At 44.6% G+C, this 57,280-nt stretch overlaps 1 protein-coding gene across 2 annotated transcripts; it reads right to left on the minus strand.

Annotated features, from left to right (window-relative positions):
* Positions 1–33,138: 33,138 nt before the first annotated feature.
* On the minus strand, positions 33,139–56,733 carry POU2AF1 (POU class 2 homeobox associating factor 1). 2 transcript variants are annotated; one of them, XM_081538112.1, is made up of 6 exons: positions 47,773–47,931; positions 46,227–46,306; positions 37,651–37,781; positions 37,099–37,141; positions 36,749–37,014; positions 33,139–33,542 (listed from the first exon to the last, which is right to left on the minus strand). In XM_081538112.1, the coding sequence occupies exons 2-6, from the start codon at positions 46,297–46,299 to the stop codon at positions 33,228–33,230; spliced, it is 828 nt and encodes a 275-aa protein (XP_081394238.1). In that variant the 5' UTR covers positions 46,300–46,306; positions 47,773–47,931; the 3' UTR covers positions 33,139–33,227. The 2 variants fall into 2 exon arrangements, with proteins under 2 accessions (XP_081394238.1, XP_081394240.1); XM_081538114.1 differs by lacking the exons at positions 46,227–46,306; positions 47,773–47,931 and adding an exon at positions 56,620–56,733.
* Positions 56,734–57,280: the final 547 nt, after the last annotated feature.

The raw sequence follows: 57,280 nt of genomic DNA on the forward strand, positions 1-57,280 counted from the left end.
GTAATAGTGGGCTTCCCAGGTGGCTCAGCGGTCAAGAATCCACCTACCAGTCCACAGGAGACACGGGAGACGCAGGTTGGATCCCTGAGTTGGGAACATCTCCTGGAGAAGGAAATGCTCACCCACTCCAGTATCCTTGCCTGGAGAATCCCAGGGACAGAGGAGCCTGGCGGGATACAGTTCATGGGGTCGCACAGAGTCGGCCACGACTGAGCGCATGCGCACACACAAGCGCGCGCACACACACCCCATCATCATAATGCTAACCTCGCAGGGCTCTTGTAAGTGCCAAGAACGAGAGAGGACAGAGGAATGCAGCCCTCCTGACACGAGAAGGGAACCGAAAGAAGTGGAGAAACGTGCCCTGGGTCACCCGATCGCAAGCTGCAGTTGAAACCCCAGTTCCTCTGACACCTACAGTGTTCTCTCTCCACTGATCCCTGGATATGACAGATGAGAAGTGGGCATTTGCCCATTATGATTGCTAGAGCACCCTACTGGGTGATGCGTTCAAGCTAAACTCTCCTCAGAACACGTCAGCCCAGTAGAGACTTCGTAGGGGCAAAGTTTTACTACAATCACACCAGTCTTCCTGAGCAATCTGCCAGAGCGCAGAATTTCCACAACCTCAAACTCCTTCACCCATTTGAGGATTAGAAGCTGGGTCTCTACCGAGTCTGGAGAAGGCAATGGCACCCCACTCCAGTACTCTTGCCTGGACAATCCCATGGACTGGTAGGCTGCAGTCCATGGGGTCGCGAAGAGTCGGACACAACTGAGGGACTTGAATTTCACTTTTCACTTTCATGCATTGGAGAAGGAAATGGCAACCCACTCCAGTATTCTTGCCTGGAGAATCCCAGGGACGGCAGAGCCTGGTGGGTTGCCGTCTATGGGGTCACACAGAGTCGGACACGACTGAAGCGACTTAGCAGCAGCAGCAGCAGCTCTACAGAGTCTGCACAAGAAAGACACAGAAGCAGCCTCATACCATGTACTTGTATTCATCCCTTCTGAGCACTATTTTAGAGCTCAGAGCTCTCAACATTCCAGAGGCAGTGATTATTGTTAAAAATAATTATTAATTTTATGGAGCACCTAGCAAGGTAGGTCAGGCTCCTTATATATTTGATACTCAAAAGGAAACTGAGAGTGGGTATTTTTTTTACCATTTCCATTTTATGGTAAAGGAAGGTGAGACCTAAAGGGGTGAGGTGATCTGCTCCAGGTTGTACAATCAAGAAAGGTGGGCAGGATTCAAAGCCTGTTCCTCTCTACCAGAACCACACTTGTCCCAGGATGCCGGATGCCTCAGTCATGCCAAGGACAGCAGTCAAGGCAGCACACCCTCAATGCCGGCCCCTGCATCACCAGGCCAGACTCTCAAAAATGCAAAACTTGCAGGACAGGCAGCAATGCAAATCCACACACAGCCAGAAGTGGACCTACCCTGATAGGCAACCCAGGTGGTCACTTGGTCATGGAATGTGCCCAGCCCAATAAGAAGGCAAATGCCCAGCACCTTGTGGAGCCAAGATGCGTGTTGGTATTCACTGCTGGGCTGTGGCACAGTAGGAGCCGTATGTGGTCTCCACCAGCCAGGACCAGCTGGCACTGATGCCCACAGCCTGCCCAGCATGGCTAGACCAGCAGTGGGCCCCAGGTAGCACTTCTCATGTCTTTCTAGGGGGCAGGGCACAGTTCCAAAGGAGCAACCAAGGAATAAGGCAGCAAACCAAGGAAGAGAGATCCCTTTCAACCTCTGCCTCTCTGCACCCCACCCCTCTCTCTAGGTCAGCTCAGGCCCACCCTCCATCATCCAGACTCCAACGCCAACTCCAGCCGATTCTACCTGGAGGTGAGTTATTTCATGTGTCTGAGCCTCAGTATCCCTTGGTGAGTAAAATAGGGTCCAGTTGTGTGAAGTCAGCACATAGTAAGTGCTCAATAAATGCTGGGCAGCTCCTCACTTCTTATAGCAGCCTCCTGCCCTGAATTTCAACTTCTCCCATCACAGGTTCCTTTAGCTTAGCATTTTATTAGACACTGTCTTGGCTGTTTAGCTCATGATTTTCTATTCTTGTGTAAGTCTTGTCTCTCCCAGAGCTCCTTAGAGCCAAGAAATAAGGCTGATCTTTCTCTTATCTCCCCACGGAGCACTCAGCACTGTCTGGGACCACAACAGGACCCATTACCTGTTGGTGGGTTGGAGCTCCTAAGTTGGTTAATAATACATGAAACAAAGAAGGAGTTTTTAAGTATCATGTGCTGTACTGTGTGTGTTACCTAATTAATGTATTTCACTCTGGCAAAATGAAGCAGATGCTGATTTTATTTCCATTTTATAGGTATGAGTCTTAGGGTGGTTAAACGAAATACCCAGAGCCACAAGAACAGGCAACGGGAAAAGTCAGGATTTGAATCCACATCTTCCATCCCGAAAGCTCATGCTTTTAATCATTATCTTAATTCCAGTGACTTCCCTAGTGGCTCAGACGGTAAAGCGTCTGCCTACAATGTGGGAGACCCGGGTTCGATCCCTGGGTTGGGAAGATCCCCTGGAGAAGGAAATGGCAACCCACTCCAGTACTCTTGCCTGGAAAATCCCATGGGTGAAGGAGCCTGGTAGGCTACAGTCCATAGAGTCGCGAAGAGTCAGACACGATTGAGCGACTTCACTTTCACTTCTTTCACTTAATTCCAGTTACTCAGCCAGGGTTTGTTCTGTAGGGTCAGAGGGTCCTCCCAGACCCCCACCCCCTACTACACACAAAAAACCATGAGAAATTTTAAAAAAAGGAAAACGTGATAAGAAAGGATCAAAACAAGTCCTAGGGGAAGCCCCGGAGTTGCCTGGCATTTTCGTCTCTGATCCAGGATTGACGGATGCACTGCCATCCAGACCACAGCCCCTAACCCGCTTCTGCTAAACTGACACAGAAAACAATGTGCCATAACCCAAAGCAAGGAGAATCTTCCTTTTTCTTAGAAGCTTCTCCTTAAATGTTTTCCTCACCACCACAGCCTAGAGGAATCATAGGACAGAAGAGACCAGAAAATATTCTATAAATTGAAAGAATCATCTTGCTTTTCAGAGATCATCTTTATGGCAGGGATCAAAAAAGTGTTGGCTTTCTAGGGTCAATTCCACCTGTCTGTTACACCTCAAATTAAAACCATTTGCATATTGCCTAGAGGGCTTTGAAATTTAGAAATTCATGTGCTATATCTTGAAAGTCAAAAAAGAAAATCAATCAAAACCAGCTAGGACTTGTTCCCAGGAGATATAACTGCAATGTACAAGAATCCACCCCAGCAGCATAGGGTGCTCTCCCTTCAGGGAGACTGTTGCCACTGTCTGGGTCCCAGCCGAGTCTGGTCCCCCTCTCAGGAGTCCAGCCTGGGTTAGTCCGTCACTCTCAACCTAGGCTCCAAGCATAGGGCCAGCCAAAGGTGCTATGAGCCCTTCTTGATGCTTCTAGACTCAAAGAATACAAAGCAGATGGTCAGAGAAGGTGGCCCCAGAGCAGCGTCATAAGCAGATGAGGAGTGATTCCAAGCAGAGAAGAGAGAGGAGCCCAAGCCCTTTGACACTGTGAGCCCTTGTAAGTGAACCAACCAGTTCAGAGATCAGTCATATTACCCCCACTTTAGAGAAGAAGAACCTGAGGCTTTAGAGAGGTCAATTGGCTTGACCAGTGTCACAAAGGTAGTAAATGGAGTCAAGATCTGAGCCCAGACATGCTGGCGCCAGAGCTCACCTCTGTGCCTTGGGTGGCTTCCCCTCCAAGTCTGCACCACAGCTTGCAGATGTGAGTGTAAATGTTACCTGCACATACCACAGCCAGCAGTTCAATCGTTCGTTTCATCCTGAGTCTCAGGTCAAATGAACCGATAACTGGGGTGGAAGGTCAGGTGAGGTGGCCTCAGGGATCACCGTCTGACCAGTTCTACATTCTAGCAATGCACACGGTGTCCAGCAGCAGAGACCAGGCTGGGCACATACCAAGGCCACAGCCCCGGACAAAAGGCAGGCTCCCAAAGGCCCCAGAAGCCACCTGGCCCCTCTCTCCTTGCTGGCTGCAGGGCCCTGGGCTTTACAGACCACCTCAGACCCTGTTATCTTTCTCCAGGCTCCTGGCTGGTTGAGGGCTTCGCCCTGCTCTGGTTTAAAGACACGGAAGAATGCAGGTCACTGACTCAGCATCCCCACGGCCTCCAGCTATCCAACATCACAAGCACGTGTAATGCACATGTGCCCCTGGCTGAAAACCCATTCCTCAGGGGAGCTGAGCCATCTGAGTCTAATCATAATAGTAATCAGACTATCTGTGGCCATGTGCCTCATTGTTTGCAACAGAAAAGTTCAGGGAGAAGGCCAAAAGCAAGTATTGAGAATCTCCCTCCTGTTGGTCACCAGCTACATAATGTATGTATTTTAATCCTCCCAAGAACTCAGCAAGGTAATAGTTACAGTAATAGCCCCATATTATAAAGGCCATTTATAATAGTAATTAAGGGCTTAGGCTCTGAAGAAAAGATTGCCTGGATTCAAATTTTGGCTCCTGTTCTTATTGCTGTGTGTCCTTGGGCAAGTTACTTCACCTCTCTGTGCCTCTCTTTCCAAGCTCATCAGTTCTTTCCTAGACTCCAGCCTTCTGCTCCCCACGGCCCCCTCCTTACAGATTTTGGATTTCCCAGTGTCCTTAATCATGAGAGCCAATTCCTTAAAGCAAATCCCTCCAGTAGATAGATAGACAAGTAGATAGTTAGATAGACAGATAGATGCACAGTTCTGTTTCTGTGGGGAGCTCTGACTAATACAAATAATAATAATAATGCCTGCTAGCACAGAAAATCATAATGCTCAAGAGATTGCTGTGAGGGATAATGAGTTAAGATATGAAAAGTTCTTAGCACTTTTCCTGGGACCTGATGAGAGCACAATGTGTGTCATTTTATGCTGTATGGATGAGACTACCTGGTCAAATAACTTCTCCAAGGGTTGAAATCCAGGACTGTTTGACTCTAGTGGGTGATGGGGATGAGACTGAGCAGGTACAGATGAGAGAAAGAAACCAAGCCGGTGGGTAAGAAAAGCAAGGTCCAGTGCTGGACTCCAGTGGGTTAGAGCCAAGGGCAAGTGGGTTTGAACTTAGCCCAAGGCCAAAGGCAGAAGGGTCCTGCCCTAGGCCTCTAGGAGGAGAGCTTGGGGAATAGTCAGGATGACAAATCTGACAGGTTTTACCCGTTTTTCCTAATTTTACCACTCAAAAAATTGCCTGGGTTCAAATTTTGGCTCCTCTTCTTACTGCTGTGTGCCCTTGGGTAAGTCACTTCACCTCTCTGTGCCTCAATTTTCATGTTCATCATTTCTTCTCTGGTCTCCAGCCTGCTGCATCCTGCACACCTTTCTGGGACTCCTTTAGTCCTGGGCTAACTGGGACAGCTAGGTACCCTAGAAACAGAAACCCAGACTCTCCTCACACTGTGTGAGAGCCTCAGACTCACTCGCTTTGTGTTAGGACCTCTGAGGAGGTCAGTTTTGTGCAAAGAGAGTTATTTGTCAATTTTACCAAGGAAGAGACACGCCTCCTCTGCTGAAGCTGGTTCACTGCCTTCAAGCTCGCACACCGTGGGGCAACCACCTCCCCATTCGGCCATCCCTTCACTCCACTGAGAAGAAAACTGAAGCTCAGCACCAAAGAGACCTGCCCAGGGTCACCAACTATTGAAGCCTGGTCTTGGGGCCGCCAATCCTGTGCTCAGTCAGCCACACCCTGGGCCAGAACACTGTGTTGAATTTGAAGGGGACAGCTCAGCCCCAGGCATACCCCCACCAGAAATGGGTTTCCTTTCAAGATGGCGATGAGCCAAGAGCCACTGGACATGACCCTCAAAGGGCCCTGGGATGTCCGGTTTCCTACAGATAAAGAGCCTCTGAAGCCCAGAGAGACCCACGTTCCTGTGACCGGCTCCCCCCATGCCCTGCCTGCTCAGGGAACAGGAGTTTCCAAGAGGCACCTGAACATGCAGAGCTCCCACGTGAGCTGCTAGTTTGCCCAGTGAGGACAGTAAGACTGCTGTCACCTCCCGAGAAGGGAGTTCACAGTCCCAGGGCAATGGGTGGACAACTGAGTCACCGGGGCGGGGATGGTCACCAAGAAAAGCATATCGATGTCTTCAGAAGCCCCTTCCTTCTCTGTCTCTGTCTCTCTTTGGCTCCAAGCGTAGGCTTGTCCTCACAGCACAAGTGTCCAAACTTCTCCACCACCACACCTTACCCCTGTGCCATGCTGTTACTCCTGTCTGACAGGAAACCAGTTCTGACAGGCTCCAAGCCGCCAAGATGCTGAGGTACTGCTCCTACTGTGGTATTCCCCGCCCCCCCCGCACTTGGGTTTCAGCAGTTCAGAAGCTGGAAAAAGGGGGACTGGGCTTTGGCACTGTTGCTTTGGCCCCTGGAGTTTGGTGTACGGAAAGATGGAGCAGGGAGATGGTGGTTTAAGAAGCTCAAGATGAGGCTTTCCTGGTGGTTCAGTGGTGAAGAGTCCATTTGCCAATGCAGGAAATACGGGTTTGATCCCTGGTCTAGGAAGATTCCCCACGCCACGGGGCAACTAAGCCAGCACAGCACAATCACTGACCCTGGGCTCTAGAGCCCCAGGAGCTACAACTACTGAAGCCCACACCCTAGAGCCTGTCCTCCACAGCTAGAGAGTAGCCCCCACAGCGCTGAAGACCCAGAACAGCCAAAAGTAAATAAATAGAAAAGAGGCTCAAGATGGTTCAAGAGCTCTGGTTTCAATTCCAATGAAAGCTTCCAAGAAGCAGGTCAGGAGTGCATGACAACCTTTGCTTCCTCTCAAGCCAAGAACTGCCCATTCTGGTCTCATCTACCAGACTCAAGAGAAGACTACGCCCCAGGAGAGCTGGGCCCAGCCTGGCACTTGGGGTCAGTTACTGCTAGTGGATTTGAACCCAGATTTGCCTCCTGGGACCACCACCTACTTCTACTCATTGTGAGCATTAAATTAGATAATAACCCAGTAACACATATTAAGTGATTAGTTAGCATGATGTCTGGTACATTTTAAGTGTTCCATAAAAAGCATTAGCTTTTCTTATAAATATTATTATCATGCAGTTATTCAAAGGATTGAGACTTAAAACATTTGCACAACTTTCTCAGGGTTACCCATCCCAAGTGAAAGTCAGAACCAAGCTGATTATGCCATGCTGATAGGAAAATAAAACTCACCAAATAAAGCATTATTACTTCACTAACATTGCCATGATGGACTAAAATCCTGAATATTTGCCACACAGAATATCAAGGAAGTTAGGATTTAAAAGTCAAGATATTTCAAGGGCAAAAACACCAGAAGCATTTCCCATGAATTTGTCATTTTTATAAGAAGGTAATGAATGTTCATGTTGCATGGACTTCAACCACTCCTGGGCTGACCTGTCAAGCTCAAGGTCATGGCTTGTGGCCTTTAGCTCTGCTTTTAAATTGGCTGAGCATCAATGCACTGTCAGCCAATTTTCTGCCTCAAGGGAATAGCTCCCGGGTCCAGACCAGACATAAGCTTACTGTCCTTAAAGATTTTCTAGAAAAAGACAGTCTTGACCCTCCTCCATTCTCTTTTCCTTCCCTTGAAGCTAATAATAACTACATTAGCTTATCAAGTATGTGTATGGTCATACCCTATGAATTTTTCATGTTATCGTCTCAAGTAATCCTCACAAGAGCCCTCTGAATTACTGAAATCATTGTTCCATTTTGCAGATGTGAAGACTGAGGCTCAAAGAAATTGTAACCTGCCCAACTAGAAGTCTGTGAAGTCACATTACTCATTGCCTGTTACCTATGTGTGTGTCCTATTACTGTTTAAGCCCATTTTCTCTTGTGCAGTCCTCACTGGAGAGACAATATTTTTCCTCCAACTTGTGTGTAACAGTTGTTAAAGTTATCTATTGGCACAGCCACTGTGGAAGACCATTTGCTTGTATCTATTGAAATTAAAAATTTTCATACTCTGTCACACAGCAATCCCACTTCTTCCGCCCTAAAACAATACACACAAAATTGAACAAGGAGCTAAGTTCAAGGATCTTGGTTGAAACATTATGATAACGGACATTTGATAACAACTCAAATGTTCACTGATTGGGGAATCACCAACAAAACAGAAAACTATGGTATATACACATAACATGAAATTTAAGGCTGTGACAGGAATGAATGAATCTGACATGTTTACATGGAAAGAGAATCAAGACCTACTGTGAAATGAAAGCAGCTCCAGAAAGGTGCTTGTAAGCATGATTCCATGTGTTGTTGAAAAGCAAGTGTTGCTGATGTTTTCTATGCACATATTTGTTTTTGTTTGTTGTTCTTAATCACTAAGTCATGTCCGATGCTTTGCAACCCCAAGGACTGTAGACCACCAGGCTCATCTACCCTTGGGATTTCCCACTCAAGAATACTGGAGTGGGTTACCATTTCCTTCTCCAGGGGATCTTCCCGACCCAGGTATCACCTTCATTGGCAGGTGGATTCTTTACCACTGAGCCACCTGAGAAGCTCAAGCATATATTTAGATATATGTAAATATATAGGAAAAGGTCTGAAATTATATTAGCCAAACGGAATAATTACCCACTGAACGAGGGAAAGTAACAAAAAATAGGGGATTTGATCAAAGAGGATTCTAGCTCTATCTAAGCAGTTTTAATTTTTCACAAGAATAACATTCATGTGTTACTGTGCAATTATAGTAAATTTAATATAAAGTTATTTTAATTATTTACATTAAAAAATTATAGCATGTGGTGGTAAAGGGTGCAGTGTAGACTCAGACAGATCTGGGCTTCTATCATGGCTTGACCACTCAGTAGCTCTGTGACCTTAAATAAGTTATTTAAGGTCTTTCTGTGTGTCTTTATCCTCAGCTATAAAATGAAGTTGATAATCACACTTAGCTTAGAAGGTGTAGTGAAGGATTAAATGAGGTCATGAATAAAGCTCTTAACCCTGTGCGTACATAGTGATTAACCACTGAAGGCAACTCCTGTTGCTCCTAAAGATATGTGATCCTTCCTCAGTGATCAGTGCAAAGAAATAGAGGAAAACAATAGAATGGGAAAGACTAGAGATCTTGTCAAGAAAATTAGAGATACCAAGAGAATATTTCATGCAAAGATGGGCACAATAAAGGACAGAAATGGTATGGACCTAACAGAATCAGAAGATATTAAGAAGAGGTGGCAAGAATATACAGAAAAACTATACAAAAAAGATCTTCATGACCCAGATAATCACGATGATATGATCACTCACCTAGAGCCAGACATCCTGGAATGTGAAGTCAAGTGGACCTTGGGAAGCATCACTACGAACAAAGCTAGTGGAAGTGATAGAATTCCAGTTGAGTTATTTCAAATCCTAAAAGATGATGCTGTGAAAGTGCTGTACTCAATATGCCAGCAAATTTGGAAAACTCAGCAGTGGCCACAGGACTGGAAAAGGTCAGCTTTCATTCCAATCCCAAAGAAAGGCAATACCAAAGAATGTTCAAACTACTGCACTCATCTCACATGCTAGCAAAGAAATGCTCAAAATTCTCCAAGCCAGGCTTCAACAGTACGTGAACAGTGAACTTGCAGATGTTCAAGCTGGATTTAGAAAAGGCAGAGGAACCAGAGATCAAATTGCCAACATCCATTGGATTATCGAAAAAGCAAGAGAGTTCCAGAAAAACATCTATTTCTGTTTTATTGACTATGCCAAAGCCTTTGGCTGTGTGGATCACCACAAACTGTGGAAAGTTCTAAAAGAGATGGGAATACCAAACCACCTGACCTGCTTCCTGAGAAATCTGTATGCAGGTCAGGAAACAACAGTTAGAACTGGACATGGAACAACAGACTGGTTCCAAATAGGGAAAGGAGAGCTTCAAGGCTGTATATTGTCACCCTGCTTATTTAACTTATATGCAGAGTACATCATGAGAAACACTGGGCTGGAAGAAGCACAAGCTGGAATCAAGATTGCCAGGAGAAATATCAATAACCTCAGATATGAAGATGACACCACCCTTATGGCAGAAAACAAAGAGGAACTAAAGATCCTCTTGATGAAAGTGAGAGAGGAGAGTGAAAAAGATGGCTTAAAGCTCAACATTCAGAAAACTAAGATCATGGCATCCGGTCCCATCACTTCATGGCAACTAGATGGGGAAACAGTGGAAACAGTGATAGACTTTATTTTGGGGGGCTCCAAATCACTGCAGATGGTGACTGCAGCCATGAAATAAAAAGACGCTTACTCCTTGGAAGAAAAGTTATGACCAACCTAGACAGCATATTAAAAAGCAGAGACATTACTTTGCCAACAAAGGTCTGTCTAGTCAAAGCTATGGTTTTTCCAGTGGTCATGTATGGACGTGAGAGTTGGACCATAAGGAAAGCTGAGTGCCAAGGAATTGATGCTTTTGAACTGTGGTGTTGGAGAAGACTCTTGAGAGTCCCTTGGACTGCAAGGAGATCCAACCAGTCCATCCTAAAGGAGATCAGTCGTGAATATTCATTGAAAGGACTGATGTTGAAGCTGAAGCTCCAATACTTTGGCCCCCTGCTGCGAAGAACTGACTCATTTGAAAAGACCCTGATGCTGGGAAAGATTGAAGGCGGGAGGAGAAGGGGATGACACAGGATGAGATGGTTGGATGGCATCACCGACTAAATGGACATGAGTTTGAGTAAACTCTGGGAGTTGGTGATGGGTAGGAAGCCTGGCGTGTTGCAGTCCATGGGTTCACAAAGAGTCGGACACAACTGAGCGACTGAACTGAACTGAAAGATCTGTGAGGATTTGTGATTTACACCTTGGAGTTGGCAGAAATCCACTGGCTAGTAATAATACCTCATCACAACTCCAGATTTCTAAGGGAAACAGCGAGAGTTCATGCCCCTCCCCCACCCCGTTCACAGGCACACGCAGGGACACGTGCCCTATGGGAGAGGAAATGGGAGGGCAAGCGATATGCAAGAGGAGAGTTAGGTGGAGAACAGTTGAAAGCATCTGTTTGTTGAGATCAGAGGATGCTGATGGAAGCAGGGCAGGACCCAAGGGCTCAGCCTTGGGGCATCCACCATCCTATCCCTCACTTCGCGGAGGCTCCTATCGCTCTGAAGGCAGGAGTTCACCACCAAGGAGACCAAATCCCTACAATAAGTCATTTGGAAAGAAGGTCAAATATAAAAAGTTAAAGACAGCGTTTCTTCCTTTCTGCGAGGCCACCAAGTGGTTGACCACGCTCAGCACTGGCTGAGCAGAGAAGGTGAAGTGGGCGGTTGGGAGCAATCAATGGGGCCGGGGAATGGGTGGGGGTCTGAGGTTGCTGTGCAGGATAGCGTATTCATCTGAATTCCTGCAGCTGACTTTGGGAGAAAGAACTCTGTACTCTTGCCCTGAACGCACGGGAGGGACTAATACTTTCCTGGCACTTAGCCAGAGACTGCAAACAGAAGTCCTAAGTGTCGCCTTTGCAGAGCCGAATCCGTGTACCCTGATTAATTATTGACCAGAACTCTACCTGCCTTATCTCTATTCCGTGGAAAGGCCGTCCAGGAGGAGAGCACAGGGCGGAATTCGGCTCCCACTCCACGCGCCCACTAGCGTCTCCCCCGAGCCATCTCTGCAAAGGAGATACTTCAGGATATACAAAATCCGAATCCACACTCCTCGGGAAAATAAGTTTTCCGAACTCTTAAATCCTAAAATGAAAGTCTCCTTCAGCCATCTGAGTTTGGGGGCGAATAGCAAGAATGTCACCTGTGGGACTTAATAAATCACTCATTAACTTCTACCAGCACGATACCCTGCAGGTGCTGGCAGGGGACTGAGGAGGAGTGAAGGGCGGAGAGCTGAGCCCTGCCTGAGGCTGGGGACCAAATCCAGGTTTGAGTCTTGGCCATCCAACCCCGGACCAGCAGGGTCTGCTGCTCTGAGGGCGTCCAAAAGTCCCAGACCTAAAAGACCAGCCTGAAGTAAAGCTTCAAAGGGGCAATGGTGATCCTGTCTCAGGGTGCCTAGTTCTCCCGGTCACATGGGGCCCTTCAATCTCTTCTGTGCCATCCAGAGCCCTGGCCTCTTCACTGAGTCTTCCCTGGGGACATCCCAGTTCCATGCTCAAGATTCTTGGTCCTGACCTCTGACCCCCTTTAAGGGGCAAGTTCAGTTAGTCTCTCAGTCATGTCCGACTCTTTGCGACCCCATGGACTGCAGCACGCCAGGCCTCCCTGTCCATCACCAACTCCTGGAGTCTACCCAAACCCCTGTCCATCAAGTCAGTGATGCCATCCAACCATCTCATCCTCTGTCATCCCCTTCTCCTCCCGCCCCCAATCCTTCCCAGCATTAGGATCTTTTCCAATGAGTCAACTCTTCGCATGAGGTGGCCAAAGTATTGGAGTTTCAGCTTCAACATCAGTCCTTCCAATGAACACCCAGGACTGATCTCCTTTAGGATGGATTGATTAGATCTCCTTGCAGTCCAAGGGACTGTTAAGAGTCTTCTCCAACACCACAGTTCAAAAGCATCAATTCTGCGGCGCTCAGCTTTCTTCACCGTCCAACTCTCACATCCATACATGACCACTGGAGATGAGGAGAAGGTGAGCCCACATCCTAGGTCTCCTTGTTCACAGAGACCAGCAGGGTCTTCCCGCTTCCTGCTTCTGATGGCAAGGATCCTACAGACAGATACAAGAAGGGTAGATATTCACAAGGGCAGAGAGTTTAGGTTCTTGTAACTCCCTGGGATGGAGCCCTGCTGGCAGGTGTGAGCTGGGGGTGGGGGGGTGTGTGGTTTCTGCTCATCCTGACAGAGAAGTGAATCTGATCAGCGCACAAGTCACAGGACTGAGTTTTCTGTTTGTACAGTGTCCTAAGACTCTTCTGGTAGGATCTCTGACTCAGTGTCATCCTTTGCTGCCTTTCACCCCTCAACAAACAGCAGATCATCTGAGCAGATGACGGTCCCCCTGCAGGAGGGACTCCTAGTCACCTCTTGTGGAGCTGAGAGTTTAGGGAGAGGGGGCCACCTGTCTTTTGCTGTTGTTGTTCAGTTGCTCAGTTATATCTGACTCTTTGCAGTCTGATGGACTGCAGCACCCAGGCTTCCGCGTCCTTCACCTTCTCCCAGAGTTTCTCAAACTCATGTCCATGATGCTAACCAACCATCTCATCCTCTTTTGCCCCCTTCTTGCCCTCAATCTTTCCCAGCATCAAGGTCTTTTCCAATGAGTTGGCTCTTCACATCAGGTGTTCAAAGTATTGGAGCTTCAGTGTCAGTCCTTCCAGTAAATATTCAGGGTTGATTTCCTTTAGAATTGACTGGTTTGATCTCCTTCTTGTCCAAGGGACTCTCAAGAGTCTTTTGCTGTCTCTAGAACACTGCAGATGGTCTTCTATGCAGGGTGAACATCAGATCTCATAGCAGGCTTCAGGGAGAAATCTATGAGAGTACTTTTCTTCCTTATCTTCACAGCCATGAATCGCTCAAGACTTCAGGCCCTAGGCTAAGTCCTTTGCATTATATTATATTATTTCATCTAATCCTCATGGCAGTACTTTGATGACCCATTTTATAGATGGAGAAACTGGGGCAGAGGGGAACCAAGCAGCTAGCCCTTGGTCACATGGCCACTAAGTGACAGAAGCAGGAGTTAAAACCAGGCCTGTCTAATCCCATAGGCCAAATTCTCAGACAGTCTCCTGAGCCTGACTGCTGACGTTACTATAGGATGACTTGAGAAGAGAATCACCTTGTGCATAACTCCAACCCTAGACAAATGAAGTTCTGTCTGTACTTTGCTGTCCCTGGGGCTGGATGGGGAAGGCTGTTCTTCTGCAAGGGCTCCCAGCAACAGTCCAAACAGCCCCCCAAGCCTCAGAGGTTAATACAGCTGCAGTTCGTTTGCATTGGGATTTCAGGGCACTGCATTGTCCAGGAGATAAGTCTGCATTATGCAAATTACTTGTGCCAGGATTCTCCAGAAATTACCAAGCCTCTGGGGAATTGCCTAGCTGCTTAACCCTTTCCATCACAGACACCACTGATCAATGAAAGAGGTTCCCCAGGACATGACAACCTGATGAGCAGAAGGTGACCTCTCCAGGCTGGTGTGACAGGCACACAACTCATGCCTCGGGTTTGTCCTTACCGTGGGTCTGAAGCCCAATCCCTCTTTCCTCACATGTCTCAAAGGGGAAAGTGTTTCCTTGAGAGGATCCTTGGGGCTCACTGGAGATGGAAGAATTTCTTCAGTGGGGCTTGAGAGCTCAGAATCATTTACCCTGACCAAAAGTGAGGGTTTCTCAGAGAAGATGGTATTTGAACTGAGTATGGGAGGTGAATCAACAGCAGAGAAAGGGCATGTCAAGGACACAGAGGCAGGAAAGTTCACAGCTCATTTTAAGAGGAGCAAGTGATTAAAGTGGGCTAGGTGACAAACAAAGGCAAAGTGCATTCTTTTTTGTTAGAAAAATCACTATAACAAAGCTGGGTATATTTTTGGACTTCTCTGGTTGTCCAGTGGTTAAGAATCTGCCTGTCAATGAAGGGGACACAGGTTTGGCCCGGGAAGACCCCACATGCCATGGAGCACCTAACCTCATGTACCACAACTATTGAACCTGTGCTCTAGAACACCCAAGCCACAATTGCTGACCCAGTGAGTCACAACTACTGAGTCCATGTGCCTAGAGCCCATGCTCTGCCACAAGAGAGGCCGCCGCAATGAGAAGCCCCTGTACCACAACAAAGAGAAGCCCCCACTTGCTGTAACTAGAGAAAGTCACACAGAGCAAGAAAAGCCCAGCACAGTCAGAATTAAATAAATAAATAAGGATATCTATAATAAATAAATAAAGCATTTTAAAAAACAAAGCTAGGTATATTTTTTAAAATCACAAATCCACATCTTTGAGATATAAAATTCACCACTTAAGCAAAAACTGAATAAACAACAAGCTAAAACACAGATACACAAAAACCCTACTGTCCAACTCCCCCTAGACAGATTCCTTCTGGTGGGCTTTGGAGGTTTGAAAGCAAAAGGTGAGGTCAACACAAATACAAACTCATAATTGGTATTTGCATAGCTGAGCTCCTGGGTCCAGCTGGAGCAGCCCAGCCCCATGGGGACCAACAGATTGGCCACCTGGGGCTTGGACTGCTGGGTGAGAATTAGGGAAGGGCTCCTTCAGGGAAGGTCAATTTCCCTCGGTGAGAGGCACTTGAGACCTCAACTTCTCCTGTGGTTTCCATAAGAAGTCATGGAATCTTTGGGCAGGAGCCAACAGATTGCCTTATCCAACCCTCTGCCACCAGGCCAAATCTACTACATTCAACACAGTGAAGACAACTAGCTGATGATCATCAAACATGTAACAATGATGTTCACAGCCCAGTCACTCCTCTGATACTCAGAGATCTCAATGACTCTATTCTCTCGATAACGATGTCTTACCACATTTACAACCAAAAGCTTTTTCTCTAGACTCAATCTTGAGCCTGGAAGTATAAGAATTCACAGGTTTAGATGATAGAAAATGAGAGCCCTTCTCTGCATATGCTTTCTACCTTTGCCCTCACTGATCACTTGACACATCACACTGAATCCCTCCAATTCCCCTTCCACTCAGTCTATGAAAAAACCATATCATAAATGGCCAAGAACCGGGCATTGAAGAAAAACAGAGACCAGTCTCTAGTACTCACAAACTACTGCGTTATTGGGAAAGTCACTTAATTCCTGTGGACTCAGTTCCATCTCTGTAAAGTATACATAACAGCATCACTTTTCCGTAAGATTGCTGTGAAGATCAAAGGAGAGTCTAGACGGTAAATCTCTTTGTAAGGAATGTACTATATAAATATAAAATATTATAGTATTTCTGCTTACAAAGGAACACCAGTACCCCTGAGCAAACAGTAAGCATAAGAAGGCTGAAATAGCTATATTAACATCAAATAAAGTAGACTTCAAAACAAACAGTATGAACAGAGATAAAGAGAGCCATTTCATAGTGATAAAAGGACCTATTTATCACGAAGGGATAACAGCCATAAATGTGTATGTACCTGATAACAGAGATTCAAAACATGAATCAAAAGTCAGCAAGATTAAATGGAGAAATAAACTAACAATCATAGGTAGAGATTTTGCTACCCCTTTCAGCCACTGAGAATAATTAGACAAAACTAATCAGTAGGACTTCCCTGGTGGTCCAGTGGTTAAGAATCTGCCTGCCAACTCAGAAAACATGGGTTCGATCCCTTGTCTAAAATGATTCCACATGCCATGGAGAAATTAAGCCCGTGCGCCACAACTAAAGAGTAGCCCCCACATGCTGCAACTACAGAAAATCCACTCACAGAAACAAAAAGACCCAGTGCAAGCATAAATAAAAAATAATAATAAAACTCGTCAGTAAATGCATAAAAAGCTGAAACAACACTATCAACCACCTTAGCTGAATTAATATTTATGGAATACTACATCCAACAATTATAGAATTTGCTTTTTTTTTCAAGAGAACATGGTATATTCACCAAGAAAAACCAAACGCTGGTCTATAAAACAAATCTCAATACATTTTAAAAGATTACAATCTTATAGAGTATATTCTCTCACGTGGAATTAAATTGCAAACCAATAATATTGCAGTATCTAGAAAATGCCAAAATATTTGGAAATTCAACAAAACACATCAAAACAACACATGGGCCAAGGATGAAATTTAAAAAAAAATTTTAAATATCTCCAACTGAATGATAATGAAAATACAATATATCAAAATCCGTGGAATGCAGCTAAGGTAGTGTTAAAGAGAAATTTTATAGATTTAAATATGTATATTATAAAAAGGCATTTAAAGAAAAATTGATGACCTTAGGCTATATCTTTAAAATATAGATCAAATATCATTGTCAACCAAGAGTAATTTTGTTCTCCAAGGGATGTTTGGCAAAATCTAGAGACATTTTCTGTTACAGCTCGGGGAGGGAAAGTTATTGGCATCTGGTGGGTAGAGCCCAGGTTTGGCCCTAAACATTCTGTGATGCAGAAGTCAACCTCCTCCTACAAAGAAGTATCCAGTTTCTCCAAAGAAGATATACATGTAGCCAATAGACACATGAAAAGATGCTCAGTATTATTAACTATTAGAGAAATGCAAACTCAAACCACAAGGAGCGGTCATGTTATACCAGGCTGAACGACTACCATCAAAAAGTCCACAAGGAATAAATGCTGGAGAGAGTGTGGAAAAAAGGGAACCCTCCTACACTGTCAGTGGGAATATGAATTGGTGCAGCCAGTATGGAAAACAGCATGGAGGTTCCTATGGTAGCTCTTCCTACAGAGCTACCATATGATCCAACAATCCACTCCTGTGCATATATCTGAAAAAGATGAAAACACTAGTTTGAAAAGACATATGCATCCCAGTATGCATGGCAGCTCTGTTTACAATAACCAAGACACAGAAGCAACCTAAGTGTCTGTCAATAGATGAATGGATAAAGAAGATATGGTGTGCATATACAACGGAATATTAGCCCAAAAAAAGAATGAAATATTGCATTTGCAGCATGGACAAACCTAGAGAATATCATACTAAAGGAAGTAAGTCAGACAGAGAAAGACAAATATTATACAGTATTACCTACATGTGGAACCTAAAAATAATACAAATGAATCTATATACAAAACAGAAACAGACTCAAAGACAAATAAAGCAAGCTTTTGGTTACCAAAGTAGAAAGATGGGATGAGGGATGATAAGTGAAGAGTATAGGATGAACAGATATACATTATGATATATAAGATAGATAAACAACAAAGACTTACTATATAGCAAAGAGAGCTATATTCAGTATCTTGTAATAAATTATAGTGGGAGATGGTCTGAAATATATGTATATGACTGAAATATCTAAAACTAACCCAATAACATAAATAAACTACACTTCAGTTTACAAAGAGAATTATCCAGTCAAATATGTCAATAGTGCCACGGCTGCTGCTGCTGCTGCTAAGTCGCTTCAGTCGTGTCCGACTCTGTGCGACCCCATAGACAACAGCCCACCAGGCTCCGCCAACTCTGGGATTCTCCAGGCAAGAATACTGGAGTGGGTTGCCATTTCCTTCTCCAGTGCATGAAAGGGAAAAGTGAAAGTGAAGTCGCTCAGTTGTGTCCGACTCTTAGCAACCCCATGGACTGTAGCCTACCAGGCTCCTCCGTCCATGGGATTTTCCAGGCAAGAGCACTTGAGCGGGGTGCCATTGCTAGGGAACCATAAATAAATATATTGTTAAAAACATTCCCACAAAGAAAACTATAGGCCCAGAAGATTTCCCTGGTAAATTATAGCAAACATTTCAGGGAAAAATTAACACCAGTCTTACACAAACTATTACAGAAATAGGAGAGACAACACTTACCAATTCATTTTGTGAGGCTAACATGACCTTTACCAAAACCTAATAAAGACATTACATGAAAATGAAATTGCAGAGTAATATTGCTCATAAATATAGATGAAAACTTTACCAAAAATTTGCATTGTGGTCAAGTGAAATTTATCCTAGGAATACGAGGTTAATTTGAACTTTCAAGAGAACCTATCAATATACTTCACACATGAACAGAATGAAGAAGGAAAACTCCATGAATACTTCAATGGATCAAAAAATTCAAATTAAGCACTGGTGTGATTTTTTTTAACACAACAGCTAGGACTGTAAGGTTACTTTCTCAATCTGATAAAGGTTATAGATAAAAATCCTATAACAAATTAAAAATACAATTTATTTTATAATAACATCAAAAACATAAGATACAGCAATTATCCACCAATAAAAAAAGAAAGACATAAAATACTTTTGTAATAAATTTCTAAAATGCATTAAACTTGTACAATGAAAACTACAAAGCCTTACTGAGAAAGTTTGAAGTTCTAAATTCATGGAGAGACATACCATGTTCATGTAGAAGATGCAGTGTTTTAAGATGTCAATCATCTGCAAACTGATCTACAAATTTAATGCAATCCCAATCATAATCTCACTTGGTTTTTTGTAGGAATTTATAAGCTGATTCTAAAGTTTACATGGAAATGAAATGGACCTATAATATTCAAAACTATCTTGAAAAAAGGAAAACAAAGCTGGAGAACTTACATATTTGATTTCAAGAGTTTCTATAAAGCTATATCAATTAAAACAGTGTGGTAGTGGTGCAGGAATAGATAAAAAATATCAATGGATCAGAAAAGAAAATCCTGAAATGGAATCACACTTACATAGTCACTTAGTTTCAACAAAAACATAAGAAAAAACCAGTGGAGAAAGGAAATGCTTTTCAAAAAATGATATTAGAAAAACTGAATGCTCATGTAAGGAAAAAAAAGAACATTAACTCCTATATCATACCCCCCCATACACACACACAAAATGGGTCTTAGGTTTCAATGTAAAACATAAAACTACCAAGCTTCTATAAGAAAACAGGATAATATCTGCAAAATTTATGGGGTGGGGTGGCAAGAAGGCAAGAATTTCCTAGATAGACAGAAATAAACACCCATAAAAGAAAAGATTCTTGGGCTCCAAATTTTCTTGGGCTCCAAAATCACTGAGGATAGTGATTGCAGCCAAGAAATTAAAAGACACTTGCTCCATGGAAGAAAAACTATGACAAACCTAGACAGAGTATTCAAAAGCAGAGACATCACTTTGCTGACAAAGGCCCATAGAGTTAAAGCTATGGTTTTTCCAGTAGTCATGTATGGATGTGAGAGTTGGACCATAAGGAAAGCTGAGTGCCAAAGAATTGATGCTTTTGGACTGTGGTGTTGGAGAAGACTCTTGAGAGTCCCTTGGACAACAAGGAGATAAAACCAGCCAATCCTAAAGGCAATAAACCCTGAATACTCACTGGAAGGACTGATGCTGAAGCTGAAGCTCCCCCAATATTTGGCCACCTGATGCGAAGAGCCAACTCATTGGAAAAGACTGATGCTGGAAAAGACTCTGATGCTGGGAAAGATTGGGGGCAGGAGGAGAAGGGGGCAACAGAGGATGAGATGGTTGAATTGCATCACTGACTCAATGGACATGAGTTTGAACAAACTCCAGGAGATAGAGAAGAACAGGGAAGCCTGGCATATTGCAGTCCATGGGATTCACAAAGAGTCAGCCTTGACTTAGCAACTGAACAACAAAAGAAAAGAATAATGAATTGTACTGCATCAAGTTTAAAAGTTTATCCTCATCAAAAGATACTATTAGAAAAATGATAGACAAGCTTCAACTTGAAGAAAATATTCACAAAACATATAACTAACAAATGAATTGTATTCACAATATATCAAGAACTCCTATAACTCAATAAAAAGAAGACAATTTACCCTATTAAGATGGGCAAAATATTTGAACAGACATTTCACAAAGGAAGATGAATGATCAATAAATAAGTGTAGAACAAAGCGTCCAACATCATTAGTCATCAAAGAAATGCAAATTAAAACCAAAATGAGATAGACCAAACGTTGGCAAGGCAGTAGAGGAACTGGAACTCTCATATGTTGTTGGTGGAAGTATAAAATGGTATAACCACTCTGGAAAAAGATCTATCAGCTTTCTTATAAAATTAAACATGTATCTACCATATGATCCAGTGATTTTATTCTTAGGTATTTATCCAAGAGAAATAAAAATGTATGTACACACACACAAAATAAAAGAACTTGAACAAGAATGTTTTTGGCAACTATATCTATAATAACCTCAAACTGGAAACAGCCCAGGTGTCAATCAATAGGAAAATGGATAAGCAAACTACAGTAGATATTCTTGCAAGGGAATATTACTCAGCAATAAAAAAGAACAAACTACCTATATGTGTACAATACAGATTAATATAAAAATATTATACAGAGCAAAGCAAGATTTAATAAGAGAATGTTCACTATGTCATTCAATTCATGTTAATTCTACAACCGGCAACTCTGATTAATCTGTGGAGAAAAGAAAAATGATGGTTGCCTTTAAGGAGGTAGGCATGGAGATTGACTAAGAAGGGGTGTGAGAAAATTTGGGGGTTGATAGTAATTTTCTGCATTTTAATGAGAGTTATGCAGGTGACTAATTTAATAGTACCCTTAAGATTTATCTGTTTCACCTTATGCAAATTTGATCTCACAATTAAAAAAAAAAAAACCCTAAACTAATATTAATTTCATGTATGCATCCTAAAATATCTAGGGCTTAGTATGCCCGTATCAGCAACTCACTTTCAAATCTATCTAAATACAGACATATTAAAGAATAAATAGTGGGTGAGTAAATGAACCAGACTGATTTGTGATAGAATATTAATTGTAGAATCTTAGGTAGTAGGAAATGGCAACCCACTTCAGTACTCTTGTCTGGAAAATTCCACGGACGGAGGAGCCTGGTAGGCTACAGACCACGGGATTGCAAAGAGTCGGACACGACTGAGCAACTTCACAAAAAAAACAAAAAAAAAATATAGATGTTCACTGTACAATTCTTTAAATTTCTGTATGTGTTTGAACATTTGCATAACAAAATGATGAGTAGGAAAAAAGTAACACTCATGTGAAAGATCAAAACTCTCCCTGGTGACCTCAGGATATAAGCCTGAGAAATTCAGCCCCAGGTAGACATGCTCTCGCCGTGGCATACTGGCCCATCAGCCCACCTATGCCATGCATTGGTTATCCAACACCAGACTTCTAAGAAACCTAGGTTATTCACTGCACTGAACTTTCCCAGAAAAAGAAAACATACTAAGTCATTACTATTTTCAGCAAGTGTACATTCTAATCTTTAAAACTGCGATTACTAGTGTGGTAAAGCTTATGACAACTACATGATTTATATTTAAAAAATAGCACTTTTATTTCAGACCTAAAACTAGTAAAAAATGACAGCTGTAAAAAGGAAGGTAAATTATTTCCAACCAGGAGATTCTATTTCAACATCAGCTATATGATAACTAATTTGCCTCTAAATTTTGTTTCTATAAAGTGTTTCTATAAAACCTGTGAGATGCTTTTAAATTTTAAAAGTTTAAGATGTAGAACCTTCTAACCTTCTACTTAAGAGGAACTAACATTTCTGGAGGGCTTTTGAAATGTCAGAAATTACTGTAGGCTCTTTAATTATATTATCACATATATTATCCCCATTCAAGCTGAGTTTTGTCTGTGCCAAACTATTCTTTCTTTCACTATGCTCCACTGCCTCATGTGAGACAATGACTTTTGATATGTGAAAGAGACTGTGATTTCATTTCAAAAGCACACCTAGTCAACACTTGGACATGGAAACACCAGCAAATGTACAGTGGTCTGAACTAGTCCCTGTAAGCTGATGCTGAGTCACTTTGGTGGCCAGACAAGTTCTGCTCAAAAGCCCCTTCAGCATCACGAGGATGTCTGGTCTGCCTCTTTGTCTTCAAGTACATAGACCAGAGTCACTGTTCCCAGGGGGTGAACAGGAACAAATGCTGCAATTCTGAAAACTCTTTATCCTGACTGACTTCCCCAGGCACAAAGAAAGCACACATCTAGACTAAGGTCTGCCATGGTACTAAGGCATTTTTAGTACATTTTAGCCTCAAAGCCCTTACTGGTTTGGATAGAAAGGATTGGGCTATTTCTTCTTTTTAATAAGATGGCTTACAGATTTCTGTTCAAAAAGGGGAACATGACTATGTAAATCAAAGTCTTTTGGGAAAACAAACGAAAATCCCTTTCAGAAACATGTGAAATACCTATTTCAAATAATCTCTGTAAAAACTTAATACTAATCATCTCCTTCCTCTGAAAGTCATTTTTAAGCATATCTACAGATTGGGGCTCTAACAAATACTTTAAAAGAACTGAATTTTGTTGAAATATTAATGCATTTTATTTCAGCCCTTTAAATATTCCCATTTATGTTAAGTATGTCAGGTAACAAAGTGTCCTGGCACGAGGTCTGGACATAGTAGTTGCTCACTATGATACTGCAGGTCATGATAAGAAATAGATACATTTGGTCTCATCCTCAGTCTTTGTCTCAACTCAGAAACTGCAGGATTATTCACTAGTAGAATTCCTTGTGTTCCTAAATCTAGAACTCACTTAGAACCCGTGACAGAGCTCTTCAGACTAGAGTCAGTGTTGTTGACTGTACAACAAAGTGATTAAAAAGAAGAGCGTCAGATAAGGTGGGCCACTTACTGACTGTGTGAACTTGGACAGATTACTTAGCCGCTTTAAATCTGTCTCTTTCTCCTATGAATGGGAATTAAAATTTTATAGTCTTTATTTGCCTTTTGTGAGGATTAAGTGAGATGGCAGTAACATTTTCACTAGTAAAGGTGGGACAGCTAAAGACTTGTGTATAGATCTACCACCCCCACTTATTTCATTCTACTGCAACCTTCCACTTGTCCTAACTCTGAGCTACTTGTGGTCAGGGCTATGCCTGACTTTTCTTTGAATTCCCCAAGCACCTCGCACACCATTGCTATTGCACCTGGTAAATGAAACAAGGCTCTCCAGTCTCATTTACCCACAATTGCTGACAACCTTCCTTAGACTCCTGGCTCCTAGTCCTCCAGCTCTCTGAGGCCCTCCAGGCATCAAGATCTTCTCCACTGAAATACATAGAATCTAAGATAGCAAATAATGACATTGGTCAAGGCTTAGTTTTATTGGAAAAAACAGATTTCTCAGTCCTACATGGCTCATGCTTTAATGTTTTGTTCAGTTTGAACATCACAAAGTCCTCCGCCCAGGGAGGCTCCTGAGTTGACCGCACCATGAGCTTATCTGGGGTATTCTACCATAGCTGTTGTCCCCATCATACTTTCAGCTGGCCCTGCTGCTGCTGCTGCTGCTAAGTCGCTTCAGTCGTGTCCGACTCTGTGCGACCCCATAGACGGCAGCCCATCAGGCTCCGCCGTCCCTGGGATTCTCCAGGCAAGAATACTGGAGTAGATTGCCATTTCCTTCTCCAGTGCATGAAAGGGAAAAGTGAAAGTGAAGTCGCTCAGTCGTGTCCGACTCTAAGCGACCCCATGGACTGTAGCCTACCAGGCTCCTCCATCCATGGGATTTTCCAGGCAAGAGTACTGGAGTGGGGTGCCATTGCCTTCTCCGTCAGCTGGCCCAGGAGGCTCCAAATTGAATACGTCAATCCATTACTGAAGTTTAACAGCACACAGGTGAATCAAAGGCAACAAATTCTAACATCCTGCTCTTTCCTTTACATTTCATTTTTGCATTTGCTTGTGGGAACCACACATATTGAAAGAAAATTCTCATGCTATCAGATAATGGGCATCTAAAATGACTTTAGCTGCTATCTCTCAACTAAATGTATCCACTCTACAGGTTTTATAGAGTGATTGCTAAGACCACTAAACTTCCACCCTCTGATGAAGAGATGGTACAGTATTATACCCCTGCCTGGCATGGTAGGAAAACAACACTAATTGAAGAGAACAGCATCTCTTCTGACTTACTTCACTCAGAAAGAGATGCTGTTCTATTTAATTAGGGATGAATTGGGAGATTGGATTTGATGCATATACACTATTGTTTTCCAGTAGTCATGTATGGATGTGAGAGTTGGACCATAAGGAAAGCTGAGCGCCAAAGAACAGATGCTTTTGAACAGTGGTGTCGGAGAAGACTCTTGAGAGTCCCTTGGACTGCAAGGAGATCCAACCAGTCCATCCTAAAGGAGATCAGTCCTGAGTGTTCATTGGAAGGACTGTTGCTGAAGCTGAAACTCCAATACTTTGTCTACCTGATGTGAAGAACTGACTCACTGGAAAAGACCTTGATGCTGGGAAAGATTGAACACTGGAGGAGAAGGGGACGACAGAGGATAAGATGGTTGGATGGCATCACCGACTCAATGGACATGAGTTTGGGTAAACTCTGGGATTTGGTGATGGACAGGGAGGCCTGGCGTGCTGCAGTCCATGGGGTCGAAAAGAGTCGGACACGACTGAGTGAGTGAACTGAACTGAACTGAACACTATAGACATTATGTATAAAATAGATTACTAATGGGTACCTAAGGTATAGCACAGGAAATTTTACTCAGTGCTCTGTGATGACCTAAATGGGAAGGAAATCCAAGAAAGAGGGGATATGTGTACGTGAAAAATGGATTCATTTTGCTATACAGCAGAAACTAACACAGCATTGCAAAGCAACTGTACTATACTCCAATAAAAATTTAATTTAGAAAAAACAAAACAAAATAGTACAGCATCAATTCGATGTATCATACATGAGTTGCTGAAATGTCTTGTCAGTTTTCAGACAGCCATCCCTAAACCACTGACATTGGAGGGTAGATGAGCAGTGGTTCTGGGCTTGGGTTCCATGTTGAAATCACCTGAGAGCTTTAAAATCCCTGAGGCCCAGTTCTCACTCCCAGCAATTCTGCTTAGTTGGCCTAAGTCTTGGTCTAGACATAGGAAAGGAATTTTTTAAGACACCCCAAGTGATTCTAATGTGCAATCTAGGCTGAGACCCCTATTAAGAGTTTCCCACCTGATTGAATTGTGTAAAAGAAGCCATCACCCTGACCTTAGGGAAAATTCTCTTAAGACTTTCCCAGAAGAGTTGACATTGACTTATTAGTACAGGTGTTGCTCTAAGACCAGGTTGGATAAAGAAAACCTTTTGTGAGAACTTGACTTTCTTTTTGATACAGTGTGTAACACGTGGTGTGTGCATGCCCTTTGCGACCCCGTGGACTATAACCCGCCAGGCTCCTCTGTCCATGGGAATTTCCAGGCAATGATACTGGAGTGGGTTGCCATTTCCTACTTCAGGGGATCTTCCCAGCCCAAGGATTGAAGCTGCATTTCTTGCATCTCTTGCATTGGCATGCAGATTCTTTACCATGGGTGCCACCTGGGAAACCTGAATTGTAATGTGTATCTCACGCTATTACCACTCCTTGTTTCAGACAAGAAACCCCAGAATCATTCCCTGTAGAATCCATGGTGTTCCTACATCTAGTACTGACTTAAAACCCCTTATGACAGGGTTCTTAAGGCCACAGCCAGCATCTCTCATGTGGTCCCCAGAGGAGCTTTGACGAAGAACCTCAATTACAAGCTGTGAAGTGGGGTGCATGAAACCTAAGGACCACATGAGACAATCCATTGGTGTGCAGACAAAAATCTAATTTATAAGAAAAAAAAACAAAGAAAGAAAAAATTAATATCTACTTGTATTTAATATGTGGACTGAGGTGATCAAATGTCCCAATTTACTCCAGACTAAAGGATTTCCTGGAACACAGGTCTAAACCCAGGAAGGTCCCAGGCAAGCAGGACAAACTGGGCACCTAACATGGACTAATGCTGGCCCCCAACTTGGATATATGTGACTGATGGCTCTGAAAGTGTCCCTAGGGACAAGCAGAAGTTATGCACAGGAGGAGGGATGATGGTGACACCCTCACCCAGCTTATTCATTTCCACCATTCAGCAACCATTGAAGTTTACAGGGTGATTATCAGTGTAATTAATTTTATAAGTGCAACGGCTTTAAAGGATACAATCTTTATAATGATATGAGATTCTTCCACCACAAAGAGAATTACTGATTATCTCATGGCAGAAAATCCCAAAGAATTGTCAAGCTTAAAAATAAATTACTATTTATTTTTTAAAATACAATAATACCAAATTTTCTGATCTTTTTGGTTGATAAAATGACTGTCCAAAATATGCTACCTGCAAGTTAAAAAAAAAAAAAACGAATCTTGAAAGTTTAAACACAATTTACATTTAATCCAGGCCATCAGGATATAGATGATATTTTAATAGTGCTTTGAGAAATTCAGTAACAGAGAAAACTGTACAAAGTGAGGTCTAGTGAATGTTTAGGAATGATTCCACCATTATGTGATATTATTGTTAACAACAATTATGTCAAATGTGTCACCTCTATCTTTGCACATTTTTTTAAAAGTAGAAATGGAAATTTTTAGTCTATTTATAATTTTCCAAATAAAGAGTTTGAGGGTTTTTACTCAATATGTTAAATAATAAAAAGTCAACATCTTCAATGAGTTTGCAAAACTAGTTGACATCAACTAAGATGAAATTTACTAGCCAAATTTTAAAATAAAGCCTGAACACATGAAAAGATGCTCAGCATCACTCATTATTAGAGAAATACAAATCAAAACAAAATGAGGTATCATCTCATGTCAGTCAGAATGGCCGCTATCAAGAAGTCTACAAACAATAAATGCTGGAGAGGGTGTGGAGAAAAGGGAACCCTCTTACATTGCTGGTGGGAATGCAAACTAGTACAACCACTATGGAGAACAGTGTGGAGATTCCTTAACAAACTTGGAATAGAATTGCCATATGACCCAGCCATCCCACTGCTGTGCATACACACCGAGGAAATCAAAATTGAAAGCGACACATGTACCCTAATGTTCACTGCAGCAGTTTACAATAGCTAGGATGTGGAAGCAACCTAGATTTCATCGGCAGATGAATGGATAAGGAAGTTGTGGTACATATACACAATGGAATATTACTCAGTTATTTAAAAAAAAAAAAGAATGCATTTGAGTCAGTTCTAATGAGGTGGATGAAATTGGAGCCTATTATACAGAATGAAGTAAGTCAGAAAGAGAAACACCAATACAGTGTATCAGTGCATACATATGGAATTTAGAAAGACAGTAATGACGATCCTGTATGAAAGTCAGCAAAAGAGACACAGATGTAAAGAACAGACTTATGGACTATGTCGGAGAAGGGGAGAGTGGGATGATTTGAGACAACAGCATTGAAACATGTATATTACCATATGTAAAATAGATGATCAATGCAAGTTTGATGCATGAAGCAGGGCACTCAAAGCTGGTGCTCTGGGACAACCGAGAGGGATGGGGTGAGGAGGGAAGAGGGAGGGGGATTCAGGATGGGGGGACACGTATGCAGCCGTGGGTGATCCATGTTGATGTATGGCAAAAACCACCACAATATTGTAAAGAAATTATCCTCCAATTAAAATGAATTAATTAGATTTTTAAAAATGGAAAATATAATAAAATTTTCTTTGCAAAATTGATTTTGAAATGAGTTCTGTAATTTATTTAGCATAGCCAAGTATATACTATTTTAATTTGGATTCAAATATCTTTGTATGGTATGTTTTTCAGCTATGATATCTATTCAAAAGGTACTGAAATAAACTGAACTTAGACCCAGATCTTCAAGTTGGTATATTACAAAGATTTTTAAAAGCAATTAGACATATTCAATAACATTTCTCCCTCTAAATATTATTTATTGTAAATGAGGTCAAAAGTACTTTTATATCATTAATAAATGAAAGCCAAAAATTACCTATTTTATACTTACCTCATCTTTTAAATTTCTATTTTTGGCATCACCAAGCTAGAAAACTTTTTTTCAAAGCAGAAATCTGTCATAATTCATGATGCCTGTGTATCTCAGAGTTGGCACTTGATGAAAATGTTCAATGAATGAATGAATCCCTTTTGCAGTGTTCATTAATGTTGACAGTTATAGGATTTTTTAAATTGAATAGTATTCCATTGTATTTTTATGCATTTTCTTTATCCATTGAAGACATTATGCTAAGTGAAATAAGCCAGTTACAGAAGGAAAATACTGCATGATTTTATATACTTATATGAAATATTTAAAATAATCAAACTCATAAAAGCAAAGGATAGAATGGTGTTTGTCAGTGCCTAAGGCGGGGGGGAAGAGGAGTTGCTAATCAATGGGGATAAAATTTTAGTTATGCAAGATGAATAAGTTCTAGAGATCTGATGTAACACATCATGCCTATAGATAACAACGCTATGTTGTAAACTTCAAACTGTGTTGAGGATAGAGACCCTTGAAATGGGAATTTCAAGCCTGTTGTCTCACAAGGCTTGCCAACTTGTGTTTTATTTTAAATAAAGGTTGCAATATTTTATTGTCAAAAAATGCTTTCAGGATAAATCTAAGTGTTTTTACCAAAATTTAAAAAATTTTAAACCCTCCCATAGTAGTCATAGCTGTACTTGGAAAAAACTTACAAATAGATTAGGAACACCAACTTACGGAAGTTCCTACTCAACATTCAAATAAAAAAAAAAAAACACCCGAGAAACATCATATATCTGTAAGTATACTAAAGGAGAATCTATTATGATCAATTGCAATTTTCCATTCAGTATTTCCTAAATGGAATGGACAGCATATTAAAAAGCAGAGACCTTATTTTGTCAACAAAGGTCCGTCTAGTCAAGGCTATGGTTTTTCCAGTAGTCATGTATGGATGTGAGAGTTGGACTATAAAGAAAGCTGAGCGCGGAAGAATTGATGCTTTTGAACTGTGGTGTTGGAGAAGACTCTTGAGAGTCCCTTGGACTGCAAGGAGATCCAACCAGTCCATCCTAAAGGAAATTAGTCCTGCGTGTTCATTGGAAGGACTGATGTTGAAGCTGAAACTCCAATATTTGGCCACCTGATGCGAAGAGTTGACTCATTTGAAAAGACCCTGATGCTGGGAAATATTGAAGGCAGGAAGAGAAGGGGATGACAGAGGATGAGATGGCATCACTGACTCAATGGACATGAGTTTGGGTAAACTCTGGGAGTTGGTGATTGACAGGGAGGCCTGGCGTGCTGCAGTTCATGGGGTCGCAAAGAGTTGGACATGACTGAGCGACTGAACTGAACTGAAATGGAATGGAATGATCTCCCAAATTAACTCAATTCAATTAGAAATTATTGATTGCCTCATATTTGAAGTAAGTTGGTAAAAAATAAGTTATCTATGATGTCCAATTTCAAAAATTCATGTTTAGCTTGAGGACATGTCTTCAAACTTCCACTTACATATGGGTACAAAATAATGTTTGGAGAATTTGAGCCACTTGGCCATGCAATTTCATGGTTTTGCCCATGTCTAGCCTCTTTGTCTTATCACATACTCATCTTCTCCTGGCTCTCTATTTCCCTGTTGAAAATGGACAGCCTTCTGCATCAGAACCCTGTAGAGCACCGATCTCTACAAAACCAGCCACTCTCTTCATGTTGCAGCGCAAGTGGTTCACCCTTCTATCACGTAAGGGGTGAGTGAAGGCTGCGAAGTTTGTTTTTAAAAGGTCTTCCCTATATGCGAGACAGCAAAAGATACACAGATGTATAGAACAGTCTTTTGGACTCTGTGGGAGGAGGCGAGGGTGGGATGATTTGAGAGAATAGCATTGAAACATGGATATTATCATATGTGAAACGGATCGCCAGTCCAGGTTCGATGCATCAGACAGGGTGCTTGGGGCTGGTGCACTGGGATGATCCTGAGGGATGGGATGGGGAGGGAGGTGGGAGCGGGGCTCAGGATGGGGAACACATGTCATCCATGGCTGATTCATGTCAATGTATGGCAAAACCACTACAATGTTGTAATTAGCCTCCAATCAAAATAAATAAATTAAAAAAAATAAAAATAAAAGGTCTTCCCTTTCAATTGTGCCTTAGTAAATCTAGAGAAAAAAGCCTCAAATCCCTTTTCTTCCAGGTCTTTTTTTCTGGATTATGATCTACATGAAGAATAAACAAAGAAGACAATGGTGGTGATAATCTAAAGTGAGGCAAATAATTAGATGCAGTTTTGTCCCCCCAAACTGGAACTAAGACACACAGCAGAATAATGTAGATCATTAAAAAAAGACAATCACCCCAGTAAATAATACTGATGAAGGCAGTGAGCTCAGAGATTCTCAGTAACTCGGAAAATCACCAGGAAAAGGTGAACCCTCCAAGATGTTACTCTTGCTATGGACTGGTGTTAGAGGAGGCTGGCTGGCTTCTAGAGATCTCATTTCATTGTGATGTCGGGTCCTAAGAGATGGCCTCCTTTGGGCACAGCACTAGGCACCATGTCACATGTCCATGGGTTCTGATTGGTGGACCCGAAGAACCTGCTGTGGAAGTGCCAGGGGCTGATTTATCCCTGGACACCCAGCATCAAGAGCAGGTACTCAGGTACCACAGATAAGAGGAAGAGTGATGGGGGTAAAAAGATTTTCTTCTTCTTAGATCCCTACTCTTCCGGAGACCAAGCCTCCTGGCTTTGCATGTGTTGCTTGGGAGAACTGGGCTGCAAGCGGAGTGGGGCTAGACTTATCTTCCCTGGCAGCTGGTCACATTGCAAAGTCAACAAGACTAGTATAATCTCCTTCCTTGAATGACACTGCCTGACATGGAACTGAAAGCTAAGGGGATTAATCTGATAAGAAATAAAACACCTCAGCACAGAAAAGTCTGAGCAAATCTTTATTGAAAATGTTTCCATCTTAACAGAAAATCCCAGGAAGAAACTTAGATGGATGGTTACAACCAAGATATCTGACCTCAAGAAAAGAAGAAAAAAAAAAACACGTCTTAAATCTTAGCAAATATGTCAAGTATTCTATTTTATTTTTTTGCTAGTTTTGCCGACTTAAACTCCCTAATAGAGACTGCTTCTGCACCTTCTCAAAGCTTCAAATAGTAAGTGGGGAAATCTTGAATAGTGTTTTTTATAGGAAACTAGGGCTTTTGATCAAACAAGCCTGAGACTCCCTTCTCTCTTGCCTATTCACACCACTGCCAACAAAGATGGAAATTTGTTATCTAAAATGCTATTTTAACTTTTTAAATCTAAAAAATTAAGTCTGAATAAAACAATTCAAGATATCTGTTTTGGGGACTTTAGGCAGATACCAGAAAGTTAAGTCAAAAATAAACCCAAAGCAGAAAAAAAATCCAAAAAAAAAAGGCAATTTTTCTCCAAAATGTTATTTAAAATGGCAAATCTATGTCATTCCCCAGAAGAGTCCATTACTTCTATATGGAGTCCTCCAACTAATGCTAGTTTCCCACGAATACAGCCGCTGTCGGGAGATGAGCAGCCTGGTGGCAACTGTGCTCAGGCCCTGCAAATCTGATGTTTCTCCAGCAAAAAAATCAAAACAAAAATGGAAATGAAACCTAGCAGTCCTTCTGACTGAGGCTCTAGTAGCCCCAGGAAGGATGGTGCTTGGCGGGGAGGTCTTGACTCCACATAAGGGTGGTCTAAGTTTAAGAGGCACATTGGCCGTGCTCAGCCAGGACCCAGTCTCAATGGTCTCAGTGGATCTTGGCCTGCACTCAGCCTCGCCGGGTCTGGACATGGAAAGACATATACAATCATTCTGTTTACGAAAGCTCAGCTCTCCTTGCAAGTATCCTCAAGGAGAGCAGCAAAACCATCTATTAAAGCTATATTTTTCTTAAGTGCATTCCCCTTCTTAATAACCAAGTAATTAAAGCAAATCATTCCTCCATCCTTCTGCTCTCCCCTGCCCCCACACCCTCCCCCATGTACACACTCCATGTCCCCAACCCTCCTCTGTCCGCCCCTCGCCCCGGTCCAGCCCCTACCCACTCTGATGTTCCTTCCCACCCCCCACCCTCCACCCTCGCTGAGCCCCAGGCCTTGAGACCCTGCTGCCTAGACCGTAGAGCTGGCCAAAGCTGAGAACGGCAAACAAAGGAGCAATTGTGGGAACTGACACTCAAGGCCTCCAGCGTTGGTTCTGCCCTTGGAGATGCTGGCAGGGCTGCTCTTCTCACAGGGCACCCCGTCCATCTCAAAATGACAAAGCATGGGACGTCACTGCCTGCAGACGGCTCAGTGGGGCTGCTGCTACCGTGAAGCAGGGAGCACTGGAAAAAGGGGCCTTCTCCAGGAAGGGAACGTGACAGAAATGAAAACCCTGGGCCACAGAAATTAGGCAACACCTGGCATCAAATCTTATCTTTAAAATCCTTAATACCTCCCCAAAAGGGAACTGAAATGGAAAAAGAAATAAGAAAGGGCAAGTAAGAAAGATGGGGAAGAACGGAAGGAGGGAGAGAGGGTGGGAGAAAGTCTGGTTTACAATTCTAGTTTTGGGTAGAAAGTGTAGTTATGAAATGGCAACTTCAAGCAGAAATGCATCTGAGGCCTTGATCCCAGGCTCATTTTTAAATCCAAGTTTCAGGGAACAGGGTGCTGAACAGGAGGCTCTGGTGGGAGCCAGCCCTAAAAGCCTTCCACAGAAAGCGTGTTGTTGAGCGCGTACGTATCACTATCCTCTTCCTCCAAAAGCAGCTTGTCGATGGTCAGGGAACTGATGGCTCTCCTGGGGTCCTCGGCGTCCGGAAGGACTGGCTCGGGGATGGAGATAGGGAGCTGGACAAACTGGGGCCCAGGCAGGGCTGGGGCTGGAGGCTGGTACTGCAAGGTGGAGGCGGGCAGCGTGGACAGCGGCTGAGGCCACGGGAAGTAGGTGAGGGGGGCCTGGTGCTCGGGGCCCTCCAGCGGGGGCCCCACGGTGGGCGCGGCGGCACTCCTCGTCTGTGATGGGGGAGATGCAGGGTGGTTAGCAGCCCTGGGTACCCACTGCTCACCCTGGTCCTTGCGGGGATCTCTGTTTCCCTCACCTCAGCCCTTTCCTGCCATCTCACTCCAGAGGGCTCTACCTTCCCCTGCGCAAAGCCTCCCCCAAGCCAAACTTCCACATCCCCTACCCTATCACTCACTAGGTATATGCCTCTCATACTTCCCCACCTGAAGCCTCTGTTTTCTCATCCGTAAAACAGATTACACAAAGAACTGACATCACAGGGATGAGCGAAGAACAGATGCTTTTCCAGATTTCATTGAATATAAAATGCATCCAGATTTCAGAGATACCAAAATATGTGTGTGGAGAGGTGACATGCATCAGTGTGAAAACAGCATATTAAACAACAAGCCCGTCACACAGCATAGCAGCTGTATTGCAAAGTGGCCACTGCTGTGCCTAAACACAAAGACCATCCTGGCTCCACACAGGAGGTTTGGGATTCTGAGGACCCCTTGAGTTCAGCTCCACTAGCCTCCCATTACCTCATCCTCTGCTGCCGCTTAGCTAGGCCCCCTGTGGCCTTTCCAGGGACCACCAAAGGTCAGGGCCGTTCTCCCAGGTGCTCTGTAAACAGTATCTTTCACCTGCATGGCAGCCATCCTACAAATCCCAGCTCAAGCCACCAAAACCAGGGCCTGGATGCCACTGATGGAGGTGGGGGAGGACTGTCTTTGCATGGAATGACGTGTGTGTGAGAGTCCAAAACCTCCCCATCACCCTCTGTCCCCTGTCACATTTCCTCCAGTGGCCACTGTGTCTTGAGAACAAACTATTAGAGTCATTAGCACTGTGTGTTCAGTCATGTCCGACTCTTTATGGCCAACCAGGCTCCTCTGTCCAGGGAATTATCCAGGCAAGAATAATAGAGCAGGTTCCCATTTCCTACTCCAGGGGATCTTCCCTACCTAGGGATTGAACCCACGTCTCTTGTGTCTCCTGCATTGGCAGGCAGATTCTTTACCACTGGGGAAGAGCTTATTTCAATCTTCTGGGACCTTGCTGCAATGCAGGTTCTGGTACAGGAGGTCTGATCAGACCTGGATTCTGCACGTCTAATAGGATCCCAGGTGATGCCAATGCAGCTGGTCCAAAGACCACAGTTTGAGTAGCAAGGCTTTAGGGTATTTTTCTATAGAATAATGGAGCTGGAGAGAATCTCAAGAGGACTTTCAGCCTCCCAACAAAGCCTTATCACTTCTAGTATTTAAAAAATCCAAATGGAAATCCTACATAAACCTGGGCAGGTCAACTACCACTGCAGGTTTCTTGGCTCAGGGATAGAATTACATCAACCCATCATACAGGTCTTATCTCCTGCAGATCAGGAGTGGACATTGTTAGCGCTAACCAGCTTTGATGAGTTAATTTACAAAATGGCAAAACAAATAAATTATTTCTTAATAAATATGGTCTGTTTGATACACAGAACTTTTCAAAGCAAGAGGTGGGATTGATGAAAAGGATAAATAATGGGCAGGTCAACTACCACTGCAGGTTTCTTGGCTCAGGGATAGAATTACATCAACCCATCATACAGGTCTTATCTCCTGCGGATCAGGAGTGGACGTTGTTAGCGCTAACCAGCTTTGATGAGTTAATTTACAAAATGGCAAAACAAATAAATTATTTCTTAATAAATATGGTCTGTTTGATACACAGAACTTTTCAAAGCAAGAGGTGGGATTGATGAAAAGGATAAATAATGAAAGGAATTCCTGGTCCTGAAATGGTTGGGAACCATTGTGTCCACCACTCCCCACCCACACCCCAGGCCTCCGATATGGAAATGAGCTGCCTGGGAGGGGTGTTGAATGAACTGCTTCCCATCCACCATCATTCAGGTCCCACCACTGGTTTGCTAAGCAGCCGGTGGGTGTGGAGGGGGAGGGGTCCTGCAACCCAGGCCTGGATGGTGCTTGAAGGGGAGGAGCTTCAGGATGACACTGGACCTTGAGGTAAACAGAGGGGGTTGGGGCCAAAGCAAGCTCCATCATCATGGGTGGGCTCTGCAGTGAGTCATAAGAGCCTTGCTCTGCCTCCCACAGCCTTCTTTGGGCTGGTGCTGGATACAGCTGTAATCACTGGTCTTTTCCCCTCTGAACACCTGGGGGATTCCCATTCCTTTGGTCAAACAGGCACCATTAACATAAAAATATTTCTCTTCCTTCCATTTCTAGGGAAGCAAACTCTTTCTTTCCTATCCGGCACTTGAAGATAGCCCTTGGTCAATGCTGTTGGTCAACTTTGAAGCAATCATAATAACTCGTATCTATTGAGTGCTTTCTGTATTCTGGAAACCAGGCTGAGCCCAGGAAGTGTTCTAAGCAGTCTAGGTGCATCAGGCCATCGATCATGACATCAACCCTTTTGTCAGTATTCCCATTTTACAGATGAGAACATTGAGGTTCAGAGCATTAAGTCACTGTACTTGGGGTCACATAGCTAGTGAATGAAGGGGCAGGGTGTCAGATGACCTGACACCAGAGGTGGAACTCAAAAAATTACCCTGCAAGTGGGTCTCTCTCCATCAAAAATACAGTTTTTTGAAAAGTTGTGTCATGTGTTGCTTAGCCTAGAAATTTTCTGAACAATCCCATTATTGGGTGAATAATCACCCCCTAAATCATCTGAGTAGAAAGGAGAGGCTGGCTCTGGCAAGAGACTCCATGCAAACATCACCTGGCTCCTCATTCAGGAAAAACTGAGGCTCATCCCTGAGACCCACCATGTCTGAGGCAGCAGGGGAGATAGGGTAGTCCGGCAGGCAAGTGGGCATGCCAGCCCAGGGAGCACAAGGCATGACAAAGGAGGCCATCAGCCTTTGTATGGGAGACATTTGAAGTCACTAGGAACGAAAGAAGGCCTACCGGGACCATTCACCCAATAATGAGGTTTTTAAGAAAATTTCTAGGCTGAGCAACACATGACACAACTTTTCAGAAAACTATACTTTTGATGGAGTGAGAACCACCTACTGGGTAGTTTTTTGAGTTCTGCCTCTAGTGTCAGATCACCTTACACTCTACCCTGGAGGACAGGGAGGGCTTAGATGACCTGATTATCCTGGGCATCAAGAGCAAGGAAGGTCAGGGGCAGGAAATCAGCCCAGGTTCTAGAAGGGCACCCTCTGCATAAATGCCTTCATGTGACGTACCGTGACGTTGGTGATGAGCGGCTGGGAGGCGTAGGTCAGCACCGAGGAGGGCCCCACAACCGTGTAGCTGGGGCACACAGGCTGCACATACATGTCAGCCGAGTAGGGGCAGCTGACTGCCTCGTGGGACACATACTCGGTGTAGGGCGTCCACGGGGCCAGGGGCTGGAGGGCGGCCGGGGCGGGCTGGGAGAGCCAGCCCGCACACAGGGCCCCCTCCTCCGTCACTGTGGAGGCAGAGACCTCCATGTCAAGGCAGGAAGGACCTGTGGGAAGTAGGAAGTTACAGAGCTGCACGTGACATCCAGACAAGGGGCTGGGAGGAGGCCGGGGCCGCAGGGAGCTCTTACCCACTGAGGTGTAGGTCGCCAGGGGCTGGTGGGGGAGCACCACCTAGAGGGGGGAAGGAAGATGGGGTGCAGGGTTCAGCCACCTCCAGCGAGCCATCTGCAGGAAGCTCGCCCAGAGGGTCCCAGGGCAGCAGAGGAGGGGGTGGAGGGCAAGAACCCCCCTCGTTAGAACAAGCACCTGCCCCGCGAAACAACCAGCACCACCTATACTTTCCAGGGGGTGGGTGTTTCCCTTGAGCAAGAAGGCTCTGCACTTAGGGAATCAGTCTCATCCTGTCCCAGGGGGACCCTCAAATCCTACCAGGATGTGTGAGACCACTGCTGCTCAAGTGGGATTCCTCACCCCGCTTCAAGTGACTCAACTTCTTCTGCCCTGGGCCCGATCTCCAGCAGCCACACCTCTGCGACATGTGGTCCTCATACCCTCGCTGAGGATCCCATGGAGCAAGGACATACACCCCACCCGACCCCCTTGGACCACTCCCCACCCCCTACACACACACACACACACACACACACACACACACACTCCAATCACAGTGGCCCCCTCACCGCAGTCGGCGTCACCGGCATCCCACTGCTGGCATGGCCCCGTTTCCTCCGCAGCAGCTCCTTCACCGGCTCCTTCACGCGCACGCCCTGGTACGGCCGGGGTGGGGCCGGGGCTTGCTCTGGAGCTGTGGCTGCAAAGAGAGCATCAGTGGTACTCATCTCCCTGTGCAGACAGCCCCCAGCCCAAGGTGCCCGCTCTCCTCCATGGTCTGCCTGCTCACCTAAGCTGTGCTTGAAGGTGCAGGACCACACGTGACTTCCTAGGACATTCCTCCCAGGGTCAGGATTCCCTCTCACTTTTCTCAACCTCTTGAGATTCTTCCTCACCCAAGACTACTACTATGACCCTCCTAGCTGACCACCAGGGCCCACAGACTTTGCTTCATCCTACAGCCTCTTCAACACTTCCAGACAGGTTAGAACTCATCATAGGGGGCAGCAGAGGATGGCGTAAGAGCAGGGACTCTGAGTCAGATGCCACAGGCCTCAAAACTTGCCTCTGACACTTTCTAGCTGTGTGATCCTGAGTGAGTCACTAAACCTCTCTGTGCCTCTTAACTGGCAATTTCTTATCAAAGGAGTGTCATAAGGAGTCACTGACATGGTAAATGAGAAGCATAATACAGGCTTCCCAGGTGTTGCAGTGGTGAAGAATCCACCTGCCAATGCAGGAGACACAAGAGACACAGATTCAATCCCCGGGTCAGGAAGGTGCCCTGGAGAAGGAAATGGCAACCCCCTCCAGTATTCTTGCCTGGAAAACTCCATGGACAGAGGAGCCTGGCAGGTTATATAGTCCACGGGGCTGCAAAGAGTCAGACACGACTGAGTGACTCAGCACCACACACACACAGTACATGCTTAGACAGGGTTAGGGGCTTCCCTGGTGGTTCAAATGGTTAAGAATCTGCCTGCAATGCAGGAGACCCAGGTTCGATCCCAGGGTCGGGAAGAAGCCCTGGAGAAGGGAACAGCAACCCACTTCAGTATTCTTGCCTGGAGAATTCTATTGTCAGAGGAGCCTGGGTAGGCTACAGCCCATGGTGTCACAAAGGGTTGGACATGACTGAGTGATGGAACACTTTCACTTCCACAGAATTCAAATACAAGCATTCAAATAAATTTGTAGCCTATGTAATAATTAGTAATCCCTTTTTTGCTGTAAATTTCTTATGCCCCTAGCTAGACTATAAACTTCTCAAGGTGAAATAGTATACCTTATTTCTCTATATCTTCCCAAGTAGCACGTTCATAATAAACTTAATAAGTTATTGATTGATTAATTGGTTGGATGGTTTCTCAAAATGTGCTGTCAACTCATTTTCCCTTCATCTTTCCTGGACATTTAGAATGGGCTGCAGTAAGTGCTTCCCAGGTTCTCTGCAGCCCCCAGGACAAATAACCAATGGTGACCCATATGCCTGGGGCCAGAGAGTGTCCAGCTTCATTTCTCACAGAAGGGTCCCTCTGCCTTTTGTCATCAAGGCCAGGAAACTGAAGCACCACGGGCTGGAACACGGGGCTTTCCCCAACCAGGTGAGCAAGTCCAAAGCAGCCATGGCTGGGCAGTGACAGTCTGCCCTTCCAGATGGAAGCCTGGCACCTTGGACCCCTGGAAGGCAGACTTGGGTCAGCCCAGAAAGGCAAGTAGCACTGGGCCTTCAGCTCGCATGGTATCACTGATAAGGGCCCAAGGACCCGGGCTCTGAATCAAAAGCCTGGAAGCCCAGATATCTATTGAACCCGGATCCGCAGCGCTGCCCTGACCGAACTTTGCTCAGTAAATACCCAGCTGATAACACCCCAAGCCTGACCAGCACCAGACCTCCATCCCTGCTCCACACAAACATGGCTGGGCCTGGAAGCCCAGGCAGAGAAGCAGGCAGAAGAGGGAAGGGGTGTCCAAGCGCTGCAGGAATACATGAGAGTCAGAGGGCCCCAGACTCAGACACATTCAAGTGGGCTTCCTAACCTGGCCAAGTAAGCTGACGTGACTGGGGAGTGATACCAAACACAGATACCCAGACCCTGCTTCCGAACAGTCTGATTCTGGGCATTTGATGTGGGCTTACGAATCTGTATTTATAAATATCTCTCAGGTGATTCTGAAGCTCTGCTGGGATTAGAACCCCTACTAATTCATCCCTGATCTCCCTTTAACATCCCAAGAAGAGATTATCTTCTTTCTAAAACCCCCTGTCATATAAGGGATCCTTACTGATACTCACTTATTCTTTCAAATAATTCTGGGCGCTGGGAATACAGAACTGAACAAGATAGATGTGGCCACTGCCCACACGCATCTTGCAGTCTAGTGGGACAGATGAATGATAAAGCAGTTACAATTTGTGAAATTCAGGCTGAAGGAGGAGTGTGTAGCAGAGAAAGCCAGCCTGGGACCTGCGCCAGGGGATCCCTGTGTACCATCATCTTTGTTTAAGCAGAGTGACAATGGACTTAAGAGCCTAAGATACCTGGGCTATTAGTTTCTGGTGGAAAGGTCTCGGTTGATTTACATCCCGAGCCTCAATTTCCTCATCTGTAGAATGGGGCTAATAGTTCCTGTCTCACATGGTTCTTGTGAGGATTAGCTGAAATAATACACGGGAAGCTTCCAAAGCCACATCCAGCATGTGGTCAACTTTCAACACATGTTATTATTCTTCCTCTTCTCCACCCACATCCACCTTCCTCTGGAGAGCACTAATGTCAGAAAGCTCTTCCTCCTACTCAACCTGCCTCCTGGTGACAAGCAGCATTTCCCTTGTGTTACCTTCTAATGAAACTCAGAATTCATGATCCATTTAAAGCTGTCTCATCGACAGAATGAGGATCATAATGGTTTGTATTTGGTAAGGTAATTTGAGAATTACATGTAAATGCTTACAATAGAGCTTACACCGCTGCTGCTGCTAAGTCGCTTCAGTCGTATCCGACTCTGTGCGACCCCATAGACGGCAGCCCACCAGGCTCCGCCGTCCCTGGGATTCTCCAGGCAAGAATATTGGAATGGGTTGCCATTTCCTTCTCCAGTGCATGAAGGGGAAAAGTGAAAGTGAAGTTGCTTAGTCGTGTCTGACTCTTAGCTACCCCATGGACTTTAGCCTACCAGGCTCCTCCGTCCACGGGATTTTCCAGGCAAGAGTACTGGAGTGGGCTGCCACTGCCTTCTCTGGAGCTTACACTGAGAAAGCATTAAATAAATGTGAGCTAACACCATCATTGATATTTGTAGCTGGGTCCCCTCCCAGCAACTGAAGACAGATCCTAGGTGACCTATAGAGTCGAAACAAACATTCTATTCCTTCAGCTATTTCTTTTTTGGATTCCAAGAAAGAGTGAGAATATTAGAATAATTTATTGCAAACTAAATTAAGACAATAGAAGTGGGGAAAATAATAGGCAGAAAGCAGCAGGCACTGGCTGGTGATTTTAAAAAAATTGCCAAACTTTATTATTAATATTTGAATTACCATATGTTGATTGTGATTTCCTCCCATAGTATCAAACATCAGTGTATAAATAAAAATTAAACCTAGATTGGCAAAGAGCTTTGTGTTAAGACAGCCATAAAAAGCAGCCACTGTGAACCCATGTTCTGACTGCCTTTGTGCTAAATCTCAGTGATCAACAACTCACTGAGGACAGGGCTCATGAATTTTAACCTCTCTCTGAAGTGCTTTAAGATGTAGTAAAATAGGAATATTGTTCATGTTTGTCCCCTCTGAACAGAGCTAGTTTGTTTCTATTTGTACTTAGTGACGATATCTACAACTGATAAAGAGTGATTCCCACGCTGTTTCTTTCAGCTACTTCTTAATGATGTGTTTTGAATCCCTCTGACCTTCCTTCTCACTTTCACTTTTCCCTTTCATGCATTGGAGAAGGAAATGGCAACCCATTCCAGTGTTCTTGCCTGGAGAATCCCAGGGACGGGAGAGCCTGGTGGGCTGCCGTCTATGGGGTCGCACAGAGTCGGACACGACTGAAGCGACTTAGCAGCAGACCTTCCTTCTGTCTGCATCACTCCAGCACAAGTTCTGCCACTTCCCCTTATGAAGATGCCAGTGGTGCCCACAGGCCCCAGGTGTGGCCTGACATGGTGGGGGGGTGGGGCCTGCCCTCCTGCACCTTGGTCACCCATTCTCAGGGTTACCCGCAGCTCCAGCAGATGGTTCACACCCATATCACTCAACCTACACTGGTCTCTGGTTGAGTTTCTAGCTATTCTTAGGCAGACAGCACGGCCTGAGGCCTTGTGCACTCGGGAGAAACTGAAGGATAGAGTTATTTGGGGGTCTGAGCACGGTGGTCACACTCTTCATTCATCTGCGGCACAAGAAAGGCGTGATCCCCCACGCACACACCTCAGACAGGTGTTCCGTTCAGCCCCCGCTGATCCGCTTGTACATTTCTGGGGAAGGGCCAGGGGGACTCCGGATCCCACTGCCTCCCCGGAAGCAGACACGGGGACTGCCAGGCTGCAAAGCAGCCACCTGGGTACTTCCCGCTTCCTGGCAAGTGAGAGCTTCCTGCCTCCTGTTGGTTTGGAATCAATGAACAAAGAGGGCTTGGGGAGCTGCTGTGAGCAGAGGTCATCATACTCTGAGGTCTGCACTTCCTCAGAACCCACAGTGTCAACAGGTGTGCCCTGGAACAGCCACCATCTGGAGAGCAGTTTCAAGGTCCCCACCCCTTCCTACTGCAGTCACAAAACTCCCACAGCTCCCAAGGACCTCCTGGCTGCCCACCCAGGAGTCCTCAAGCACTGCCAAGGAATTCTGCCACTGCTGTCAGGGGAGCAGGCAAGAGTGGGGGTGCTTCTGACAGTGTCTTTGCAAAGTGCCCATGTAATATCAGAATCTGAAGCCTCAAGACAATTCCCACAGGACCCCAGTGGCCAAATGTATTTGCAAGATGGAAAACCTGCAATTGGCATCTTTCACACCTACTTTTGTGAAGCAGCAATAACATAACCATCTATAATTCCACAGTAAACTCGGGACTCCCTACTGCCACTAGCATGAGAAATGAGCCCACAAATAGAAATTTGGAAGAGGAAAATAAGTTTGTCTGAAGTCATGATTGCTTTGCCTTGGGTCTTCTGGATCCCTCTATAAAATAACTAAAGAAAATTTTAAGATTATCAAAATAATTTCCTCAGACAATAATACTAAATAAAAGAAGAGCCAAGGAACATAAAGCAAGAAATCAAAATAATAATACATAAGCAGAAATGAAAGTCCAATTTCCCAAAGTGGAGCTGACCAGAGATTTTCACAGCCCCCAATCAAAATGCAGGTACAGGTAACCTCTCAAAACCTGAAGTTTTCTCACCATTTATCCTGTGGTTTGAAGGCCCTTTACGTCTCTTGGGGGCATCCACGTGTCCAGCACTGAGAAAACTCTTTCCACCTAAACACAAGCCTCTTGACTCTCTAACTCCAGTTTTAGTCTGAGAAGTTCAGCTATATTATCTTTCCACCACTGCAAATCAGTCAGCAGTGTTGTTTGGGAGAAAAACAAAACTCATTTACAGAAAAACTTATGAATTTGGCCCCACTGAGGGCTTCCCTTTTCCAAAATGAGCAACGAAAAAATCTGAAGGTATAAAAAGTCAGCAGAGGCTATTTCAGTTCCCCCTGCCACACACCCGGACATGCTCCACATCACAAAAATAAGAGTCCTGCAGCTGCTGTTCCACTGGAAAGCACAGACCATGACAGAGTCAAGCCCAAGGGTCACCTGAGGGAGCACTCTGGCTGCATGTGGGCCCTGGGTTGCTTTGCACCAAGCTTCGGGAACATAGGATTCTACCGATTTAAATAAACATGGCCCTTGGTTCCTTGATGAGGTATAATAAACATCACCAAGGAAACATGCAAACTCGCCAACACTTGTTTATTTAATGACCCCCATGCAAACCATGTTCACACCACAGTAAGAAAGCTACAACTAAAGAGGTAGGTCCCAGTGAAGCCAACACCCAGGCATCTCTTCAGGGCAGCTTTAAGAGAGCCCTCTTGAGGCAGGAGGTACCTAGAACAGCCCCCAAGATATTCTTGAAAGAATGCTCTTCTCCCAGCCATTGTCCAGTCACAGATCACCCAGGAGCCAACGGGGCCAGGCTGTGAGCTGAACCCCAGTCAGGACCGCTGCCTTAAGGGATTCAGGGTGAGCCTACATTTCCATCATCAGGGAACCAGGAAGGGGAACCCATCCCACCCATCTTGACAATCTCTCGTTGACAGTGCTTCCCATTTACAACTGACTGGTTGAAACTTGAGGATGCAGTCACATGAGGCCATTTTGAAAGACAAAACTTTTCTAGCCCAGAAGGACACATAACCCAGTATTGATCATTCCAAAATAACCACAATACATATTACTCTCTTTTCCTGATGAATCTTTAGTAATATTTCAAAACATAAAAAAAGACCCACTAAGGAGAAATACAATAACTTTTTTCTTTATTTATAGCAAAACCAAAACCAAATAATTGAACAATAGGCATTCAAGGCATTCAAAGCCTAGGGCTAACCTAGCTTCTAACTAAAAACAAAGTCGTAAAAGTTGCTGACACTTTTCTTCGCTTTAATGAAAAGAAGCTTATTTGTGTTCTCGACCTAAGATAGTTGAGGACTCCCGGGAAAGCTTAACTCAATTCAGCTAAAGGATTATTCATACCCTTAACTGAACACTACTTCAAGTGTTGCTGGTGAAGGTCTGAGTCATATTTTTAAATTTGTTCTTTGCATTCACAGACAATGGATGACTTTTTTTTTCCAGACTGGAAGAAAGAACTTGGGCTTTGGCCAAAGATTGAACTTGACACCCTATAGAATGGTTTTCCCACCCAGTTTACACGAGATTGTAGTTTACTTTTTTTTTTAACATAGGCCAACAAAGAGATCCCATATGCATGTAAATGTAGGTTTTCTATTCATTAATGTCTGGACTGAGAAAGACCCTGAAGCCAGGACATAGCAACATGTCACTCACATATTTTAACAATCTACATGACAGCATCGAGGAGAAAGAGACAGATGGACAACAAAGGTGGCTTTAAAGGTGTACAGAAGATGCCGGACAGTGAACCCTCAACTGATTAGGATTTGATGTTGCTTGAAGGCTGTTGGTCAGCCAAACAGGAGTGAGTCTTCATATGTAGACTAGGGTGTCTCCATCAGGAGATCTCAAATATGGAAGCTGAGCCCATGTTCTCTGGTCCGGTTGCAGAAGAGAAGGGAACAGTTGGTGTTCCCGCTGCCCCCCCCAACCTCCTGTGTCCCCATTCTAAGAGGCATATTCCCATCAGCCCCCACAGAGCTCACTGAGCAACCATAGGCAGGTCATTGGGAACATATAAGGAGGTCCAAGGTCACTTAGGACTTCCCCCGACCTGGTCAGGCCTAAAGGACCCAAAGGAAACACCCTGATAAAAGGAGCCAAGGACGCTCCTAAGATACACTTGTGGTGACTGCAGAGTCCCAGATCCAAGGGGTCTAGAGGCCAAGTAATCCCTATTTAAAGGAAGCTAAATTCAGCACTGAATGGACAGCCAGGGTGTCCATTTGACTCCTCCCAAATTCCCAGGAGGCGCTACTAGTAAAGAATCTGCCTGCCAATGCAGGAGACTTGAGAGATACAGGTTCAATGCTGGGTTGAAAGGATCCCCTGGAGGAAAGCATGGCAACCCACTTCAGTACTCTTGCCTGGAGAATCCCATAGACAGAGGAGCCTGGTGGGCTATAGTCCATAGGGTTGCAAAGAGTCAGACATAACTGAAGCGACTTAGCATGCCCACACCTGAATTATGTTAAGCTTAAGTAGAGAACCCTATTACCCAGAGCCCTCTCTCATTCACCAAGCTCCTGTCTGAACTTTCCACTCTGCAGCCTCAGAATTCCCTGAATTGTCCCAAGAGTTCTGGATGAGCCACCCATGACCTTGGGTGGAGTCAGCCATGTGACCTCTAGTGTCAGAACCTTCTGACTCTTTCCTCAGAGGCCCTACTGCTGAGGTGTCCCTCCCCGAGAGTGCTTAGCATTGCTCACCCAGCCGTCCACCCTCCTCCAATCCTCCTGCAGAACAAGTAGAGCATGGAAGGCTCTTGGATTCTGCTCCCGACTCCCAGAGACAGTGTCAGTGTGAGGACTCTGTTTCTGGAGACTCGGGTATGTTGAGTGCGGGGCTACCAAAGGTCTGTGTGTTTCCTGCTCATGATCTTAACTCCCAGGAACTCAGAAATCACCACCTTCACCTTTGCATGATGTCCTGTGGCTCACAGAGAATTTGACACAAATGCTTTCACCACAACTTCTGAAATAGACAGGGAAGTCTTCCTCTCACCCTCCTTTTCACAGATGAGGAAAGCGATGCTCAGAGACATTCAGTGACTTGCCCAGGGGCTGCCCTTGTAAACAGCAGTGTCCACAGCTAAACCCAGGATCTGATTCCAAGTGCAGCCCTCTTCTGCCTCACATTCTGCCTCCTCCCAGACCAGGGCAAACCTCATCTATTCCTCTGGGCGACAACGGAGGTCAGCTGTCAAATGGTCCCCTGCTCAATTCTACCTTTCCTCCCTCCAGGCTGGGAGTCTGGGCTTGCACCACTCCCTCGACTGCCAATTCCAGCAAGAAATGACATCTCCCAGCTGAGGAGAGAGAGAGAAGTCCATGAGAAGCTTACTGGCAGTCTGCTCACATGAGGAGTGGCGAGAACTGAGACCCACACAATTCCCCGCAAAGTTTTATTTTTGGTATTTTCGACTGAAATGACAGCAGATAGGTTCACCTGAGAAACCAGCTGCATCTGCCCGCCTTTTACAGAAACTGGGGTCACCAGAGCAGAAAGGGCTCCCCGTCTCACATACCGTGTCTCAGGGTGCCAAGGAGACCCCTGGCAGAGAGCTCTTTAAACAGGGCAGAGCAGACCACGTCCCTGCCATCATGGAGCTTACCATCTAGGCCGGTAGAGTATGTAGACTTAATCAGATCATAGCACAAGCAAACCTTAGAATTACAAACTGGGACAGAGCTGCATCTGCCTCACAGTTGAAGTGTTCTGGGCTTCTTTGGCTCGTTTTTACCTCTACTTGGTTCAGTCAAGCTTGAATGAGCAGCAAGTTGGGGGCCGCTGTCTCCAGGGGCTGCATGAAGAGGAGAGTGAGCACAACTGCTCTGTCTCCGGTGCAATGAGACAGTTCTGGGGTTGGGCTCAGCCCACAACATGCATGGAAGCCTGACCCCAGAGAGAATAAGGTAGCCCCAGATGATCAGGATCCTTCCTCAGCCTAGGGACCCTGGATGAACCCCAAACATGTTTCACTTATCCTGCCCTGGCAGATCAGTCCCCTAGGAGAAGACCCAGTCCTAGAAACTCAGATTCCAAGATGGAAATCAGCGGGCTTCAGGAGTTCCAGACAGTCTCACATCTAACTTTCTGACATTCCTCTCTGCAGGGAGCCTTTTGAGTCAGGCTACAACAACTCTCAGTGAAGTCAGAGACTACCTCCTTCTAACAGTGGACTCATATCAATTAGGAAGGGAAGAAGCATCTAACGCAACCCTAAAATCCTTGGCATTGAAAAGTGGTGTGGTGTTATTTGGAACTCAAGCAGATCTAGTTTGGAATGTCTACTACATAGCTTATCACTGTGTGACCCTTGACAAATAATGTAAACCGTGTGCGCCTCATGTTCTCCATTTGCGGCATGAAAATAATGATCTCCATCTCATGGGAATATCATGAGGATTGTATGAAATTAACCAAACACCTAGTATGTAATAAGTTTTCAAGAAATGGCTGTTTCTCCTTTGTTCTCAGCCAAAAATCTGTGGCCCATCACTCATCAGAAGAATAGCCTTGGCTCAGTGACCCCGACGTGGCTTCATCCAGCTGCGTCCTAATACTGAATGTTTCTATCCTCAGCATACCCAGGGCCTTCTCAACCTGCCTTCATTGTATTCCCTCAGTTTCTTGGGCCTGATGTCCCCAGCAGCAGGATGGCCCTGTTCAGGAGACAGGGAGGGCAATAATGCTGCAGAGAAATTGGTCAAAGATCTCACATGCAAACAGCATGTTTGAATAGAGAAGAGACCAGAAAATCCTGGCACTGACCTCTTGTAGAGATATCAGGAGCTGAGCAGAAGATCTTTTTTAATTCCAAATCCACCAGAGGATTAAATTTATGGCATGTTTTAGTTTTTAAGGACTACTCCAGGAAGGAGCACCTTGGAGATTTTTGGGTGGCAGACAGAGTAACCTGTATGTATCTCCGAAAGGACAGGGACGCAGCTGTGACTGAGGCCATTGTGACAGATACATTTTTAAAGGGCTAGAAGCCTAGGAGCACATTTCACATGTGGGAGGGAAACATGAAGGTATATGAGGGAGGACTCTTTAGTGAACAGAGAGGGGAGCTTTATCACCTATTAGAACAAGACAAACTTCTGACTGACATACTGAGCACTGCCTCAGCTTTATCTAGAGCAACAGGGATCAAACAGAGGAAGGGGCCTCCACTGAGAGCACTGGACCATGCCCAGGGGTGACCCAACCCAGGGTCCTCACCCAAAGTCTATAGCAAGGCAGGACCAGAGTGAGGAGACAGAGCAGAGGAGACAGATGCAGCTTCCCTCTTTAGACTGAGATCCAAAGCCTGAATCTAGAATTGCCAGTATAATCCAGAACAGGAAAAACCTATAGTTAGAAGCTGGAGAAGGGGACATTCAGTTGTTTGTTCCCTGATTAAAGCAATATCTAGTTTGGGACTTCTAAGACCAAAGGGATTCCTATAAAAAGGCAAAATTTTCCTGAGACCTTCAGGTGGGGACCATTTCCTTGGAGGAAGGACTCTTCAGACCCAGTATCAGCTATATGTTTGGCTCAGACCTAACTGTCTAAGACATAAGGCTCATGGTGTACATGAGGCCCTGAGTACAGCCTACATGAGTGGAGGTAGCCCTAATAATTGATGCATGATGTGAATGTAACTGCCAGTCAAAATGAGCTTTTGTGTTAAGTCTCTGATTTACTAACTGGTGAATTTATGATGGGGGAAATCCCTTGTGAAGGATACTGAAGAAGTTAGAACAACAAGCTTGGGAAAGACATCACTTGTCAAACTTTGAGGAATGTACCTCCTTCCTTATTCACAAGGTAGCTACAGAGACTGAAAACATGACTTTTCATAGCTTCAAGGCTTCATGGAGACGAATACAAGTTCTACAGTGACTCACTTTTCTCTAGGAGTGAGGTCCTTACCCTGGAAGTATTCAAACCAAGGACCTGTCACCAGCTATCAGGGTTCTTGCTAAGAGTAGACAACTGGTCCAGGTCAGAATTGTCAGGCTGTGATCTAAAACTCTGGAATACAGTAAAGGTGCCTATACAGTGAATTTTTTGCCAAGAAAGGGAAGGAAGTGGGGGAGTCTGGGGGTGAAGGAGCAATCAGAGCTCCAAGATCCTCCTCAAACTGCTCCATGTTGATTTTTGTATCAGAGTTCTGCAGTGGCTTTGGTTGGAATAAAGGGGTTGGTGACAAAAATGTTTCAGACACAGCATAGAGAGCCTTGGGTCTCCTTCCCAATGCTAGTATTTTATGTTCTAAGATGCCCCTTCTGTCCCCAGAATCTAAGCAAGAAGTCTAATCACCATTTATTCTGGAGGAGGCACATCTGAAGCCATCTACATGCACCACAACACCTTCCCTGATTCCATTCTCCTCTCCCTCCTGCTGAAGATAACTTATTTCATTGGTTGATTCCCCTAGCTGGAAATAATCCCATTATTGGGTGGATGCAGGCTTGCATGGGATGATCAATGTATGGTTGATCTTCCTTCTATCCCCTTCTTTCCAGAGTTGGTATTGCTTTCATCCAGTATTAAAACGTGCTTCTATCTTCAACTCTCTTGCCTCCCTTTTCCTTCACTTCTCTATCTTCCCACCATTTCTCAGTCCTGGAAGTTATAGAAATCCTTGTACTCCTCTTCCAATTGAATGTATGATTCTTGCTAGAGAATCAAAAGGAATTCAGCTTTTCTTAAGCATGGTCAGATTCTTTCTGGTCCCAACACCTGGTCTGAGTATGATTCTGGTCTGTAATTCTTTGGCTACCTGCCCTTCCCAGAAAGTGATACTAATGAAACCATTACTAAGAAAAGGAGGCAGCACATTGCTGTTTCAGTTTTCGGTATCATTTGTGCTATTTCTTGCAGACTTCAAGCTAGATTATGACAACTCAATTCCAATCTTGTGAATTTAAAAAACAAACACAAGTTTGCCAGTCAGTACAAGCCTGCCACCATTCCCCCTTATGAGGCTGGTAGGAAATTGCAGCCCAAATTCCAAGTTTGGTCACAGAATGGCCAGCTTCACCATCAGCCTTGACCACTAACCCCATCATGAGTTACAAGATGGGAAATACACATCCTGCTAATTCACACAAAAAAGGCAGAACTCAGAGGCCATACAGACTGTAATCTAGGCTTAGCTGCATAAACTTTGTCCTCAGAGGTGAGGTGAGAGGGAACACGAAAACAATGATAGTAACTAACAGCTACTGACTGCTAACTTCATGCCAGGCACAGTAGTAAACACCACAACCCTATGAAGAACTGCATTCCCAACGTGCATATAAGGAAATGGCAGCAGAGCAAGGTAGAGGGACTCACCAGCATCATACAACCAGTGAGGCATAAATCCAGGATTCAAACTCATTCTGCCTGCCCCAGGGGATAAGCTTGAAAACCATTAAGAAGAAAGAAATAACAGAGCTGTCACTCTCTAAATCAAAATAATCCTCTAAACCTGGCTTTCCATGCCTTATCTATACACACACACACACACGCGCACACACACACACACACACACACACACACACACACATAAAGGGACAACCTAGTTTTCCAAAGTCCAGATGGTTCAGAATGAAAGAAGTGCCGGAAGACAAAAGCCTGGGCTCCGAGCACAAGCTTCCACACGGAGCTGCCCAGAAAACACATGAGCTGTGTTATTCTGGGTAGATTCTAGGTCTTTCCCTCCTCTTTGAATCTGCCATTGCAGCTAAATTATCTGCAAAGAGCCCAGTAAAGGAGATATAGCAGGAAAGCAAACACTTCATTTCCTTCAAGCTGAAACACATGCGCCAAAAATGAGTTTTCAAAGTAGGAACAGACATTCGCCAGCTGGTACCCCATGTGTGTCATGGTCCCTTATCTAATGAGAAAGGCCTGTGCTTCTACCGAGAGCAGACCCCTAAGCCCCATGAGTGAGCCGAGAGTAGGCTCCTAAGCCCCATGAATGAGGCAAGAACCTTTGGTAGAGAGACAGGGCAGGTGAGCAAGACAGCACTCAGGGTAAGTTACTAACTCATCTTTAAGATTCCTTTTCTCATCTCTGAAATAGAGCTTAAAACAGAACCCAGAAGTTTTTACGAGGATTAAATGAGATACTACATTCAAGTGTGGCAAAGGCTGGTGGGTGCCACACCCAGCACCTGCCCTTTCCTTCCTTGCTATCGACCCGTGTGTTTTGGAGAATTGACAACGTGCCCAGCTAAACAATGACGCTATTCTCCCACAGAGATAGGAGTGGCCATTAGATGTCAGCAGAAGTTGTGTGTTGGTGGGGAGAAGCCATGGTAGAGAAGCATGATCTTTTTGCCTTTCCCTATTCTTCTTCTTCATGGTCTGAAACACTGATGTGATGGCTGCAGCTACAGTGCAATTAGCAAGCAAATGTGAGGACAAAGGCCACATGCCAAGGCCAGCAGACCAAAGAGAGAAGTAGCCTGGGACTGTTGGCACTTACAGCTTCCATATAGCCCTGCAGACTTCTATGCACCACTTCCATGTAAGAGAAAGTATACCACTATCCTATTTATTCAAATCCATGTATTTTCTGGTCTCTTCAATAACAGTCAAATGCAATCCAAACTGATCAAACAGAACATCTGATAGACAGCATGGCACCAGGTAAGCACTTAGCACCCCATAGCTGATGTTTACTCCGTGAAAAGGATTGAACCTGCTATGCTCATAGTAATGCAATGTCCAAACGTTTATCAGAAGTCATCAATTTCAGCCTCCAAGTCAGAGTTCTCAGCTTGACTGCACATTAGAATCACCTGGGATGCATTTGAAAATATGCATTTTTTCTTTTGAAAATAAGTATGTATTTTTAATAAGTACTCATGAAGACTCAGCAACTCAACTTGGAAAAGGATTTTAGTCAAGCTCAGTCCCCTTGCCCTCAGCCAGGAAAAGAGAAGTCCCATTTTATAGCTGGCCAACTTGCAACCCAGAGTGGTTAGGTGGCATTCTCTAAGGCCCCATACCTAATTACCCAGAGATTTGAAAGTGGAATCCAAGTCTCCTTCCTGCAAGAATAATTTCTGCCATAGCCTCATACAACTAGTGAGGGACAGGGAGACCCGGCATGCTGCAGTCCATGGGGTCACAAAGAGTCAGACATGACTGAACAACAGCAGCAACGTACAATCAGGACAAGAGGAGGTCTCTCCATCCCAGGCAGGCCCACTCTTATCAAGGAGTTTTTCCACAAAAATGAGAAAATCACAATGTTGTTAAGCATTTCATAAAGCTGAAAATTATGTTAATGATCACAATTAGCAACATTAGTTGGCTAATGATCAATTAGCCAACTTTGGTTGTTTGGCTCAAAGTGAGAAATTGGTAGACAGCTTCATTTAGTGGGAAATAAGCTACTTTAGAAATAAAGTAGAAGGTGAAAAACAACCTAATATCTTTACTTTGTAATAAGAATGTTTAAACGCAAAAATTTACAGGACTTCTGAGTGAATTAAATGTCCAGGTATTTAGCTAATAAGTGTGGACAACCTTGATTCTTTTTTGTGCCTCACAACAGACCAGATATGCAGCTTTGAATCAGAAGAGAGCTTTCAAAACCTCTAACTCAAGAACTTTGGAGCTGTAGAGGGGGACAAGGTTGGCTTTCTTATCTAGTTAATATAGGGAGAAGAAGTGTCCACCTTGAAGACATCAGCTCTTCCACTGATTAATCTGTATGTTTAGCTGATGTGTGTCACTTATTTCACCTCTTCCTGTGCAGTGAATTCTTGACCATCTTTTGGATCCTAATTGTCTTTATCAACAAGAACCACTGAATCAATAGATAAACTTGGTAAGAAGCAAGGGTGTTTATTAGGCATATTACTAAAGGTTGTAACAGAAAAGAAATATTAGAAGCAGTCCACAGACCTAAATTACTCCTAGTTAGAAGTTCATCTGAATTTATGCAGGAGAGTTCCAAATATTATATGTATATAACAAGTTTTTCTTATCTTTAACTGTACTTTTAACGGCTCTCAAAAAGCTGGCTATTTAGAGGAAACTTGGGTTAAAGTATAGAATTCTATATTACAGAGAATTCTGAGACCTGAATTTATCTATTTGGTGAATCTCTGTTCAAGTTATCTGAAAGTAAATATTCATGCCATAATATTTTCATGAGAAGTATACCCTGTTCTTAAGATGCCTCCTTGAGCACTAAAATGAAGGAGCATCAAAGCCAAACCTATAGGACACCAATTCAAGCAGTCAGTTCAAAGAAAATCAGTCAAGCCATTCTTTTGTTATAATGTAGATCTTTCTCTTACATGAATAACAATAAAAAAAGAACAGTCATTCAATTCATTCATTTTCTAACAAGTAGTGTTGAGTCTACTATACACAGTTCCATTGCCTTTAAGAAGAAGTCAACCAAGTCAAGCTTTTCAGCATTGTGTAAATCATGTCATCAGTTGACTGTTAGCTTTATCTCTCATGAGTGTTGTCATTGTGCAAGCCCCCAGTAACTCAGAGAAATGAACACCTAAATACTACCCAAATCATTTTAAACCCAGAGGTCAGCAAACCTTATTTTAAAGGGCCAGATAGTTATGTTTTTTGCAGGCCATATGGTCTCTGTGGCACCTACTCAACTGTTTTATTGTATCAAGAACAGAAGCAACCCTAGACAATATGTAAATGAATAGACATGGCCATGCCCCAATCAGTTTTTATTTACAAAAACAGGTTGTGGGACTGATTTGCCACTGAGGCCACAGTTGCAGACCCCTGTCTGATTTAGACCCTTGGAAAACTGTATGTAGGTCCTATCAATCAAAAATCTTTTGATATGCCTTTTAACTATTCTAATCAAAGTGTGGAAAATGACTGGAAAAGATTTGGCATAACCCTAAATTACTCAAGATGGGCCCACAGGAGGTGTCCCAGGAGGGATGGTGCTCTCGTACCACTGTCATTAATACTCAGGAGACTTGATGACACTTTCCCTATTCTCTACTTTTGTTCTGACAAAAACCTTGTAAGGCAGGCATTAGAACCCCATTTTCCAAATTTGTAAGAATGCGAAAAGGTTAAATCATTAAGCTGCAGAGACGACTTTCAAACCCAGGCCTGTCTCATCCCATCGTACCTGCTATTTCCACAGGACTGTTACTAGTTGGCCTTAATAAGGGCTTCTTGCTGGGTGGACATCAGTTTTTCACATCCACGCGGAACCTGCTGGACCCAGTGCAGAACCTGGGGGGGAGGGGCAGCAAGTGGATCCGCAGGGAGCACAACTTCTTTGTTCAACTGACCAGTCAAGCAAATTGCAGATTCATGGCTGTGGCTTGAAGATCTCTGCCTCTGGGTGCCCACAGTTAGGAGCTGATCTGAACCAAAGCCCACGTTCACATTTAGTCTACAAACCGGGGTCATGGGCCAAGTAGGGAGGAGACAACATCTACAAAGTGAATGTTTTCTTAACCCTTTCCAGAACCCCATAATACAGTCATTTCAGCTCATGCCTCGAGGGTGTTTTCTGAAAAAAGAAAGTGCCTTTTCAGCACTCTTGGTGTCTGATTTCAAATTCTGACCTTCTATCAGGTGATTCTAAGTGGGCTGACAATGCTGCCCTGTTTTTACTGGTTTTCCCACAGGGTTTAGTCACCCAGGTACCCTCAATGCCCTAGACAAGGGCCTCACTTGGGTTAAGGGGGTGGGTCCAGTGCCGAGGTCCTTTCCTAATTTTCTTTAAAGTGCCAAAGAGCAATTAATAAGAATTTTGATTATGTACATCTGAACATGTAGAATCATTCACCACAGGTATTCCGAGGATGAACTTAACAACGTGGTCTCGCTGGGGATGGGGTTTTGCTGCACCTGACTGACCTCCAGGGAGTGAACAGGAAACACGCCTCTAGCATCCCCTTTAAAAAGAAACTGTTAATCTCCTAGGAGAAGTTAAAGAAGGAAAAATGCAGTGTGTAACCAAGAGCGGGAAATATGGCAGCTCATGTACACAAGGAAGCAACCCATATCTCAGGCACTGAAGCAGAACCACAGCAGACAACATCATCTCAACGGCGTCTCAGCTTGCTAAGCGTAGCTCTGTGGAACCGGTGGGTATCATTTTTACCCTACTTTACATATGAGAAACCTGAGGGTTAAAAAGAAGAAAGTGACTTGCTCTGAGCAGGTAGGAACCAGGGCAGAAGTCCCTGCAGGGGCTCACATAAAACCCACACACTGAGCTCTAAGGGTCAGGGTCAGGGCATATGGAGGTTCAGCAGCTCCCAAGAGGGACATCATTGCCCACCTGCCACCATTAATGCATTTGCACAGGACTGTCTGCCTTTCCCCCCAAAGGGGAACATCTTGCTCCATCCTTCTTCTGGGAACAATAGCCACTCTCCATACTAGAATTATCCCTAGGTATCTTGGAAGGTTCCTAGAACTCTTAAACCCAAATTAGAATTCACTTCTTTTCATTGAAGAAAAAAAAAATTGCATCTTGCCAACATCAAACAATGATGAGACTTCACAATCTCAGAAACTTTGAAATCATTCCTTCACATTACACATTAACAAGCTCAACTCTTGGAGAATTTACACAAGAAATAAAGGAAACAATGAACTGCTGATAAAGTGACTGTAAGCTATGTCTAAATGAAGATATGTTTTCAGAACTTCAAGGGCTCCAATAGACTATCTTGTACAAAAAGCAAAGCTCCCTAATTTATCTTTTTCTGTAAACCTAGGTTCTTTTGTATTAAGTTCGCTTGAGGTAGGGTGTACCTGAATTCATTAAAAGGCATTTTAAAGACCTAAGCACCTTTAAAAAGACAGAGCAAATTTTTGGTACCTCTTTCTTGAGGAAGTACAGAACTGAGCCCCAGGAAGGTTCAGCTCTCATGAGGCTATTGAGTTGACTTTGTTTTTCTGAGAAAGGAATACTGCCGAAAAACTCTGTGTGACTTCAATTATTAATAACAGGAGTGTCTGTTCAGTCCCACATATGGAAAATAAAGTTCACAGATGTTCCATCCAACTCCAGGGATAAACACTAGGGTTCCAGGTAAACCCACGCCCCCTTGCGCAGGAACCCAGGAGCCTTGCCACAGGAGGCGAAGAATAATGATAGGAGGCAAGATAGGAGAGCAGTTGAGGGCAGGCTTGACAAGCCAAGTTTCCACATCCTCCCCATGCAGTCAGCGACACATTGTGACTTTGGCAGAAAGCTCAGTAACCCAGAGAGGAACGAGCCCACGGAACTGAACCACAGGCTAAAAGAGTAGCTGTTTACAAAAGTAAAGCCACTCAGGTAAAGTGCTCCACCGCCTTCCCCTCCAAATTTTGTTCAGTGAATCATCAGCTGCCCTTTGTTCACCACGGTGATTCGTGTGGGAGAGAGGATGAGCTGTCCCACCTTGGAACACCCCTTCGTTCCCCTCCAACCTGGAAAATCAGCATCACCTCTGACAGGTCGGTTTCTCCACTGGGCTCCATCTCGCCCACCTCGCCCTTCTGCCGCCCTGGCTGGAGACCGGGACCCACTGCCTGTCACCCCCAGCACCTCCCGGCTCAGGCTGCGTGCTGGAGCCCCGGCCCTCCCTCGCTGACACGGCTCCTGCAGCCACGGGCCAAACCACTTACGTTTCTGCCAGAGCATGGCCTGCGACAGGATGTTGCCTTTTCTCTTTGAAGCAGACAGTTTGGCTTCTTTACTGTGAGACCCGGGTGTGCTTGCCTCCAGTGGAGCCACCGCCTGCTCGGAGGCTGCTTCCTCGGCTTTTAAAGGCCGAGTTCCCGCTGCGGGGGCACCGCGTCATCACATCCTCCCACCCGGGCGCCGCTGCACCTCTTCGCCGGTGGGGCGCCCTCACCCGCCCGCGCGCCCTCGCGGGCCCACCGGCGGCCACCCCGTCACGCTCACTCGCGGCCCGCCGGCCGCATCTGCACGACGGCCAACCCGGGAGGCCGTGGGCGCCAGGACGAGGCCCGCAGAGTGGGCCGGGTGCGCGGGGCATGGGCAAGTGTGCGTGAGTGTGCACTTCGTGAGCAGGTGTGTCCAGCTGTGTCCCACCTCCGCGCCCGCGAGGGGCGCTAAGACCCCCTGGAAAGCTCCGGGTTTTCTGTGGCGCCCATTCAGGCCTCTCCACCACACCGGGGTGTCGGCAGCACTCCGTCCGCCCTGGGCCCTGCTCAAGGGGAAATGCGATTCCCAGGGGGCACGGGTTCTCAACACAGAAGGAAACACCTGTAGACGCTTCAAGCCTCACTAAACAACCTCCTCATTCTTTTAATAATGCTTTTC

Source organism: Giraffa tippelskirchi, chromosome 11 (assembly GCF_054371585.1).
Source record: "Giraffa tippelskirchi isolate mGirTip1 chromosome 11, T2T-mGirTip1v1.2.pri, whole genome shotgun sequence".
Classification (NCBI taxonomy): Eukaryota; Metazoa; Chordata; class Mammalia; order Artiodactyla; family Giraffidae; genus Giraffa; species Giraffa tippelskirchi.

Excerpts from the sequence above, each read along its gene's own strand:
- POU2AF1 (XM_081538112.1), bottom strand. The coding sequence starts at position 46,299 with ATGTCATTTCTTGCTGGAATTGGCAGTCGAGGGAGTGGTGCAAGCCCA. Across the intron at positions 37,782-46,226 it reads CCAGCCTGGAGGGAGGAAAG|CCACAGCTCCAGAGCAAGCC; the intron begins GTAGAATTGAGC and ends CTCTCTTTGCAG. Across the intron at positions 37,142-37,650 it reads TGCCGGTGACGCCGACTGCG|GTGGTGCTCCCCCACCAGCC; the intron begins GTGAGGGGGCCA and ends TCCCCCCTCTAG.